General features: G+C 46.3%; 2 protein-coding genes, 1 non-coding gene and 1 pseudogene across 3 annotated transcripts; 2 read left to right on the forward strand and 2 right to left on the reverse strand.

Annotated features, from left to right (window-relative positions):
• Positions 1-25,825: 25,825 nt before the first annotated feature.
• LOC130030688 (proline-rich protein 23A-like) lies at positions 25,826-26,542 on the reverse strand. The gene has a single exon (XM_056122050.1). The coding sequence runs from the start codon at positions 26,540-26,542 to the stop codon at positions 25,826-25,828; it is 717 nt and encodes a 238-aa protein (XP_055978025.1).
• Positions 26,543-32,729: 6,187 nt separating this feature from the next.
• LOC130030690 (proline-rich protein 23A-like) lies at positions 32,730-33,509 on the reverse strand. Its single transcript, XM_056122051.1, has one exon. The coding sequence runs from the start codon at positions 33,507-33,509 to the stop codon at positions 32,730-32,732; it is 780 nt and encodes a 259-aa protein (XP_055978026.1).
• Positions 33,510-52,328: 18,819 nt separating this feature from the next.
• Positions 52,329-52,542, forward strand: LOC130030930 (small nucleolar RNA U3). Its single transcript, XR_008793578.1, has one exon. It is a non-coding gene; the product is annotated as a small nucleolar RNA U3 (small nucleolar RNA).
• A 12,683-nt stretch (positions 52,543-65,225) lies between these two features.
• On the forward strand, positions 65,226-65,802 carry LOC130030691 (bifunctional methylenetetrahydrofolate dehydrogenase/cyclohydrolase 2, mitochondrial-like; annotated as a pseudogene).
• Positions 65,803-71,808: the final 6,006 nt, after the last annotated feature.

Here is a 71,808-nt window from a genome sequence, read left to right on the forward strand (position 1 = left end):
CCTTCCTTCCTTCCTTCCTTCCTTCCTTCCTTCCTCCCTCCCTCCCTCCCTCCCTCCCTCTCCTCCATACCTGACTATGCCCAGGGCTTACTCCTGGCTCTGTGGTCAGGGATCATTCCTGGTGATACTCAGAGGACCATATAAAGTGCCAGCAGTTGAACCCAAGTTAGCTGCATATGAGGCAAATGCCTTACCCTGGTCCTTTCCTTCTGATCCTCAGATTCTTTTTTCCTTTGCTTCCACTTTCTTCTGCATGTCTGGGGCAAAGTAGATGGGGCAGGACAGCCTGTTGGTGCAGCACCTGAACTGAGGCTGAGTCTCCCAGTGTTGCCAGGGGCCAGGTCCTTTAATGAGGGTATTGAACTTCCTTGACCACCACCTCATCCTTATGCAAATTTGTGGCCTTTTTTAGTCCCTCTTCCTTTTCTCTTAATTATTGTTCACACATTCTCTTAATTATCATTCTCTTAATTATCATTCACACTTTCCATTGCCATCTTTTGGTTAGTCTTACTGGGGTTTTCCTCATAACTGTTATCTAATTCAACAATTCTCCTTTCAGCTACACCTAATTGCAGTTTTACCCATTTATTAAACAGTTTATTTGGTGATTTATATTTGATTTTTTTCATTTCTATGTGTTTTATTTTGTACTTTTTAAAGCCTGCTAGGTTTGTGGTTTCTCTCTCATTATTTTAAATATACCTATTTTAGGTCTGGGGAGAAAACTCAGGTCAAATTTATGCTTTGTGTGTGTGCTGGGGGCTGAGTTTGAACCCCACATGATGTGGTCCCAGAGCACCATTTGGTTGTGACCATTGGGGGCCCTGAGCACTGGTTGGGAGGCCCCATACATGCAGATTTACATGTGCATAATACATACATATGCCACATTCTTGCAGATGTTCAATTATTAGAGGTGCTTGATAGTTCGTTTCTCTTACTGTTTCTGAAAACTCATGATAAACCTTTCTTTGTATGGCTTACAACTTTCCTCGGACATTCCTTTCCCTGTGGAATTCCTGTGCGGTGTGACTTGTAGGAGTGCCCCCACAGAAAGGCTTTATTTTGATTTTCTGGGTACCCTCGAGGTACCACCAACCTGGGATCTATTTTCTCTGATTAAGTTTGATTTGGCATTGCCACACAGTGTGGGTGGTAGAAATCCAACTGTAAACGAGGCACTGATGCATACTTGGTATTTGATTTTTCATTGAAGACCAGGAACCAGCAATCTTTACTTCTCTGTTTCTGGGATGGTGGGAGAGTTTTTTTTTCTCAAATCCTTTGTTCTTAAACCAAACCCGCCTCTCTTCAAAAGTCCAAACTTCATAGATTTTCTCTCCTAATTTAACCTGAGTGATTCCAAAGATGGGTACGGGTATGGCAAAAGACTTTGCCAAGCTTTGAACCTAAATTCTACTGATTCTATTTAATGTAGCACTTAGATTTCTGATAATGATCTCCTATCCCAACACTTCATTGTGAAGATATTCAGATATAAAATATGTATTAACGGGGCTGGAGTGATTGTACTGAGGTTAAGGTGTTTGCTTGCATGCAGCTGATCCCGATTTGATCCCTGAGCACCGCCAGGAGTGATCCCTGAGCAGAGTCAGGAATAAGCCCTAAGCACAGCTGACTGAAACCCACAAACAAAAATAAAATTGGAAAATAAAAAACAGCATCAAAAACCGATTTATATTAACCACTCAAATTCTATTATTATGAGTTGCTATATTTGCTTTATTGCATATCTATTTATTCAGCCTTCTATTCATTTATCACATATTTTGATGCACTTTATTTATTATTGTTTGGTTTTGTTTTTGGGCCACACTCAGTGGTACTCAAGACTTACTGCTGGCTCTGCACTCAGAGAAGGCTCGAGGGACCCTATGTGATGCTGGGATTGAACCCTAGACACCCGCCGACAAGGCAAATGCCCTACCCACTGTACTATTGACCTGACCTTTTGATGCATTTTAGAACAAGCTGTATATTGGGGCCGGAGAGATAGTACAGGAGGTAGGGCACTTGCCTTGCACATGACCCATTCCGGTTTGATCCCGGGCACCCAATATGGTCCCCAAGCACCACCCGGAGTAGTTCCTGAGTCCAGAGCCAGGAGTAAACTCTCAGCATTGTCGGGTATGGTCCAAAAACAAAAACAAAATAAAACAAGCTATTAACTAGAGTTAAGTTTTGTTTATGGGTCTCCCCTTGACCCTAGAGCTGTATTAACCATTCCATTAATTTTTTTTGGGGGGGGGGGTTGGGGCCACACTCAGCTGTGCTCAGGGCTCACTCCTGGCTCTGCTCTTACTTCTGACAGGCTCAGACGACCATAAGGGATGCTGAGGATAGAAGCTGGATTGGCTCTCTACAAGGCAAATGCCCTCATTCTGTGAAGTTTGTTTAATGCATATGCCTGTGCAATGAAAATCACTATTAAGACAGAACATTATGACCTCTGCAAGAACTTTTCTCCTTCCTTTTACAGTCATTTTCTGTAACTGCCCATTTGTGACCACTCTTCGATATTTCCCTGATGGATTAGTCTCATCTGTTTTACAAATTCATCTGTATACATTCTTCCTAAGTGTTTTCTTTTGGGTAAATCTTATTCTACTCAGCACCACGCTTTTGTTCTTTTTGTTTGTTTTCTTGGGTTACACCTGGATGTGCTCAGGCCTTGTTCCTGACTCTGAGCTCAATGGTTACACTCTGGCAGTGCTCAGGGGACCATTTGGGGTGCTAGGGATCGAACCCAGGTCAGCTGCACTGCAAGGCAAGCACCCTATCTGCTGTACTATCACGCCAGCCCCAAGCACTGTGCTTTTGTGTGTGCTCCTTTTTTATTGTTTGAATGTCACACAGTTCATTTATATGTTCTTCTATTGTAATACACCTATACTGCATTCAGTTTTTGATCAGCATGATAAAGCTACTATGAACATTCATATCAAAATACTTAACAGTGGATATGACATGAGGTGAGAAAAATAGTAGTTAGTCGAGGGAAATGAGCAAAGGCAGAGAGAACACAGCCAACCTCCCTCTTTCTTTTTCTTTCTTTCTTTCTTTCTTTCTTTCTTTCTTTCTTTCTTTCTCCCTTTCTTTCTTCCTTCCTTTCTTTCTTCTTTCCCATGATTTACAAAGTCATTTATAATAGTTTCCACACAGTCAATGTTCCAACACTAATCCCACCACCAGGGTGATCTTTCCTCCACCAGTGTCTCTGGTGCCCACCACCTCCCTGACTCGCCCAGGCCTGTCCCTTTAGCAGACATGAACAAATATACTTCATATTTGTTACAACAAAATGGAAAATGGAATTATTTTAAAAAATCAATAAAAGTCAATTTGTGATAACTGTTATGTCTCACAATGGTGTTACTAAAGCTATTGTCTGAGGATTTACTCAACTGTTTGGTGCTAGCAGAGTCTTCGGCGTTACTGTTTTTGCTCATTGACCTCCATGGGCTTCTATGGAATTTCCCCATCAAGTTTGCTGTGATCCTACTGGGCTGTCAGTACTGTGAAATTTGGGGGCAGTCAGAAGCTGTGGAGTTGGGATGCTTTGTTGGCTTGATGGCTTAGTGAGGTTCAGTTGTGGAGCTGGGCCGTTATTTTTTGCAGTTCCAAGGATCAAATGCAGGGCTTTATGCCTCAAAGGCATCACTCTACCACTGGGCTACATTCTTGGCTGCATGTTTCTCATTTAAAAAATATTTTAAATTTAATTTAATTTGGTTTTAGCACCACACCTGGAAGTGCTCAGGGTTTACTTCTGGCTCTTCCAGGAATCATTCCTGGTAGGAACATATGGAGTGTCAGGGATCAAACCAGGGTCTGCAGTATGCAAGAGAAGTACCTCAACCTCAATATTCTCTGACCTTGAATCCGTGTGTGTGTGTCTGTGTGTCTTTGTGTGTCTTCCTTTGTGTGTCTGTGTATCCGTATGTGTTTCTGTTTATGTGTGTATCTGTGTGTCTTTGTGTGTGTCTGTGTATGTATTTGAGTATCTGAATGATGTGTGTGTGTCTATATGTGTCTATGTGTATGTGTGTGTGTGTGTGTGTGTGTGTGCGCGCGTGCGTGCGTGCGTGCTTAGTTTTGGTGTTTGGGGCCACACCTGGTCCTACTCTGGGCTTCTCTTCACTCTGTGTTCTGGGGTCACTCCAGGCAATCCTAGGGGACCATGTCCATGAGGGACCAACCCACGGTACTAAGCATGTCCATAACTCTGGGACCCATCATCTCAGCCCAAAGCGAAACTATTTTATTTTGGGGCCCCACCTGGCTGTGCTCAGGGCTCCTTCCTAGCAGGGCTTGAGGCACCGAATGTGGTGCAGGGGTTTGAAGCCAGGTCTGCACCTCACCTGCTGTGCTATGTCCAGCCGGGGGCTGAGTTCTTTATCTGCACCCTGGCAAGTTCTGCACCCTTAAACTTCCTGCTCTGCAGTAGGATTGAACAACACCTTGAGTGGAGCTGCCAGCAGGCACCCATGCCACGGGAGTTGTCACCCTGTCCCTTGTAAGGCAAATTCAGGGGGCAGCCAACACCTACTCCTGGGCACGGAAGCTGGCCTGGGTGTCAGAGCAGGCTGAGCTATAGGTGTGGGGGCTGAGTGACCCTCTGCCCTAGGTGAGGGTGACACTGGAGCTGGGTGTGAGTACGGCACCGTGCTTCAGACTGCCCTTGGCAGCTGCCACCAAGACCTTGGCGGGCAGACTGCCCCGGGCACCCCCAGTGGCCAGCCTGTGCCGGGATCCATGGGAACAGGCCAGTGGGGCAGCCAGGTGGTCCCAGGAAGCCACAGGCCTGGCGCGGATGAGAATGTCAGGGATCTGGAGCGGATTGGGTTTCCGCCGCCTCCAGCTGCCCTAAGCCGCTTCTGCTGTTTTCCAGAGGGACCCAATTACCACCCCCTCGCGGAGCCAGGCCTGCCAGAGATCCTGGGCAGATAGGAGGCAGCTCCCAGCGGGCCAGCGGGGGGCCTGCTAAGCTCCCCTCACCATACACCTGTTCCTGATCATCTGTGATTTGGGGCCCGGTTGGGGCACCGGTTTGGACTTCTGAGCGAGGTCCCTCGGGCCTCCCTGCCTCAGGCTTTCAAAGGGATCCTCTAAGCGCCGGCTCATTTGATCTTTTCAGTGTGGGAGCTGCAGGGTCTGTGGTCCAGTTGGCCATCGTCATCCAGAGAGCAAGCGGTCTAGGACTCGGTTCTCTGCAGAACTCTTCGCGGGGCCACGGGCCCTCAGTCTTCCAGACTCCCTGGCTGCCTGCCACAAGCCCCACTCTGCCCTATTGCCTGCCACCAGGTTTGCCTCCCCAGGCATTCATTCGCATGCTTATTTCTTCATGGCCTCCCAGTCTGTTCCAGGCATCACTCAGCTGACTGGGATGAATGGTTCCGGGTTGGAGCCTAGCCTTGTGGTGCTACCCAGGCTGGAAATACCAGGGTTCAAACTCAGGGTCCTGTGCACGCCATCTCCCTAGCCCCCATTTGTTTCTTTTACTTCTTGGGCCACACCCAGCTGTGCACAGAGCCCGGGCTTACTCCTGGTTCTGTGCTCAGAGATCACTCCTGGTGGGGATCAGGGGACCCTGTGGGGTGCTGGGGATGGACCTCTGGTCAGCTGCATGCAAGGCCAGCACTTTAGTCACTGTACTATCTTTCTGACCCCCCCCCCAGTTTTTTGTTTTCAATTAATGAATTAATTTGGGGGCTGAGGTGCGGTGCAGGACTTCGCACCCTGCACTCTGCCACGGGGCTGCATCTCCTTCACGGGGTCGCCCACCTGTCTTTGATACCATCCCTGAATCGATGCAGTCTCCCCAACCCTGTTCTGTTCCTGGTGCTGTGGAGGGTTCCGGGGAAGGAGGGGTCCTCCCCGGAGCAGCCGAGCAGGCAAACCAGCAGAGAAAGCCCTTCTAATGTCAGACCTGGCGCTGTGCAGCCCCCCCCCCCCGCACCCTCCCAAGGCATCCCCAGGGGAGGGGGAGGCTGAAGGGAGGGCAGGAAGCGGGGGCAGAGGAGGGTGTGGAGATGGGGTGGTCACTGAGGACCCCTTGTGCAGGATGCCACACTCTGTGGCGTGAGGAGCTGCATCGCTGCTGGAGGGTCAAGGACCTGGGGCCATCTGACCTGCCCCCTCTTCCACCCACGCGAAGGCTGGGGGTGGGGGGCTGGGAGTATGGGTGTGGAGGCCCAGAGGAGAGATGCTTTGGGTGGTCTAGCAACTGTTGAGTGGGACCAGAGCCACACGGGGTGGGGGGAAGCAAGGACAAGGGCTGATGGACTTAGGACCCCCTCCAAGATCCTGGCTGCCTGGCTTGGCTCCCCACCCAGCTGACCGCCCCCCACAGCCCTCCTGCTACCCCCCTCCTCTGTCTGGGAACCATTTTTGCATTTTCTCTCTTCTTCTGTGGCTATCTCACGCCCCATACAAATCCTGCCTATCCCTTTGTGGACTTCTGGGAAGGCCAGCTCCTCCAGGAAGCCCTCACTGACCTCTACTGCCTTTCCCTCTCCTCCTCCCACTCCAGCTGAGAGAACCCCGTTCTGGGGTGTTCTCCTCTGTCCAGTTGATAATGCACCCCGATGTCTGGCACGGGCCACAGGTTTCAGCCCCCAGCCTCGTGGGCATGATGTGGAGATTGAAGCCTCTCCTGGCGCTCACCCTGGGTCCTGCCCCCTGCCTCCAGGATCCTGGAGTCCTGACCGTGGTCTCGACGTGAGGCCAGCAGGCCCCAGGAGGAGGTGGGTCTGGCCACTGTGGGCACAGTGGCCGCCTCTTTGCAGAAGGCCCTTAGTCACACTGGCCCCGTTCTCTTGCTCTTCCACGGGTGAGTTTATGTGTGGGGGGTAGGTTTATCCCATTAATCAGCTGCACTGGGAAGCCAGGGTTTGGGGGGCCCCACCTCTGGGGTGATGGTGAGGGGGCAGGGGTGGCTCCACCTGTCCCAGTAAGCTCAGGGCCAGACCCCCATCGTCCTCAGCAGGGACGGTGTGGGGGGAGGGGGCGACCAAGGCAGGAATGCTGCTGTGCTGGGGAATCGGGGGAGGGGGGTGCAGGGGGGCTCAGGGGCCTGGGGCCGACAATCCTGTTTTTCTTCACCTCCCAGGGATCACGCCTAAGCGCAGGCCCCTCATCTAATTAGCCTGAGTCAACAGCCGCGCTCACTTCCCTTACCGGGTTTGCTGCACGGCAGGCTGTTTGTGCTGGGCTCTGGCTGCCCCTCCAGGCTGGCACGGGTAGGCTGCCACAGGCCAGGGCCCAGCCCAGGGGTCCACTGAGGGGGCCGGATGCGGGGCCGCGGGTGTGCTGGCCCGGCTGGATCTGCCGACTCTCAGGTTTCATAACAGGAGAGTGACCTGCGCGCCCACGGGCCAGCTTCCTTTCCTTTGGTGCTTTTGAACCAAATAAAGAAGGGATTAGGGGCCCTTTGACCGAAAGGCTTTCCTCTGTCCCTGTCAGAATCAAAAGGGACTTGTACCCGGGACTTTTGATGGCCACAGGCCCTTAACCACATCCATAAGTATCCAGGATTTTTTTTTCAACTATTTTTTTTTTTTAATTTAGGCACCGTGATTTGCAATACTCTTAGTGTATTGCAAATGGTAGGGCTTTATGCTTACAATGGTCCAACACAGCTGGCCAGAACTTTTTGGGAAAAAAAAAGCTGGGGTGGGGGTGGGGGAGCAGCACCACATTTTGCTGAAGAATCATTGCAGATTTTATGACGAATTTTATGTTTTTGTGACCATTGTGTGAAATTAGAGAAGACTGTGATAGTATCACTTGAAAACAAGGTGCACTATGCAGCTGTTAGGAAAAAAATGAAGTAATGAAATTTACTTGTAAATGGATGGACAGAGAGAACATCATGCCGAGTGAAATGAGTCAGAAGGAGAGGGACAGACATCGAATGATTGGACTGTAGCGCTGTCCTCCCATTGTTCATCGATTTGCTCAAGTTCATCGATTTGACCAGTAACGCTTCCATTGTTCCATTGTGAGACTTGTTGTTACTGTTTTTGGCATATCGAATATGCCACAGGGATCTTGCCGGGCTCTGCTGTGTGGGCAGGATACCCTCTGTAGCTTGCCAAGCTCTCAGAGAGGGACGGAGGAATTGAACCCAGGTCAGCCGTGTGCAAGGCAAATGCCCTACCTGCCGTGCTATCACTCCAGCCTGGACTCATTTGTAGGATATAAAAAAAAAAACCCATAATGGGAATGCTGACTGGTTCAACCCTTTTGGAAAACAGTATGGACGATTCTCAAAAAACTAGAAATGGAGCTCCCATTTGACCCAGCAATACCACTCCTGGGAATATACCCAGGAGAGGCAAAAAAGTATAGACAAAGTGACATCTGCACTTGTTTGTTCATTGCAGCACTGTTTACAATAGCTAGAATATGGAAAAAAACCTGAGTGCCCGAGAACAGATGACTGGTTAAAGAAACTTTGGTACATCTACACAATGGAGTACCATGTAGCGGTTAGAAAAGATGAAGTCATGAAATTTACATACAAATGGTACTACATGGAAAATATGCTAAGCGAAATGAGCCAGAAAGAGAAGGACAGACATAGAAAGACTGCATTCATCTGGGGAACATAAAGTAACAAAATAGGAGACTAACACCCAAGAATAGCTGTGATAAATACCAGGAGGTTCACTCCATGGCTTGGTGGCCAGCCACATACTCTAGGGGTAAAGGCAGCTCAGATAGAGAAGGGAGCACCAAATAAAGGGTGTTGGGAAGATCCGCCCAGGATGGGAGATGCATGCTGAAAGTAGACTATAGACCGAACATGACTGCTACCCAATGTCTCTTTTGCAAACCACAGCACCCAAAAGGAGAGAGACAACAAAAGGGAGTGCCTTGCCACAGAGGCAGGGTGGGATGGGGGGTGGGGGGGTGGGAGGGATACTGGGATTGGTGGGGGTGGAGAATGGACACTGGTGGAGGGATAGGTACTTGATCTTTGTATGACTGTAACCCAAGCACAAAAATTTGTAAGTCTACGAATGTACCTCATGGTGTTTCACTAATAAAAAACAAACAAATAAACAAACCCCATAATATGAGATTAAAACCCAAGGACAGTAGAAACAGGGGCCAGGAGGATTGGTCCACAGTTGGAAGCCCACCTCAAATGCTGGGAGAGTAGGCAGTTGGGATAGAAAAGGGACCGCCATGACAAAGATACTTGGAAATGATTGCTCTGGAAAAGAAATGTGTGCTGAAAACAGGTAAAAGAACAAACGTGATAAACTCTCAGTACCTGTATTGCAAACCATAATGCCCCAAAGTGGGGGTGGGGAGAGACAGAGACAGAGACAGAGGGACAGAGAAGGAAAGTGCCTGCAATAGAGACAGGCTGGGAGGAGGGTCAGGGAGGGGAAGCCTGGGACATTGGTGCTAGGAAATGTGCACTGGTGGAGGGTTGGGGCTGGAACACTGTATGACTGAAACCCGAAGATGATCAGCTTTGTAACTCTGCATCTCACGGTAACTCAATAAAAAATAAAAATAATTAACAAACAAAAAAAACAGGGTGAGACCGAACATGAAGTGATGACGGTTATTCAGGGAAACTTGTAGTTACTATTATCAGGCATTTACTGTGTGAATGCAATAGGATGGTGATAAAATCAATCATGTACACAACCTTGTTCTCTCTCTCTCCTGTACTGCTATTCTTATCTGCCTAGTGGAAGTGGAAGCTCTCTCTTCCTATACCACAATCTGTTCCCTCCATCTGCTTTCCCTAACTTTGCCTTCCAGATTAAAAATATTATTTTTTAAAATTAAAAAAATATTTCTTCACACTCCGCTGTAGTCAGGGATCATTCCTGGCAGAGTTCGGGGAACATTTGCAGTGTTAGGAACTGAATGAGGATCCTCCATGCACAAGGGGAAAGCCTCACCTCATTCTGTCTCTCATGCCTGCCTCCCAGAGTCTGTGGAGGTACTGTGGTTGGAAAACTGACTGGACACTTGGAAATCTGGCGCTCTACCACTGAGCTACCTCCCTTTTCCTTTCTTCCTACCCTCCCTCTCTCTTTCCTTCCATTAGACAATATTCAAGAGCTATTCCTGGCTCTGAGCTCAGGGATAACTCCCGGCAGTGCTCAGGTGTCACGGTGGCACCAGGGATTATACATTAACCGCTGTACTATCTCTCAGACCCTCCCCCATATTAATGTCTATTCATTTATATACATAAACATCATATATTATCGGGGCCAGAGCAACAGTACAGCAGGTAGAGTGCTTTGCACATGGCCTACCCAGGTTCCATCCCCGGCATCCCATATGGTCCTTCAAACACCATCAGGAGTAATTTCTGATCACAGAGCCAGGAGTAACCCCTAAGTGTCACCGGGTGTGGCCCCCCCAAAAAACAAAAAAGCAACCAAGCAAGCAAAAGGACACCATAAATTATCTAGAATCGTAAGAGCAGTCTTTCCAAGCAAAGTGCTGTTCTCAGGGCTGAAGCGATAGCACAGCGGGTAGGGCGTTTTTTTTTGCACGCGGCCGACCCGGGTTCGATTCCCAGCATTCCATATGGTCCCCCAAGCACTACGAGGAGTAGTTCCTGAGTGCATGAGCCAGGAGTAACCCCTGTGCATTGCTGGGTGTGACCCAAGAGCCAAAAAAAAAAAAAAACAAACCCCCCCCCCCAAAAAAAACCCTAAAGTGCTGAGTGATGTTCTCCTTGTTTCAGGGAGGAGAGAGCTGGGCAAAGAGGTGCAGTGACTTATCTAGGGTCACTGAGACGGGAAGGGGTGGAGGAACTGACAGGAAACGCCCCGCCTGCTGCCCTACAGCCTCAGGCTTGGGTCTCAGTGACCTGGGCTCAGCCTCTCACTGGCCTCCCTCTTTCTGCCCCTTCTTCATGCTCTTATGGTTTGGACCAGATGATTTGGGGTGTGTGTGGCGGGGGGATGAGGGGGCCATCGTCTTGTCCTGGAGCGGAAGCTGTGCCCTGCTGCCCTCTTTTCTGTCTTCCTGCTGCCAACCAAACTCTTTACCCCAGACCCTCTCTGCACTGAGCATCCCCCCAGCCAGATGGAAGAGGGAAGTGCCCCAGGACTAGCATGGGTGCATCCCCTCCAGCCCACACCCAGGCCATGCGGACTCGGGGCTCAGTGCTCAGGTCACCTGGGCCCAGCACACCCTGCCATGACCCGCAGCATTCAGCGTGGCATTCAGTACCCTCAGCCTGGGTGGGGAGACCAGGCCGGAAGCTGGTCTTTCCTCCTGCCTAGAGGGAAGGGGGCGCTGCTGTGGTTTCCTCTCTATAATGGGGGTCCCCAGCACAAGATGCTAAAATTAATTCTCACAATTGATGTCGGACGGGGTGAGGCAGGAGTCAAAGAGACATGGATTAAAACAACAAACACCGGCGCTGGGCCTGGAAGCTTCTTCAAAAAGGCCCCTCTTTCCTGTTGAACTTTCCAGACTTTCTGACCCCCGCACTCTGGGCACTGGAGCTTCTCGGGGTCCCCGAGGGTCAGGGCTGAAGGGGCCGGGATAAAGCGGGAGTCAGGTCAGCCCTCTGCAGGGGAGTCCCCGGGGCCCGCAGGCAGTCACTGCCACCAAGAACTTCTAAGGCCAAGCAAGGGAAGCTTCGAAAGCAAACATCCCCGCACGGCCGTAGGCAAATGTGTTCCTCATCAAGGCAGACACAAACAAAGTTTATTAAAAAGCCTTCTAAGGGACATTCCAAATTGCCAGCAGGCCTCGGAGAGGTGACCGTCCCTCCTCCCATGGGCTCTCATTCCAGTCTCGTCGGAGCTTTCCAAATACCAAGTCACCCATGTGTCCGGGAAGGAAAATAAACAGGGTGCCCTCGCAGACGGCTCTGGGGCTGGGGGTGACACCGCTCTCAGCATGGACCCTCACATCCTGACATCGCAGCCCCAGGGAGTGACCCAGGATGCGAGCCCAAACAGGGCCTGGACGCCCCCAACCCGTGTTCTGCTGCCAGCCCCCCAGGCAGAGGAAAGACCATCCACCACGGCTGCCGGATGGTCGTGTGGAATGAAAGCTGGACGGATGTCATGTGGCAGAGAGGCGGCTGTGTGCCCATGTCCCTGGAGGGGTCCTCACCCGTGAAACCACCCGCCACTGCTCTGGGTGGCTGGATGGCAGTTGTGGGAGCCTCGGAACTGGTGTCATGTTCTGGAAGCATGTTGGGGAGCCCCATAGAACCCTCTTGCAGAAGGTGGGGTAACAGCTCTCTTTTGCAATTTAAACCGACGCTCTAGGGTTTGAAAATGGCCCGCATATACAGAGGGCCACTAGACAGGTGTGTGTGTGTGTGTGTGTGTGTGTGTTTGTGTATGTGTGTGTGGGAGGCACAGCCTATGGGGGTTCAATACGAGGGAAGAGGAGAAATTGGTAGTGCCTCAGGCCCGCGTAATCCTTCCTACCAGGTTCACTGGGGCTGACTCCATGGTTGCAGTGCCCAGAACTGCCCAAGGGCACCCACAGAGGTGGTCGCACAGTGATCTCAGCTCTGGGGTGGGCCACACACAGGCAGGCTGATTTGTGGTGGCTATTGTTCTTTTCGTTTTTTTCTTTTCATTTGTTCTTTTTATTGATTGTTATGGTGCCTATTGTTATTTTTATCTGTTGGGCCTGTCCAATGACTCCGTTCAGCATTTTCCGGAGAGGAGGTGAACAAGGAGGATAGACTGAGGGAAGGGGCCCCGGGGAGAGAGAAGGGCCAGGACCGCTGATAGGAATCACCTCGGTAACTGGGACATCATGGCTGGTGACATGCGTCCAAGGGAGAAGGACAAATACCGACAATCTCGCTCACGTGTGGAATAGAGAGAACAAGATAAGGGAAAGACAGTGTCCAACAACGATAAACCCTGGACTGTGAAACAGAGTTCCGAGCTGTGGAGGGGAGCGGACAGTGGTGGCGGTCTGTGTGTTTTGGCAGTAGTGAAAGTGCAGTGACTTTGGGCATCAAAGCCATAAACAAGATCAAAACCATAACCCTGTGGCCATATTGCCTTAACGATAATAAAAATAAATACATTTTAAAATAAATATTTGGAGAGAGAAAACAACGTACCTAACAATGTATAGAGAACCTTCTGAGCGAGGCAGAGTTTGGGGACATTTCATCTCAGTGGTAAGAGAGTAAATTGTTTAGTGAAAAGAGGCCCTCAGATTAATCAACAAAAAGCAAACAAAAGTAGATATTTAACTTGCACCATATATTTTCAACTAATGTAATGATGATCATGAATAATAAAAATTAATCTAAACCAAATCTGTGTCATGCATTAGAAAGAAACTTTGTTTGACATATTAGCTGATTGACATATCAGGTTCCGAAGGTTAATCTTGGGTCAATGATGTAACAATAGAAGCAAACATATTTGTTGCTTTCTAATACTCAAACTATTTACATAAAGATTTACAGCAAATGCTACAAATGTCTATAGAAACAGCACCAAATCAGCGCTTTATCTAAAATCCACTTTTCAAACATATAATCCTTCCAAAGGTGTAACAGTATCACCAGTCATCCCTAATAGGTAAAGGTAAAGGCCCTCCCGTTGATCGTCGATTTGCTCGAGCGGGCCCAGTAACGTCTCCATTGGAGACTTTGTTGTTACTGTGTCTGGCATATCGAATACTCTCAGTAGCTTGCCGGGCTCTCCGAGAGGGGCGGAGGAACCGAACTCGGGTCGGCCATGTTGGCCGCTTGTAAGGCAAACGCCCTACCCGCTGTGCTATCACTCCAGCCCTATATATCAGACCATCCTAAATCCACTGGTCTGAAGAACCGAATGATTCTAAGAGTCCAGAGACCGACAAGCTACAAGACTCAGTGACTTAGTCACATCAGCCAGGCCTCAGGTTCTTGCGTCTTTCTGCACTATCCGTCTTCACATATGATCCTCGGTGGAAAACATCCTCAGATATCACATCCAGTGAGGGACTATTAAAAAATTCCCCTTCACTCTGCACGGTCCCTTGGATCTCAGGACACTGGAGAGAGCATACATGTCTCATGTCAACTGAGGGAACTCGGAATTCTCTCTGGAGGCCTAAGGGCTGCTCTCTTAGTGCCTGTTCTTGGGTGTGGGGGTCTTGTCGGTAGAGGCTCCACGGGGGGATCTGGGGACTGTGTGCTCCAATACACTCACGGATCTGCCAATCAGCTCTGGTGCATTACTCCACAGACACTAATTTTATTTGGATAATCAATTAGGAAATACGTCCCCCACTATTTCTCCAATCATGTAGCTAATAAAAAAAAAAGCTATTCTTCTGGTATCTGGGTTTCAGCTAAAAGGAGGGTCAAGACGGCAATTTAATCAGCTGCCCTTTGAAAGTGCCTCTCTAGGTCTCGGCCGTTCCCAAGGGGAAGCAGGCTGATCCCAGCCCCTTCGTACTGGCTGAGGCCCGAGGTGACAGATTGTGTTACCCTGGACAGGGACACCTGGGGGTAGACAACAAAGCCAAGGCAAGGTCATATCACTCTGGCTGTGTCATCAGAAGATGACCAGCATCCCCCCTCTCCCTCCCCCCTTGTTCTAGTGAAATACCAGGCCAGATGGTGGTGTCTGGCCTTGTGGCAGGAGTGGACCCAGAGAACTCCCTTCTAGAACCTCCTTTCCTAAGATCCTTCTCCAGGAAAACCACCCCAACCTCACGATGACAACTCTGAATTTTTTTTTTTTAGGTCACACCTGGTGATGCGCAGGGGTTACTCCTGGCTCATGCACCTCAGGAGTTACTCCTGGTGGTGCGTGGGGAACCATATGGGATGTTGGGAATCGAACCCAGGTCAGTAGTGTGCAAGGCAAATGCCCTACCCGCTGTGCTATCGCTCCAGCCCCTGACTATTTTTATTAACTAAAGTTCATACTTTTTTTTCAGATTTTCTTAGTTTAAAAAATTATTTTTACGAAGACACTATGATTTACAAAGCTGTTCACAACCGAACAATGTTCCAGCACCACTAACCACCACCAGTGGGACCCTCCACCAATGTCCCCAGGTTCCCTCCCAGCCCCCAGCCTCCCTGCCTCCTTGGCAGGCTTATAACAAAGTTATTTCACATTGTTTCCTTCAAACTCAAAGGAAATAAATTTATTTTCTGACTCAAACATCAGAAAATAAATGAGTAAAAGTTTATTTGTGATGATTGTTTGCCTCACGATTTAACTTACATAAGTAAAGAAGTTAAAATCATTTAATATAATATAACATGATGCCATATTCATATCCATAGACAAGAAGCCTAGTGGGTAAGGCACTTGCCTTGCACGCAGCTGACCTGGGTTCAATTCTTGTCGCCCTATATGATCTCCGGAGTCTGCCAGGAGTGATCCCTGAGCACAGAGCCAGGAGTAAGACCTGAGCACCCCTAGTGTGGCCCCAAAAACAAAACAAACAAAAAGAGAAACCCTGGCTCTTGTTCCTGACTCAAGCAGAAAGGCCCTTGGGGCAGAGCCCCTGGTCTTCCACTTCCGGTACTGGCTTCCGGGATCTTCTCTAGAGGCAGGGGAGGGAGGTTCATGAAGATGCTGGAAATTCCATTTTGGAGCCACAGTGATGACATCCGCCTCCTGGATCTGCCACTTCCGGGCCGGACATGATATTTCCACCCCTGAGTCTCAGTTTTCTCATGTCTACGATGGGATGGAAGTAGTAGTCTTGGTACTTGTGTGGGTTTGGTGGGGGAATCAAGGAGGGGCGCCCCATGAGGACACTGGGTGTCAGCTCTGAGTGTGTGGGGCTGGCTGCCACTCCTGCTCAGACCAGGTGGGGGCTAGTGGAGCTGGGGGAGGCTGGGTGGGGGAAGGGCTTTGGGTGTCTAAACTCTCTGTGCCTTTGGATCTTATTTAAAAAAGAAAATAGAAAGTGCAGCCTTTCATTGTCAAGACTTCCTTTGCAGTTAAATATCAGCAAAAGACATGAACAGAGGCTGAGAGATGTACTAGGGGTAAGGAGCTTGCCTTGCAAGTAGCCGACCTGGGTTCAATCCCAGATACCCCCCCCGGGTCTCCGAAGCCTGCCAGGAGTGATTACTGAGTAGGTCCTGAGCACATTCAGGTATGCCCCCTGCCCCCCCCCCCCCAAAAAAAAAGACATGAAATAGGTCTGGAGAGCCAGCTCAGGGTTAAGTGCTTGCCTGGCATGCAGCCAACACAGGTTTGACCCCCCAGCACTGCTCATGGTTCCCTGAGTATAGTCAGGAGTAAGCCCTGGGCACAGCCAAATATGTCCCGTCCCCCGCCCCGAGGCAGAAAGTAGACACAGTGTCCCTCGCTCCCTTATTTACACACGTCACAGATACAGGTAGCTTCTTCTATTTGCTCCTTTGAGTAACATTTCTGATGTCAGTAACTGCTTCAAATCACAAGCTCTGGCTCTTAGGGAAACTCCTGAGGGCAGTGAAGACAGCCCAAGGGCAGCAGGAGGCCGGCGTCCAGTCCCCACAGCACAGAGTGCCCGAGAGAGCACTGTTGGGAGCGAACCCCGAACCCTGAGCCAGGAGTGGTGCCTAAGCATGGAAGGGCGTGGCTTAGAAATAAAAAAAAAGCAAAGAAAAAGAGATAGAAATAACCCTTATCACAACTGTTCCTGCGCCCGAGAATCTGAGAAGCACAAAGCCTCGCCTCCTTAAAGCCCTGCCTTTCTGCCCACATCCTAAGGAGGAGGGGAGCCGGACAGCCGCTGCCTGAGTGCCCAGGAATCTCCGCACCGCTGGCCCTTCTGCCAGGGGCTCATCACCCAGCCAGGCCGCCTCAGGGGCACGGGTGGGTTTGTGGCTTCTAAGGCTGCCATCTTGTGGCAGTTAATCCCAGCTGAGTCTGAGCTTCCTGGCTTGTCCCAAGACCAGCTTCCTGCCCCCCTCATTCACCCAAGGGGTGCTGGCTCTGAATCCCAGCGCTAAGAGAAGTGAAGGGGTGATCTCAGAACGAGACCGTCTTCACATGGGTACGCGGCAGGTGGCGGGGGTCCAGGTGACACACCTCGGGAGGTGCAGTTCCCGGGTCAGGAGGAGCCCTCAGCCCTGAGCACATCTGAGGTGCCAGATGAGGTTAAGCGCTCCCGACGCATGATTTTATCTAATGCCAACAAGCTGGGAGCTGGGCTCTGCTCTGTCCCCATTTTACAGGACGATAAATCAAGGAATGTGTAGGCCCAAAGCCCTAGAGCTACCGTGTGAAGAGTTGGACCTCAAAGGCACTTCTTTCTGCATCCAGAGATGGCTTAAAGGGCCGAGCATGTGCTCTGCACACAGGAGGCCAGGCTTTGATCCCCAGCACGACATAGTTCTCTGGGCACTGATCTAGGGATAGCACCTGGGGTGGCCCAATAATAGTAATAGCAAATACGTTTTTTCTGACTGTTCCCCCCAAGTATACGCTATAGCCCATCCTCCCCTCCACCCCTCCCTGCATTGTCGTGGGTGGGCTGTGGAGCAAGAAGGCCACCAGGACAGGCTTTGGGGACCCCTGAACTTGGCTCAGTCACTTACCCTCAGCAACACTTCCTCTACTGCAGCATGGAGTTTCCTTCTGGGTAACTGTGATGCTGGAATGAGCACAGGATGGGAGGGGGTGCTCTGCCTTGTGGGTTTCTTCCTCCTGCCTTTGCCTGGGAGGGGTGACATGGGAGGGGTCTCCTCCTGTTTTCTTTGCCCCTTTATATGAACACCAGAGGGTCTTTGATCATGTGTGTTCTTGTTTTTGTTGGCGAGGGGAGGGGCCATGCTCAAGTTATTCCTGGTTATGCACTCAGGAATTACTCCTGGTAGTTCACGGGATCTTATAGGATCGGGGATTGAACCTGGGCTGAGCATGTGCAAAGCAAGTGCCCTGTCCATAATATTATCTCTTCAGTCCCAGGTCTTTGCTTTCGACCCATTTCTCAGCTTCCTCCTCCTGGGTTGCTGGGAAAGGCCACTTCAGTCGGCACGAAAAGGCTGTTACTGCTGGAGCAATAATACAGCAGGTAGGGTGTTTGCCTTGCACGTAGTTGAACCCGAGTTCAATCCCTGGCATCCCATATAGTCTCCCAAGCACCGCCAGGAGTAATTTCTGATGGCAGAGCCAGGAGTAACCCCTGAGCATCGCTGGGTGTGACCCAAAGACCAAAGAGCAAAAAAGAAGAAGAAGAAGAAGGAGAAGGAGAAGGAGAAGGAGAAGGAGAAGGAGAAAAGGCTATGACTCGAATTTTGAAAAGCTCAGTTCTAGGCCAGGGCCAAGTTCTAATCCAGGAAAACTCTCTCTCTGGGCCTCAGTTTTCCTATGAGCACCCACCAACAGGACACTTGTGGTTTGCAGAGCAGTTTTCCAGGTGGAGGCAGTCACTGTCAACCAACAGGACTCAGATGTCAGTGAAAACCCTTTTGAATATCCCTGCGACCATCAGCTGTCTGCTAAGGGCCCTTGGGACACAGTTGTTTACACCTGCAGAGCATGAGGCGAATCATGGCCCGGGGCTTCTAATCCTAACACCTGGGAGCCTGGGGGTTTTGTCTATACAGCCTTTGCACCCTCTCATCGAACCTGCAAAGCAAGGGAGTCCTGGCAGGGACCCTGCAGCCTCGCTGAGGGTGGGGTCCCATCCTTGGGGCCTCAGGCCTAGAGTGAAGCTTCAGATCCTGGAAACTTTCATAGAATCCAAGCCTGGTCACTCTGAACCCCCGGGGACGTGGCAAGAAGATGAGCCGGTGCAGCACCCCATTTACAGATATGATCCTTGGTCTTTATGGAGCAAGAAGCTGAAGATTCTGGGTCCTGCCAAGAGGGAGCGGGGCCAGGGTCCCAAGGGATGGATGGAACTCAGAAACCTGGAGGTTTTTTTTTTTTTTTTTTGTTTGTTTGTTTTGTAGAGGAGAACACCCAGCAGTGCTCAGGACTCGCTCAGCTCTGTACTCAGGGATCAGTCCTGGCGGGCTCTGGGGTCCATATGGGGTGCTGGGGATTGAACCCAGTTCAGCTGCACACAAGACAAGTGTATGAACCACTATACTACCACTCGGCCCCCTAAAGTGTATCCATTTCTTTTTATTTATTCATTTTTTTGTTGTTTGTTTGGCTTTTTGGATTACATCCAGTGATGCTCAGGCGTTACTTCTGGCTCTGCCCTAGGAATTACTCCTGGCAGTACTTGGGGGGACCATATGGGTTGCCAGAGATCGAACCCAGGTCAGCCACATTCAAGGCAAACACTCTACCAGCTGTACTATCGCTCCTATATTTTTAACTTTCTGCAACTGGTGCTTGTCCCGACTCTGGGGTGATGCTGAATTGGGCAGCTGGGAGCAGAAAGTGAAATGAACACCGGGCCCTCCCCCTGTTGCCTGTGGAGTTCCAGAGCCCTGAGCTGCTGCCTTGGAGCAAGTCATGGGGAAGCCCAAAGCTTCCTTCCTGCTGGCGCCATCATGAGCTTCTATCCACACTTACGCGAACTTGCATTTAAGTGGACAGACACACACCTATGTTCATCACAGCACTTAGCACAATAGCCAAGATAGGAAACAACCTAAGTGCCCAACTACGAATGAATGGACCAAGAAGTTGTGGTATATATCCACAATGGAATACTGTGCAGCTCTAATAAAGGACAGAATCAGGTAGCTTGCAGGGACATGGATGCCACTGGAGGGTGTGGTGCTGAATGAAGTCAGTCAGGAGGAAGAGGATGGAGACGGAAGGGTCTTGCTAATGTGTGGAACTTAAAGATACACAAAGAGGGACAAAGGCAGCATAATGGGAGAACTAACCCACACAGCTGCGTTTATGCAAGGTGGGATTGAAAGGGAGGGGCCTTGGGGTCCTTGAGGGAGCGAGGTGCATACATTGGTGGTGGGTATCACTGTATCACTGTCATCCCATTGATCATCAAATTACTCGAGCGGGCGCCAGTAACATCTCTATTCCTCCCAGCCCTGAAATTTTAAACAGCCTCTTCTTACTCATCTTTTCCCAGCGATTGGAGGCTCTTTCAGGTGATGGGTGCGGTGTGGTAATCCTGTGCGTGAGAGCCATTAACAGTATTGCACATCATAGAACCTCAATCAGTTAAAAAGTTAAAGTTAAAAAAAAAACACTCCACACTGGAGGCTGCTTTTGTTTAATCTCGGGTTGCAAGTAATGTTCCGTAGCAGATGTCTCCAGGAGGGGCTGGTACGGCCAGGACAGATGCGGCAGTAGGACACCGAGCTCCTGCAGGCCAGTTACTCGGCCCGGGTTCTGAGGAGGGGCTCCTGCTTCCTGCGACCCTGGCTGCTCAGCCTGTCTCAGAAGTGAAACCAGATGGCCAGGGTGGGTAGTGGGTGGAACCCCCACCCCAAACCAAGGAAAACTGAGCTCTAGTCCCACTCACGACTCCAAACTGCTTCTGAATCGGCTCCTCCATGTACAAACCCCAAAATTCCTTTTATCTCTCAATCACCAAGAACCTGATCCTTTATTTAGTCCAGAGACTCGGAAACGAATCTTTTATTTACCTCCACTGTAATCCCACTTCAGGCTGTGCATGGAGGATGGGGTTTGGGAACAGCCCTCTGGGGTTTCCGAAGGTCTCTGCATCAGGGAAGTGCTGGCTCAGGAGGGAGAGTAAGACCAGGCCAGGATGTGCAGGCGCCCGGGCATATTGGAGAAAGCCCGCTGCCTGTGGGGATGTGTGCAGGAAAAGGAGGTGCGGGAGGGCCCCTGCTAGCAGCACAAGGTGGGAAAATAGGCTGGTCGGCTGCCTCCCTGCAAGCTGGCCTGACTCTCTGCAGGGTGCCGGAGCACAGAGGGCCGAGGGGGCCAGGCGGTTCCTCTGTGCAGCCAGCTCAGGGTCTTGCCGCTGGAGGGCCCTCTGCTCGCTTTGCTCGTTCACGCTTGTGCTCAGCAGTTAAATCCGGAGAGTTTACAGTGTGCAGGGCCCAGGGCTGGGCCAGTCCCTCTGCCCTCAGCTTACACACTGGGGAAAGGGATCAGGGATGCTCAGTAGGCTCTTGACTGAATACCAAGGGTGGGGAGGGCCACACAGAGCTTGGGAGCTCAGTCCGGGCACGGGCACGGGCTGGTAGGTGGGAGACAGGAGAGTGATGAGAACTTAGCAAGGGGCGGGGCTGGGAACCAGAGGAAAATCATCACGATCTCTTTTTTTCTCCTCCTCTGCTTCCATCTTTCTCTCTTTGGTTTTCGAACTACACCTAGCTGTGCTCAAGGCTTAATCCTGGCTCTGGGCTCAGGAATCCTGATGAGATTCAGGAAACCACATTGGATGCGGGGGATTGAACCTGGGTCAGCCACCTGCAAGGCCAGCACCTTCCCTGCTGTGCTTTCTCCATCGTCTGCACACTCTCATTGGCTTCTCCATGCTGCCCTGCACACCTTTGCTCCTGGCTGGCTTCAGGGGCCCTGGACAAGGCAGATGGGCATCAGCCAGCTGACCTGTCCCTGCCCTGGTCCCTTCCGAAGAAGCAGCTGCCAGGGGTCTTTCAGTCACAGCCCTCCCTCAGATTCTTGCTGATTCAGGCTCTGAGGCTTCCCTGCTGGACTCAGACGTTTCTCAGCCAAGGGAAGAAATGTGTGCTCATGGGAGAGGAAGAGGGTCTATGCACCTAGTTGTGGGCAGCAGTCAGGACAGCATGGAAGTTTTGAGAAAGTTGTGTTCCAGAAGTCTGGGAGTGGGTCTGGAGCAGTAGCTCAGCAGGGAGTGCATTTGCCTTGCACGCGGCCGACTCGGGTTTAATTCCCAGTGTCCCATATGGTCCCCTGACACCGCCAGGAGTGATTCCTGAGTGCAGAGCCAGGAGTAACCCTAGTGCATCGCAGGGTGTGACCCAAAAAGAAAAAAGTCTGGGAGGAAGGAGGCGCAGGGTTGGGGGGGAGGCTGGTGGACCCACCCTTGGCCGAGGTGTCTCTCACCTGTGTTAGACTGACAGGTGGGTGGAGGGTGGGCTCCAGGCTAAAAAGTAACCATTAAAGTATTTGCTTGTTTGATAGGAAAATCGATATAGCAACAGAAAACCCCTTCTAAGAACAAGATGGGGATTCAGGGAGCTGCTTTTGGGGGGAGTTTCCATGCCGTCTCAGCTTGCAGGGTTTGAGACTGCCTCTGCCTGATGAGCAAGTTTAAAAGGAGCCACGATGGGAATCGAATTCACAGCAGAGGCTTCACCTGGGCAGGAGGGAGAGGATGATCCACTGGCTGGATTATTCCAGTGCATGCACGCTCGCGAACACACACACACACACACACACACACACAGATACATGCACATGCACACATGCAGACATGCACTGAACAGCTGATGGGTTCTTCCAGAGTAGCCAGCTCCTGTACAATGTCACATGCATGCAGGGGAAACTGAGGCATAGCATCCAAGTGACTCTCGATCAGAGAAATCAGTGAGAGAGAAATTTGAGCCTGAGGGCTCATTTTATTCTTGTTTATTTTTTTTTTTGAGAAAGAATTTGAGTTTTATTCTAGTAACAATGAGAAACCACCATTGTAAGCTGGAGAGTGAGATAATCTCATTTACATATGCAAACAATAGCTTTAGTCCAAGAGAATTCATATACCACAAAATTGATCCCCCCCCTTGTTTGTCTTAATTATATAATTCTTCAAAGTTGTCTTTTTATGTTTTACTATTTTTTATTTGTTGTTAGTATTTGGACAACACTTGTCAGTGCTCAGGGCTTATTCCTGGCTCTGCTCTCAGGGATTACTCTTTTTTTTTTTTTTTTTGCTTTTTGGGTCACACTTGGCAGTGCTCAGGGGTTACTCCTGGCTCATGCACTCAGGAATTACTCCTGGTGGTGCTCAGGGGACCATATGGGATGCTGGGAGTCAAACCCGACTTGGCCTTGTGCAAGGTAAATGCCCTATGGGATGTGCTATCGCTCCAGCCCCTCAGTGATTATTCTTACTGTGGCTCAGGGGACCACATGGAGTGCCAGGGAAGAAACCTGAGTAGCCCCTGGGCAAAGCAATTGTCCTTCCTGCTGTACTGTCTCTCCAATCCCTTAAAGTTGTCTTTTTAGAAACCGTTTTTGTTATAAAATGGAGAATGCTTTTCACATCCCTCATCAAAACAGAGCACATTTTATTTATTTATTTATTTTTGGCTTTTGGGGTCACACCTGGCAATGCTTAGGCGTTATTCCTGGTTTTGCACTCAGGAATTACTCCTCCCAGTTCTTGAGGGGCCATACGGGATGCTGGAGATTGAACCCAAGTGGGTGGCATGCAAGGCAAAAAGTTGTCCCCACTGTACTATCATTCTAGCCCCACAAAGCACCTTTTAGATGCTCATATTTACCAAATCTTTTCTATTTGTTTAATAAGAACATCATTAAGGTACTTTGACAGTTAAACATTGTCCAGAAGCTTTGCTATTTATCCCTGTTTCCATCCACGGAACTTAAATGGCAGAAGTGACTCTAACCATTAAAACTTCAGTGCTGGAGTGATAGCACAAAGGGTAGGGCACTTGGCTTGCATGCAAACAACCCAGGTTCGATCCCTGGAAACTCATATTTTCATTATATCCCTGGAAACCCTTAGCACGGAACAAGAGTAAGCCCTAGTGGGGCCCTAAAACAATAAATAAATAAGTAAATAAGCATTAGGCTTTGTTGCATTATTGAGAGTGACTATGAGACACTAAACTTTCAGACACTGAAAAACATGTTTAAACAGGTTTAAAAACCTGTTTAAAACAGGTTTAAAACACCTGTGTGATAAATTTTTCGTGATAGATCACAAAGGAAGCAGGGGAAGGAAACCGGAAATAATAATCTTCAATCAGAAGAAAATCATATTAAATTTCGAGAGAAGAACGCAAAACTAGGATGGCAGACAATATGTGAAAAAAGGTGTTGGTGGAACAAAACTCTTTTAAAAAAATTTTTTTAATAATGTAGAAGCAACGGTATTTATTGATCAAGCTGATTGAATTGGGCATGAACTCCACATTACGTTTTTTTCTTTTTAAAAATTTTTTAATTTTATAAGTTAGTTCACAATGTTTTATTACATTCAATATTCAAACACCAATCCCACCACCATTACACCTTCCCACCACCAAATTTGGGATGTTTCCATCCCAAACCCCAATTCTTGCCCCAAAACACAACCGAAAGAATATATTTCGTGTTGTCTGTTATGAAGAACTGCTGAATATGCTTACATAAAAGTGGAACAAGACTCTTTTTTTTTATTAGTGAAACACCATGAGGTACAGTTATAGACTTATAAATCTTTGTGCTTGGGTTTCAGTTATACAATGATCAAGTACCCATCCCTCCACTAGTGCCCATCCTCCACCACCACGGGTCCCAGCATCCCCCCACCTCCCCCTCCCACCCTGCCTCTGTGGCAGGGTATTCCCCCTTGTTCTCTCTCTCTTCTTTTGGGTGCAGTGGTTTGCAAAAGAGGCATTGAGTGGCAATCATGTTCGGCTATAGTCTACTTTCAGCATGCTTCTCCCACCCTGGGAGGGTCCTCACAACACCCTTTATTTGGTGCTCTCTGCTCTATCTGAGCTTCCTTTTCCCCTAGCACGTGTGGCTGGCCTTCAAGTCATGGAGCAAAATTCCTGGTACTAATCTCAGCCATTCCTGGGTGTTAGTCTCCCTTTTTGCTGCTTTATGGAACAAAACTCTTGATAATTTCAAATGATTATTTTGTGGACAGATTGGACAAGTTTTTTTTCTCATAAAATTATTATAAATTTTTTATTTTATTTTATTTTTTAATTTTTATTAGTGAAACACCATGAGGTACAGTTGTAGACTTACAAATTTTTGTGCTTGGGTTTCAATTGTACAATGATCAAACACCCACCCCTCCACCAGTGCCCATTTTTCACCACCATGGATCCCAGTACCCCTCCCACCCCCATCCCCCCATCCCCCTCTGCCTCCGTGGCAGGGCCTTCCCTTTTGTTCTCTCTCTCCTTTTGGGTGTTGTGGTTTGCAAAAGAGGCATTGAGTGATGATTGGACAAGTTTTACTCAACAAAATTTTATTCTTTTTTTTAAAATTGAATCACCGTGAGATGCAGTTATAAAACTTTCATGTTTGAGTTTCAGTCATACAATGATGGAACACCCATCCCTCCACCAGTGTACATTTTCCTCCACCAATGTTCCCAGTATACCCTCCCCCCTTTCCAACCCTCCCCCTGCCTCTATGGCAGACAATTTTCCCCATACCTCTCTCTACTTTTGGGCATTGTGGTTTGCAATATAGATACTGAGAGGCCATCACGTTTGGTCCTTTATCTACTTTCAGCACACATCTCCCATCCCTAACGAGTCCTCCAACCATCATTGACTTAGTGATCCCCTCTCCAAAATTTTATTCTTACAAAAGGAAACAAATATGAAAACAAGTACATAATCTTGGCACTTAAGAAAGATTTCTGTCTCATACTAGGAAACGTTCGGAGGCGGGAAGGCGGTTCAGAAGCCGGGAAGGCGTTTCTGGATTCAGAGATGAGATCTGGCCAGCAAGGTTGCTGGAACCAGTATGTCCAGGAGGGGTCCCGGGAAAGTCCACAGAACCGGAACCGGCTGTTCTGTCTCTGACTTTTGCGGCTGCCGTTGCAGAGAAGGGGCTGCATTTAGAGGGGGTCGACAAGTGTTGCCGAGGAGGGGGCATGCAGGGACTCGACCACTCTTCGGGCAGGTGGGTTTAAAAGTTGCTTGCTTGTGACCGAGTCTGCGTTGCAGGCGTGCGTGCGTCCCAGGGCTGGCGCGTTGCACGCGTCGATGTGCTGCATGGCAGCCGGAGCGGACAGGTCACTGGCTGAAGAGGCGCCTGCGGGCTTTGCAGTGACGACGCCCGGGAAGAGGCTTGGGGCGCTTCTGGGTCCCTGCGCGGGGAGACTCGGGCAGCGGCTGCAGGGCGGAGTCGAGGCGGGCCTGGAGCAGGTGCAGGCGCAGGCTGAAGCAGGGGCCCGCGGGGCTTCCGTGAGGACTCAGGGTGGGGGCCCAAGGCGAGAGCTGCGGGCTGGGGTGCAGGCCGTCCCCCCAGCGCGCCGCAGGGTCCCTCTCGAGCGGCACGAGCTGGAGCCGGAGGTGCTGCGGGAAGGTCAGCGTCGGGGCCACGGCGGCGGCGGCGGCCAGCGGCAGCGGGAGGGCGGCGGCGGGGAAGGGTCCGAGCTGCAGGGCCCCCAGCGTCCCTCCGGCCTCCGGGGCAGCGGCGCGGAGGTGGGCCCAGCCGGCCAGAGTCTCCTGCGAGACCAGGAGGAGGGTGTGTCCCGGGACGCACACTCTCAGCAGCCGGCCGGGCCGGGGCTCCAGCACCAGGTCCCCGTGGGACAGAGCCCAGCCCGCGGCCACTAGCAGCAGAGATACCTGCGGGCCGGCGTCCGGGGCTGCGGCGGGCTGCTGCGGGCTGCTGGGTGGTCCCGGCAAGTCGAGGTCGTCCGGCGCGTGGCACCTGGGGCGCTTGGCAGGCTGCGCGCTCCGACCGGGTGCAGGGTCAGCGGTGGGGCTTCGGGGCCGGGAGCGCATGGTCCGGAGGGCGCGGCGGCGCGGCGGGCACTACGGCAGATGGCAGAGCGGCGACAGACAGGCGGGCAGGACACCGGCCGAGCAGGAGGCGACGAGGGGCTGCAGGACAGCGGGCAGCCGGCGGCGAGCGACGTGCAGGTGGCCTGAGGTCAGCGGCAAATGCGAGAGGCGAGAGGTCAGCAGAGCGGTGAGCTGCAAGGAGCCAGAGGTGCAGGGCGCGGGCGAGTCCCTGCCGGTCAGCAGAAGAGCCTGGCCGCTAGTGAGTGAGGGGCGGCCTCCGGGATGTGTTTAATAGCCTTGGCCCCGCCCACCTTGATCTCCGCCCCTGGCGTCGGGGCTCTAGGGGGGAGCTATCGGATAACCATTGGGGTGGGTCAGTCCCGCCCCCTGCAAGTCCCCACCAGGGGTGGACCCGGGGTGGGGAGTGGTGGAGTTGGTGGGGGAGGGCGGGGGGAGGGTCAGGGACGGCACCCGTGGCTTCTGGGTCTGTGGGAGTGATGCTGGTTGGGGTGCTGGGGGTGGGTCTGTGAGGTTTGTGAAAGGCAAGAGCGGAGCAGGTGCCTCGAGGTCTCGAGGTCTTGGTTTCGCTGGTGCAGGGAGAAGAGGGTGCCATCAGTCCATCCCGCTTGTCTTCAGGGGAACTTGCCTCCCTCTTCCGACCCCTTAGTCCTTTGCTGGGGTCTGGAATAGAATTGACTCCCAACCCCCAGGATTGAGTCCCTCCTTCTTTTTCCACACCTTTCCTCAGGCCAGGTAAGCGTTCCCTCTGGATCAAGGCAGGGAACCCCTTCACAAGCGTGGTGTGAAACTCAAGGATGGTGGGATTGGCTGGCAGCCAGGAGGCAGGATAAGTAATGAATTTATGGACTCATGATGGAGTGAGGGACCCAGTGCAAGTTGACTCGTGGGTTCCGCTGAGCGGCACTTCATCCAGACATGTTCTTCTGGCCTCCACTCCCCAATTTACAAGCCCCCTTCTCTGTCTCCTGCTTTCTGTGGCTTCCAAAAAGAGGTGCCCTGAGCAGGAATTCAGCTCCCACAAGGGGGGAGGGGGGAGAGAGAGAGGAATTGGAGCTAACAGAGGGGGCAAGTGGCAGGGCTGGCTATTCAGAGACCAGAACAGGGAAAGCCAAGCTTCTTTCTCTTGCCCTTGATGTCTATTTTGGGAAGCAGCAGGCAACTCGGTTTTGGGACTGCCTCCTCACCAATACTTAATATTATTCACCTTTTCTTTTCCTTTTAACTTTTTTTTGCGGCATGGTGATTTACAATACCATTATATCAGGGGTTCATGCACGAAACGTTCCAACACCATACCCTCCAGCACTGTTGGCTTCAGTCTACCATTATCTCAGTCAGGGTCCCTCCCAACCACCCTGCCCAAGGGGGCAGCCATTGGGTAGCTGGTTCTGTAAAACTGTTCCCAGGTTCTATTGTCTCCGGTCATTTGTCATTTCCTTAATCTGATTCTCTACACACACACACACACACACACACACACACACACACACACACACGAGACAAATCTGTGTCGTTTCCTCTCCTTCTGGCTGACTTCACTTGGCATGAAGTTCCATGTGAATTTCATATTCTATAGATGACTTCCATCCACAAGGTGGCCAATTGCATGATCTGTCTTTTTCTTATAGCTGGGTAGTGTTCCATTGTCTATGCAAACCACTTTTTCTAGACCCAGTTATCTCTTCTGGATACTCAGTTTACTTCCAGATCTTGTGCATTGTGAATAGTGCTTTACAGAAACTAGGAGTGCAAATATCTTTACAAAGTTGTGTTTTTTTTTTGGGGGGGGGAGGGCATTGGGATAGATGCCAAGAAGTAAAATTTTCAGGTTAATTTTTAGTGTTTATTTGGGATAAATGTCTATTTTGTTCTCAGAGGTTTGAACACTGACACAATCCCCAGCTGTGGCTGTGGGTTCCTTTTCCCGAACAGCCAGTCAATACTGATTGCTTTCAGTCTCACTGGTGTGAGAGTGGTATCTCGCTGCATTGATTTGCTTTTAATTGGTGATAAATACTAAGGAAAGCTTTTTACATACCTGTTGACCATCTGTTTGTCTTTAGAAAATTATTTGTTCAACTTTCGCCCTGGGTTTTTTTTTTTTGGGTGGGGGTAACACCCGACAACGCTCAGCAGTTACTCCTGGCTCTGCACTCAGGAATCACTCCTGGCAGTGCCTGGAGGACCATATGGGATGCCGGGGGTCAAACCTGGGTCAGTTTGACCCCTGGCAAGTGCCCTACTCACTGTACTATTGCTTTGGCCAGGGTTTTTTGTTTTTGTTTTTGTTTGCAGTGGGTATATGTGGCTAAGTTTGGCAAGTGTTGTATCGATCATATGCAATGTTTGTTTACATACTCAATGTTTGTTTACCCCTGTTTACTCTTCTGTCAGGAATATGCCTCTGGTTTCTCAATTATTTTTCAAGTGGTCTTGAGGACCTGTCTTTATTCCAGTACCACATTGTCTTGAGTACTTCAGCTCTCACATATCATTGAAAGTTTGGGAACAAGAAGCCTCGAAGTTTCTTTTATTTTTTTGGGATTGCTTTGGCTATTCAGGGCATTTTATTACTCCACCTATATTTCAACAGTATTTGCTCAAGCCTTTTAAAAAATCAAAGCTCTTTTTTTGGCTATACCTGCAGTGCTCAGGGATTAGTCCTGGATCGGCATTCAGGGATCACTCATGGTGGGGCTCAGGGGAACCATATGGGGTGCTGGGGATTGAATCCAGTTCTACTGCATGCAAGGAAAGTGCCTATTTTACTTTCTCACTGGTCCCTCACAGGAATTTTGATAGGGACAGAATGGAGTCTGTTTAGCATTTTGGAGTTATTGTTCACTTTTTCAAGGGCTGCTATGAAATGATATTTTGTGTGGGAGGATCTTGAGATTTGCCTCTGGACTTGTGAGATTTATGGCCTGAGTATGTCAGACAGGTATCAAGTCCTACTTTCAGGTTTCAAAGGGATGATGATGATGACCCTTTTCGGGCCCATCACTGGGGATTTTTAGGATCCCTCTGGACTCACACTTGTGGAATGAACTGTTTCCTTTTTATAGTGGCATAAAAAGTAAACCAGTGGAGAAACAAAGGGACAGAGGGATGAAGGAAGACAAAAAAGATAGAAACAGGAAAGGAAGGAAAGAAGGAAGGAAGGAAGGAAGGAAAAGCGAGGAAGAAAGAAAGGAAGAGGTACCAGATGGGGGCAGGCATCCTCTCTGCCTGCACCAGACGAACCCCAGTAGCTGCAAATCTCCAGAACCCAACAGCTGCCACCCTCATGGCCGATCTTCACAGCTCCATCTGGGCCTCTCACACATCTGCTAAAAAACCCAGGTATTCGGGACCAGTAGCTGAAAACTGGTCCAGGCCTCAAGGATTAGGGAGTGGGCCATCTCTTCCCATCTCCCTGCCCTTCTGGGGTCCTGGCTGTCACACCCTGTCTGTCACGTGTGCAATTTAAGGGCATTAACAGCCATGATCCTGAGATTCACAAATGAATCTTGGAACGGAGCAGCTCTCTGCAGGGATGGCTCCGGACGCTAGTAATTTAAATTTTTAGAATCCCAGGAGTGCACGGCCATATTTTTGCGGCCAAGCGTTATCTCATACTTTTTTTTTCACTCTTTTGATGAATCACTGTGAGATAGACCCTTACAGACATATTATACTATTCATAACAAGCAATGCAAAATAAATTATCTAGCATCTGCCTGTGGGGCAGACTTGAGTGGTGGTGGAAAACTTCAAAATAAGGGTAGTGGGGAGGTGTAATAGTGGTGGGTTTGGTGTCAAAATATTGAATGTAATGAATTATTGTGAACAATAATTGAAAATAAAATTAAAAATAAAACGAAAGGAAGAGGTGCATATGTCAGTATGATGCACCATGTGGCACCAGGGATTTGCAACTTAAGCTTTGTATTATCTTTTTAGTCCTTAAATGCCACCATTCAATATAACTTGGTAGTTTGTAGTCATGTAGCAAAAAGTAATATAATTTCAAAATGGTGATGGTATCATAAAATTATTACAGAGAGTAGGACCAAACCCACTAAAATAAATGTAATAAATACTCTGGGGAGAAAAGTTGTGCATAAATAAAGTGCTGGAAAAATAATTTTTAAAAATTAGTCCCTGTTGAATATATCCCAGAGAGGCAAAAATGTATAGTCGAAGTGACATCTGCACTTGTTTGTTCATTGCAGCACTCTTTACAATAGCCAGAAACTGGAAGAAACCTGAATGCCCAAGAACAGATGACTGGTTAAAGAAACTTTGGTACATCTACACAATGGAGTACTATGTAGCTGTTAGAAAAGATGAAGTCATGAAATTTACATACAAGTGGTACAGCATGGAAAGTATCATGCTAAGCAAAATGAGTCAGAAAGAGAGGGATAGACATAGAAAGATTGCATTCATCTGGGGGATATAAAGTAACAAAATATGAGATTAATACCCAAGAATAGCTGAGATCAGCACCAGGAGGATTACTCCATTGCTTAGAGGCCAGCTGGGCATTCTAGGGGAAAGGGCAGCTCAGATAGAGAAGGAAGCACCAAATAAAGGGTGTTTGGAGGATCCTCCCAGGAGGGGAGATGCATGTCGAAAGTAGACTATGGACTGAACATGTTTGCCACTCAATGCCTCTTTTGTAGACCACAACACCCAAAAGGAGAGAGAGAACACAAGGGATTGCCCTGCCACAGAGGCAGGGGGGATGGGGGGATGGGGGTGGGGGGGATATTATCCATGGTGGTGGAAAATGGGCACTGGTGGAGGGATGGGTATTTGATCATTGAATAATCGAAACCCAAGCACAAAAAATTGTAAATCTACAACTGTACCTCATGGTGTTTCACTAATAAAAAAAAAAAAGAAATGGCAAAAAAAAAATTAGTCCCTGTTAAATTACAGTTATTCGTGATTGGGATTCAGGCATTAGTGTTTCAACACTAATCCCTCCACTAGTGCCCACTTCCCTTACACCAATTTCCCCTACTCCCCTGGGAAAGGAATTTGCGACAAAAATTGCATTATTTTGCAATAGCATTATTTTTATTAAAGAAACATGAAAATTTTACAAATACAGAGAAAAATACATAAATTTAAATAGAGAATTTACAGAGTAATTCTGAAATAAATTAATCTGCCAAATAGCATATTAACATGAGAAATGTATTATTTCTATACATCAATATCAGTACAAAACAGGTGTCAGAGCAATAGGCCATCTGCCTTGCATGCAGCTGACCCGGGTTCGATCCCACCATCCCATATGGTCTCCCAAACACCAACAGGAATAATTCCTGAGTGCAGAGTCAGGAGTAACCCCTAAGCACTACTGGGTGTGACCTCCCAAATACCCCCAAAATGTGTGTTCAAAATTTATTCTATATCTTAGAACTATGAAAACATAGGATTGTTAGAATTCTGTACTTTTTTAGGACAGAAAATTTTTGTTAAATAGTGGTAAAAAATATCTTAAGACTTTTTTCTTTAGAAAAAACCCACATAACCAACAAATTAAATCATATGCTCACATAAAATGAGGAGGGCACAAATTCATTGCTGTATTTGTTCTGTATCCAGCAAACCTCTATTCCCATGCACTATCTGTAGATTTCCCAAAGGGCGAGAACCACAAAAAAAAAAAAAAAACAGAAAAAAAATGTGAGGGTAACAAAATTATCAGAGACTAAGGAAAAATCCACTAAAACAAATTTAACAATGACTCTAATTGGGGAGAAGAGCTGTACATGAGTAAAGTGCCTGGAAGAACAGACTTTTCAGGACAAAATGCTGGTCCTGAGTTTGGAGCAAAACTCCAGTGACTGGTGCAGCTAAAGATTTCCCTTTACAGAGAAAGCTGATGGAAGTGCACTTTGAAGGCAGAGGGTAACTCAGATGGGTCCACAGTGCTGTTTTACCCACATTACCTTCATTTCATTCTTTAACTCTAGTCATAAAAAATTCTGCAATGCAGCCTACGTAAATCATACACACACACACATACACACACACACCCCTCATACAAAACCCAAAGCTTTGGTCCTTTCTCCCCACTAGTGGCCAGGCCAGGCACTTCTGCTACCACGCAGGCGGAGAGTCTCTTGGTCCCCGGTCCCCGGCTGGCAGCCTGGTGGCCAGAGTCAGTTCATTCCTGGAAGAGGCGCCTGCGGGCTCTGCAGCGACGGCGACCTCGAGAAACCTTGGGGTGCTCCCGGACCCCTGGACTTGGAGAAACAGGCAGGGGCTGGAGCGCTGAGCTGAGGCAGGACTGGAGCAGATGGCTGCGCAGGCTGAAGTAGGGGCCCTGCGAACTTCTGGGTGGGCTCGGGGTGGGGGCCCATAGCCAGGGCTGCAGTGTGGGGCCTGGAGGGTCGGGGCTGGACCCACTGGGCACCTCGGGATGCGGCCTGAACACCGGGCCCGCTGCAGGCCCCATCCCAGGCAGGAGGGCCTGGGGCTGCTGGTGGGCGGGATTTGGGGGAGCTGCGGGGGGCTCTTCCCCGAAATCAGCTCGGAAGGCTCCCACTTGGATGGCCACAACCTCCCCACTGGCGCTCAGGAAAGCGCAGGGTTCCAGCGCTGCGGGCGGGAGGCCCTGGTGACCCCCTACCTGGCGCTCAGCCCAGAGCACTAGGGCCTCTGGGACCAGGATGAGGGTCTGACCCGGGAGACACACTCGCAGGGCACTTGTGGGATGGGGTTCCAGCACCAGCTCGGTGTCGTCCAGGAGTACCGTGAGGGCCGAGTTTTCGGCCAGGAGCATCACTGAGATGCGCGGAGCGACGTCTTGCAAGCTGGGCAGCTTGAGGAGCTCGACTTGGGGGGCCTCCTGGAGTCTTGGGCGCTTGGCGGGACCGGGTCCAGATGCCTGGGCTCCGCAGCGGGGTGCAGGGTCGGCGCTGGGGCTGCGGGCTCGACTGCCCATCACTTGGAGTTGGCGGCTCGCTGCAGAGAGCTGGCAAGGCAGGTCAGCGGTGCACCCAGTGCCCGGCGGGCAGGATGCCTGGCACCGGCTGAAGGCGGCTGCAGGGTAGAACGGGGAGCGGCGTTCGGGCCTGGGCGAGTCGGCAGAGCTCTTGGTTCCTGGTGGCGTCCGGGTTCGGCCTGGGATCGTCCTCGCGGTTTGGAATCGAGGTCCTCACGCGAGAAGCCCGGCTCGGCTCTGAAGGAAGCCAGGCACAGCAGCGTGGCAAAGTTCAGGTAACTCCGCCCCTTCCTGTGCGGGTCCCCTACGGGGTCTGCAGGGCTCCAAGTCCGACCCACGCTGGGGCCCGCTCAGCAGGCAGCTCAGCAGGGTGCAGGGCTGGAGAGAGCCTCAGGGGGTCTTGGGTTCCAGGGCCACTTGTTGGCCTTTGCCTTGTGCACTGGACCGCAGGGGGTGGGGAGACTCATCGAAAAGCCGATTCAGCGTCAAATCCCGGAGCGGAGCGAGGCCCGGGACAGAGATGATTCTTTTCTCCCGTGACACCCCGTTCCGGAAGTGCTCCGAGATTTCTTAGGCCCAATAGCGGGGCAGAGTTTGAATCGCAGAGAAGCCTCAGTTTCACCGAGTCATAACATAGGCTGGATCTTTCCGGGGTATGAGAAGGAAAGCCATGTTTGGACAGAGTATGATGGGTAGGACCGCTAGCGCACTCTGGGTTAGTTTACTTCCAGCCCTACCGGTCTATCTCTATATTTAAGTTTTTTTAATTTAATTTTTTTCTTGCTTTTTGGGTCACACCCAGTGGTGCTCAGGGGTTACGCCTGGCTCTGCACTCAGCAATTACTCCTTGGAGGTGCTTGGGGGACCATATGAGATGCCAAAGATTGAACCTGGGTTGGTCGCATGCCAGGCAAATGCCCTACCCGCTGTACTATATCGATCCAGCCCCTGTCAATCTATATAGTACTGTGGGAATTATTTTCCCGTTCACTCAACCAACAGCTCCCTTGGTCTAATGGGACACAGTCTAATCAGACACACAGTTGCACGAGTGTGTGTGTTTTTAGTCAAATGTGGAGCTATTGAAGAAGTGATCATCAGAAAGGATTAACCCACTTGTTTAGGACTTGGAATAGACTGGCCTCTAAAGAAGCTGGTGTCCCCCTGAGAGGGAGAGTATGTTTCAGCCCTTCAAAGCCCTTCAAAGTGGAAGGATCGGACACTACTTTTGCTCCAGCGGCCCAGTAACACTGTGAGACTTGTTACTGTGTTTGGCATATCGAATACGTCAGGGGTAGCTTGCCAGGCTCTGCCCTGCGGGCGAGATACTCTTGGTAGCTTGCCGGGCTCTCCGAGAGGGGCAGAAGAATCGAATTCAGGTCAGCCATTTTGGCTGCGTGCAAGGCAAACGCCCTAACCGCTGTGCTATTGCTCCAGCCCACACTAGTTTTAGAATAGGATTTATTTGAACAATTTTATGCAGCACCAGGAGTCATTTCCCTCTACTACGAGTACCTGTCACTGTCCTCCCGTTGTTCATTGATTTACTCGAGCAGGCCTAGTAACATCTCCATTTTGAGACTTGTTGTTACTGTGTTTGGCATATTGAATATGCTCGGTAGTTTGCCGGGCTCTCCGAGAGGGGTGGAGGAATCGAACCTGGCTCGGCCAGGCTGGCTGCGTGCAAGGCAAATGCCTTACCGCTGTGCTATCACTCCAGCCCATTGAGTACCTAGGTGGTGATTACTTGCTTTGTTGTTCTTTAGAAAATAGTATACTGTCATTTTTCACACTGCGTATCATCCTTCAGGGCAGTACTTTTTTTATTTTTTATTTTATTTTTTAAATTTTTTGCTTTTTGGGTCACACCTGGCGATGCTCAGGGGTTACTCCTGGCTCATGTACTCAAGAATCATTTCTGGAGGTGCTTGGGGGACCATATGGGATGCTGGGAATCTAACCTGTGTCGGCCATGTTGGCTGCGTGCAAGGCAAACACCCTACCCGCTGTGCTATCGCTCCAGCCCCTACTTTTTAAAAAATTTTTATTTTTTTTTAATTTTTTAATTTTTGTTAGTGAGACACCATGAGGTACAGTTGTAGATTTACAAATTTTGTGCTTGGGTTTCAATTATACAATGATCAAATACCCATCCCTCCAGCAGTGCCCATTTCCCACCACCACGGATCCCAGTATCCCTCCCACCCCCCATCCCCCCATCCCACCCTGCCTCTGTGACAGGGCATTCCCCTCTGTTCTCTCTTTCCTTTTGGGTGTTGTGGTTTGCAAAAGAGGCATTGAATGGCAATCATGTTTGGTCTATAGTCTACTTTCAGCATGCTTCTCCCAACCTGGCAGTACTTTTAAGTTTAAATCTGGTGGACGTTGAGGTCAGTGATGTCTATTAGATAGTGCTAGAGTTCCTGCTAATATGTTCCAAAAATGCAGATTCTTTGTACTACAGCAAAATTGCTTCTCTGAAATCAATGGGACAGGAAAATTATGACATCCATGAACATCTGACTTCCCCACAATTCTGTTTTACACCAAGGTTTAAGATCCTTGGACTTTAGTGCTAAATGTTCATATTGGGTGCTGGGGATTGTACCGAGATCAGCAGTGTGCAAGACAAGCACCCTGCCTTCTTTACTATCTGTCCTGCCCAACATAATATTTCTGTACACCAGCAGCTATGTAAAAATGCATTAGAGTTATGAAAATTATAACAATAAAATATTTAAATATTTAGATTTAATGGACAAGATAAATTATGCTAAAATATTTAAGAATCATGAAAAAAGAGTTGGTTGTTTTGGAAAATATACACAACAATGTATTTAGATCTAGTACTCCCTGAGTCATGGAACCAGGCCGGCACAAGATCACTGCTGTGTTTCTTTTGTATCCAACAAACATTTGACCACACATACCTAGGTTTTCCACAGAGGGGTAAAGCCACTAAAAGGACAAGGTCAAAATGTTGAGGGTTTCGTAAACTCTCACAGAGATAAGAGCCAAAACCACTAATATAAATGTAATAATCACTCTAATTGGGAAAAAAGCATACACGAGTAAAGTGCTGAGAAAGGATAGAATTTGAGACAATTTTTAAAAAATTTTTATTAGTGAAACACTATGAGGTACAGTTGTAGACTTTTACAAATTTTTGTGCTTGGGTTTCAGTTATACAATGTTTGAATACCCATCCCTCCACCAGTGCCCATTCTCCACCACCATTAATCCCAGTATCCCTCCCGCCCTCCCCATCCCCCATCCCACCCTGCCTCTGTAGCAGGGCACTCCCTCTTGTTCTCTCTCTCCTTTTGGGTGCTGTGGTTTGCAAAAGAGGAATTGAGTGGCAAAACTCGAAGGAACGAGACAAAAATTCTTGTTTTGGAGATAGCATTATTTTTATTAACCAACCACAAAAAATTTATAACATAGAAAAAATATAATTTATATTTATAATTAAAGAGGATCATTATGAAAAAAGTTATTCTGCTGAAAAGAAGATTCTCATGAGAAATGTTCTATACCCAATATTGGTACAAAATATATTCAAGTTCTTGTAAAAACACAGAATATTTATTTATTTATTTATTTATTAAATTTTTATTAGTGAAACACCATGAGGTACAGTTGTAGACTTACAAATTTTTGTGCTTGGGTTTCAGTTATACAATGTTTGAGTACCCATCCCTCCACATTTTTGCCCATTTTCTACCACCATGGATCCCAGTATCCCTCCCATCCCCCTTCCCCCCATACCACCCTGCCTCAGTGACAGGGCATTCCCTTTTGTTCTCTCTCTCCTTTTGGGTGCTGAAAACACAGAATATTTAGAATTGAATACTTTTTAATGACAGGAAATTTTAAAAACAATATTTAAGACTTGTTTCTTTAGGAAAAAGGACATATCCAACAATTTAAACTATGCCTTCACATAGTCATGGCATGAGGAAGGCACAATTAATTGCTGTGTTTGTTTTATATCCAACAAACATTTGTCAATATACAATATTTGCTAGATTCTGCAAATGGGGGGGGCAGGTAAAAATGGTGAGGGGATCATAAAGTACCACAGAGGTTAGAGCCAAAACCACTTAATTAACAATGATTACTTGGGGAGAGAAGTTGTGCATCAGTAAAGCGCCAAAAGACCAATTTTTTTTTCTTTTTGGGTCACACCCAGCAATGCTCAGGGGTTACTCCTGGCTCTGCACTCAGGAATCACTCCTGGTGGTGCTTGGGGGACCCTATGGGATGCTGGGAATTGAACCCAGGTCTGCTGCGTGGAAGGCAGACGCCCTACTTGCTGTGCTATCGCTCCAGCCCCCAAAAGACCAAATTTTAAGAAAAAAAGAGCTGGTCCTGAGAATTGAAGCAAACCTGGAGTGATTGGAACTGCCCAAGTGTTCCCTCCATAGAGGCAGAAGGTTCCCACCCCAAGGCAGAGGGGAATCCAGAATCCTCTGCAGCATTTTTGGCCCACATTATCTTCATTTCATTGCTTAATTCTGACAATCTAAAAAAAAAATAATCCTGCAGTGCATCCTACATGAATCAAAGACACACACACACCCCAAAAAGCTTTAGTTCATTCTCCTCACTTGTGGCCAGGCCAGGTACTTTCTGCTACCATGGAGGAGAGTCTCTTGGTCCCCGGCCTGGCAGAGACATGGCCAGAGTCTGTTCATTCCCGGAAGAGGTGCCTACGAGCTCTGCAGTGAGGGTGACCTGGAGAACTCTTGGGGTGCTCCCGGGCCCCTGGACTGGGAGAAACAAGCAGGGGCTGGAGTGCTGAGCTGAGGCAGGACTGGAGCAGACTGCAGCGCAGGCTGAAGTAGGGGCCTTGGGAATTTCTGGGTGGGCTCGAGGTGGGAGCCCAACGGCAGGGCTAGACAGAGCCTTGGGCGCTTGGCAGGGGGTGGGGGGTGGGGGGCAAAGGGTGGGGCTAGACAGAGCCTTGGGCGCTTGGCTGGGGGTGGGGGGTGGGGGGCAAAGGGTGGGGCTAGACAGAGCCTTGGGCGCTTGGCGGGGGGGGGGGGGTGGGGGGGCAAAGGGTGGGGCTAGACAGAGCCTTGGGCGCTTGGCGGGAGGGGCCCAGATGCCTGGGCTCTGCAGGGGGGGTGCCGGGTCAGCGCTGGGGCTGCAGGCTCGAATGTCCATGACTTGGAGTTGGCGGCTCGCTGCAGAGAGGGCAGGATGGGTCACCGGTGCACCCAGTGCCAGGCGGGCACAATGCGTGGCTCTAGCTGGTGGTGGCCGCACAGCGGAACGCGCAACTGAGCTCCGGGGAGCTTTTGATTCCCCTGTGGAACGTGGCGTCTGGGTTCTGAGTTGTGATTGGCTCCGCTGTTTGGAAACAAGGTCCTCGCGGGGAGACACCAAGGACTGGCCCTGAATGGAGCAGCTACAGCAAATTCACGAAGTGTTAGGCTAACCCCGCCCCTTCGTGTGGTCCCCCCTGGGTCTGACTGTGAAACTGGTCCAGTAGGCCTGGGCAGTGGAGGGCTATTGAGGGCCCAAGTGAACATTGCTTCCAGCGCCAGTTGCTGGCCTTTCCTCTTCTTGAGTGGACCTCGAGAAGAAGGTGTATACCAGAGTAAGGCGAGGTTTCACATCCGGGAGAGGAAAGCCCACCCAGGATGGAGATACATTTTTTCTCCCGAGAGACTTTGTCCCGGAAGTGCCCTGTGGAATTTACATCCAATGGGAAGAGATGCGAGGCCTGAATCTCACAGCGGCCGTCGTTGGATTGAGTCCTCACAGGCTGTAGATTCCTGTCGAGATGTTTGAAAGAAAAATCATACTGGGTCTGACTGTGTTAACACAACCCCTCCCAGGATTGTATCCCACTCTCCTGCTGTCGGGATTATTATACTTCCACTGAAGGAAGAATTTGCTTGTGCTTATTGAACCTAGTCTGCTCATTCAGAAATATATCTGTTTGCCCCCCCCCCCTTTTTTTGAATTTACAGTGGATAAAATTGTCTTCAGAAAGGATTAACCAACGTGTTCAGGATTAGAGTAGACCGGGCAAGTTTTGGAGTGTGACGATGACACACAGAGTTTGCGTGGCTGGGAGCTGGAGCAAAAGAACAGTGGGTAGGCTGTTTGCCTTGCATGTGGCCAACCCAGGTTCGATTCCCAGCATCCCATATGGTCCCTCGAGCACCGCCAGGAGTAATTTCTGAGTGCACGAGCCAGGAGTAACCCCTGTGCATCGCCGGGTGTGACCCAAAAAGCCAAAAAAAAAAAAGTTTGTGTGGCCAGCTCCTCTAAGTGCTGATAGGAGGAAGGATCCAAACTGACTTTGGAATAGGAGTTATTTTCGCGACATTACACAGAACCGAGAACCATTCCCCAAGTCCCCATTAATGACGCTTATCCACTTTGTTGTTTCATACAAAATGGTATACGTATACTCTCAGTTTTAGTGCTTGGTAAATATTCTCCACTTACTGGAGCAGGAGGTCAAGGAATTCTGGAACCTCTTTCCCCAAGTTCTGTTTTATGCTAAAGTTTGGGATCACTGGCCCTTTTCCTTTTAGGAAAAGGGTCAGCGAGGCTCAGGTCCCTGGTGGTTTGTGCCCTGTGGTTTGGAGACAAAGTGAAGGAGGGATTGGAACACCCTGGCAGCCTTCAGTGCTTGTCGTGACCCCTCCCCCGCCCTCTCCCGCGGGCTCTAGTCCTGCACTTCCCTTCTCTGCAGCACTGCTGAGACTTGCCAGGAGGGGGCTTCCAGACAGACCCTAAAGTGGTAAACTTCCTTGCAGGGCACTGCTGTAACTGGTGTCTGCTGATGTTTTGCTCCTGGTGACTGGTTAGGGTCTGTGGGGTGCGCTGATGCTGGTGAGCTGGCAGGAAGCCCTGTTTGGCCCCTGAAAATTCTGTCTCTGACCTTTAGTATTCCACACTCAGCATAAAACAAAGCACCTATGCTCAGGGGTGTCATGGTGGTGGTGCCATGCTGTAGAACACAGATGGAAGAGCCCAAAGTCCGGGTCTCCCAATGTGTTCAAGAAACATGCACATACAGTGTAGTAGACTTGAGCATGGAGGCACCTGTCCCTTACTGGTGTCTACTCTTTGCCTGCCCTCAGGAGTTTCTCCAGAGACCCCGTCTTTATTCTGCTGCGTGTTTCTTCACTGGAACTCAGATCCAGGGAAATGAGGGACTCTCTGGGGATTCTTATCCTTACAAAGTCCAGATGCAGCCTAATATCATCCTCTGGTTATATCTCATCTGGTAATTATGGTGACCTTACTTTGCCTTCTCTCGACCTACTTCCCACACAAGTAAAAAGAAAATGCCATGTGCTATGGAGGACAGTTGTGAGATGATATGTATTCTGTTCTCAGAACTGTTTTTTTCAATTTAACTATTTCAATTTCTATATTTTAACATTATTTTTTATAGAAAAGCACCAAATTATTCCTTTAATGTAGACAAAAGACTCAATTGTTGATACAATTCTAGAGTTGAAATTTATTAGCTAACAAATCTCCAATATTAAAATCTATAAGTTATAAAAATCAATTTTTATGTGAAACTTGTTATATCTCACCATGAGTTATTAAGCTATTAGGATTTAATTGTTATTTCTCACCATGGGTTACTAAGTCCATAGAATTTACTAAGGATTGTCTAAGGATTTGCTAAGCTGTTTGTTGCTAATTGAGCCCTCTGTGTTGCTGTTTTTTTTCCCACTTTATTTAAACACCATGGTTTACAAAGTGGTTGATGATGCTTTCAATATTCCAACATCTATAAAGGCTCGGGAATGGGTGTTGGGCAGTGGAATAGAAGCACTTCTTTCCACCTGACTTTACTTTCCCCCAGACTGCGTATTGTTAAGCACATTCATTGCAGTTACTTGGTATTAATCAATATTGCTTAGCTAGTCAGCTTAAATTGCCTGAACCAAGGAGGTGGGTGGTTGCCTTCTCAACCAGAGGGAGCAAAGGTGTACACAGGCTCGTCCTCTTGAGAGAAGGAAATTGAAGGAACTGAGGTCCAGAAATTGAGTCCCAGAAAAAGATGTTTCTGAGTGGGATAATAGAATTAGTGTTTTCTTTCCTATTTATATTAGTAAATTTATGGACTTGTGTAGCCAACACTGAAACACAGTCTTAGAACATTTGCAGCCACTGAAAAAGGCCCTTCATGATGCTTTGCATTTAATTCCTGTTAACCACATCCTCTAACCTAGGCAATCCCTAAGGATGGTTTAACACATTTGCAAGTCTATCAGTATAATACACCATAGCACAACGGTAGGTCGTTTGCCTTGCGCGCAGTCAGCCACGCCAAACTGGGTTCAATCGGTTTGAGGCTCTTCTTGTTCCTAGAATGAGCAGATGCCATTGGGCTATTTTAGCACGTGACAGGGATGAATGGAGATGTTACTGGTGACCGCTCAAGCAAATCGATGAGTGACGGGATGTCAAGTGATCAAGTGATCAAGTGGTTTTTGGGTCACATCCAGCAGTGCTCAGGGCTTACTCCTTGATCTGTGCTCAGAGATCACTCCTGGTGGTGCTCAGGAAACCATATGTGGTGCTAGTCTAGAGCTAGATTTGGTCTTATACAAGATAAGTGCCTTACCTGCTGTACTATCTTTCCATATTCCTGAACAGTTATTGAAGCAGACTACCCATAGAGGTTCCAAATAATTACCGAAAGAAAAATTTCATGTTATCCGCTAATGTTCCTAGCAGTGTTGATGGAGTCGGGATATGGACAGTTCACTTCAAAACCATGATAACATTGGACTTTGAAATTGAACCATGGGAGATTTTTTGAGGATAATTGTAATTAAAACAACTTTTTTATTGAAGTAGTATTGCATTCTAGCATTATTATTTTAGGAGTGCGTCATTATGTATGTCTCTGCATATGTTACATAAGGCTCATCTCAAAAAGTCCAACTGTATCTCTTGTTATAATACTAACTTCTTTATTTGAGTCAGTCACACCTCTTCTCTTTTTCTAATTCTTGTAACTATCAATTTGGCCTTAAAGACTAAAGTTTTAGTTTAGTCTTATAGTTTATTTTTCTTTTGCTTCTATATGTACCATATATGAATAAAACAATGTTGTCTTTATCATTTTTATTTCACCAGGCAAATCAATCTCTAGCTCTAACCATACACTACAAATGACAATGTATATAGTATATATGTATATATTTATATTCATATATATATGAATATATATTTTTTGGTTTTGGGTCACACCTGGCTGTATTCAGAGCTTCAGATTCTGGATGCACCGGGATCACTTCTGGTGGGGCTCAGGAGAACATATGGAGCACCAGGGATCAGATCCAGGTCAGCTGTGTGCAAAGCAAATGCCCTACCATCTCTCTGCTCCCCTCTTAATATTTTTTGTAGCCGAATAATATTCTATTGTATACTATTTCCTCTTCACCCAATCAATGATTGATGGATACTTAGGTTGTTTTGTCCTTAAATCAGTGTTTTTGTAATATTTGGGTAAATAAATATCCAGAAGCAGGTAAATAAATACCTAAAAGCAGGATTGTATGGAATTTATATAGAATTACGTAATTTTTATTGTTATTATACTGTTTTGGGTCCATACCCAGCGATGTTCAGGGCTTACTTCTGTATCTGTGATTAGGAATTACCCCTGGTGGTGCTCAGGGGACCACATGGGATGCCTGTAATTGAACCTGGGTTAGCTGTATGCAAGGCAAGTACCTTATCCATTGTACTATCTCTGCAGTCCCAAAGCATATAATTTTTAAATTGCAAATAATAGCTAACTATTTGACTCTAAGTTCTGATTGTTAATACCCAGAATGAAGTAACTCAAAAATTCAAGAACTATTGCTACCATGAACTATAAAAATGTTTATATTTTTATAAAATAAGCTTTGGTTTGGGGTCAGAGTGATAGTACAGCAGGGAGGGCATTTGTCTTGCACACGGCCAACCCAGGTTCAACCCCTGGCATCCGATATAGCCCTTCCCCCCCTCTCCCCCCCCAGCACTGCCAGGAGTAATTCCTGAACGCAGAGCCAGGAGTAACCCCTGAGTATTGCCAGATGTGAAGCAAAAACAAACAAACAAACAAACAAACAAATAAATAAATATATAACCCCTTGGTCCCCTAGTGGTATGTAGAGCCACCTCTCCCCCCAAAATAAACCCTTAAAAAGCCATTTTGGTTTATTATGACTTTGCAGTTCCTATTCCCCTCGAATATAAACTTTGAAGCAATCCATTTGAAAAGCTGATTGGGGTCATTTTCTTTATAATAGCAGGCACTCAGTTCATGTTACATTTTACATTTTCCTAATTTTTACAGTATTTCAAACTTTCTTATTTATTGTTTTCTATGTTATGGTGGTCGGTGATCAGTAATCTTGAATTTTACTACTTCAGTGTTTTTTTTAGGGTTCTTTGAATCACTCCCCTCTATGATCTCTTTGATGATGAATGTAGCTGATATATGCTGTGTGTATTCTGATTATTCTGCTTACCCCCACCCCCACCCAATCCTTCACCCAGGTCACCTTCTTCCCTGAGATACAACCCTATTGAATTTGTCCAATTCATAAGCGTTTTAATATTTGAGTGTGAAGAAGTGTAGCACTTTCTCTTTAACTCAAAAGCTAGAAACGGTTAACCTGAGGGAGGCAGGTTGGAAGGTAAGGTAGGAAAAAATAGAGCTGGACCTCTTGCACTGAATGGGTTAAAAAATATTGTGAATAAAAAGGAAAAGCTCTTAAAGGAAATTAAAGGTAGTTTTGGAGAACACAAGAACTATTAAAAAAACCAAAAATGGCCTTATTTCTCATATGAAAAATGCGCTAGAAGTCTGGATAGGAGATTAAACAAGCCACTGCCTAAACTGAAGCCAAAGACATTTCCTGAGAGAAACTTGACCTCCTTTTCAAGTGGATGAAGACTGAGAGGTGAGGAAACCAGCAGACATTGGGTCATGTGGCTTAATGGAAGAAGCACAGTACAAGGAGAAGCAGCACGAGCTAAAGGTCACTGATGAAGGTGACCACACTAAACAACAGGTTTCCAATGTAAATTTAACAGTGTGATGTGCGAATAAATTGTGTCTTCTCTCATACTTGGAGAGGAGTTAGTGCCTGGTTTCAAAAAGTTCAAAGGACCGACAGTCTTATGAGGGGTTAATGTTGCTTTTCAAGTCAAATGTGACTTGAGTGACTTGAGTTAAAAGCCAGTTCCAATCAATCAATCATTCTGAAAATCAGAACTATGTTAATGACTCCTTGCTTTTGGAATAGAACAAAGTCTGATTGGCATGCATCTATTTACGTATGTCTCTTATATATACATATACCTGTATCTGTTTACATGGATTACTGAATATTTTAATCCCACTGTTGAGATCTGCTACTCAGAAAACGAATATTCTTTTCAAAATTTGAATTCTCATTGACAATGCATTTGGTTCTTTTAGAGTTCTGGTGGAGGTTACAGATTTATTTTACTTTATGAATCAAGAAGTTATTATGAATTTCAAGTCTTACTATTAAAGAAATTATTTTTGTAAGAATATAGCTGCCAAAGATAGTGTTAGCTTTGACGAATCAGAGCAAAGTAAATAGAAAATATCTTTTTTTTTTTTGGTCACACCCGGCGATGCACAGGGGTTACTCCCGGCTCATGCACTCAGGAATTACTACTGGCAGTGCTCGGGGGACCATATGGGATGCTAAGAATCGAACCTGGGTCAGCCACATGCAAGGTAAATGCCCTATCTGCTGTGCTATCTCTCCAGCCCCAGAAAATTTCTAATAAGGGTTCAACATTCTAGATGCCAAGGACCTTTGTGATCCATAGGAAGAAAAGACATAAACATTAGAATATGGAAGATGCTTACTTTGACCTTATGGGTAACCTTGAGGGGTCATTCTTCAGTGAAGTTACTAAAAATGTTGAAATGGTAAAGAAATAAGAATTAGAGTGATCCTGAAAATATGACTAAATTGTTGTACTCTCATGATAAAACTTTGGTGGGTGAGGTGTTGCTTTCTGTGAATGGAGTTTTTTTGAGAATCAAGTTTCTTGAGAGGAAAACACTTCTGGATCAAGATGTCATGAAAGGATTTTGAATATCACATATATCTACCTGACAAAATAGTGGCAGGGTTTGAGAAAATTGACTCCAATTTTGAAAGAAGTTCTATGGTGGGTGAAACATTACCAAATACCATCACATGATCCAGGGAACTATTTTATGGGGAAAAAAGAGTCAGATGTGTGGCTAACTTCATCTCATTGCCATAGAAAGTGCCACAACCATCCCCAATCTTCAGCAATACCTCCTTCCTGCCCCTAGTCAGTCAGCGGTCACAACATGGAGGCAAAACCCTCCACTGAAAACACATGCTTTTAGCAAGAAGGTATTTTGGGGGAGTTTCCAGGGATTAAACCCATGACCTCACACATGTGAAGCATATATTCTACTACTAAGCTGAATCTCATTCCCTAGCAAAAAAAGGAAACTTTAACTGAAGATATATCCACACGCATACATATATGTGTGTGTACACTTAATTATGTATATAAATATTCTTTTGTATGTTTCTATTCATTTTGGGGGTGGTGCACAAGAGTTATTTCCAGCTATCTACTCAGGTGTTGCTCACAGCAGTGATCAGGCCCACCTGAATATAAAACATGTGCTCCAGACCTTTGAACCATCCCTAGCCATTATAAAACCAAAAAGAAAACAACAACAACAACAACAACAACATAATGATGGGGCCAGAGAGCTAGTACAGTGACCTGGGTTGAATCCCTGGCATCCCATATGGTTCCTGAACACTGTCAGGAGCGATTCCTGAGTACAGAAACCCCGAGTCATTGGGTGTGGCTCTAATACCCATCCTAATTGTATTAAACCCCATAATTACATTAAACACATAATAGTGTTGTAAATACACATTATATTTCTAAAATATTCTTATGATTGGGTATTTTATTCCTTCCCTTGAATTATTGAGCTAATTGATAAAGAATTTAAAATAAGTTCTCAAAATTTTTTTAAAGATAAGGAAGAGATAACATTCATAAAAGAATAAAATAAATTAATATGAAAATACAAAAGTGATATAAAGGCAGTCAGAGATTTTAAAACAAGTGATTAGAAGTATTGAGAAGGAAAATGAAGTATATGAAATGACCACTGTATATTAACATAAACAAAATTCTGACAACAGATAATAAAATCAATAAATTGGAAGGGGGAAATTGGGTTGTTATAAAAGAAGAATATCTATATCTATCTGGATCCGGGGTCATAGTACAGTGGGTAAGGTGCGTACCTTGTGTTTGGTGGACTTGGGTGTAATCTCTGTACCCCAGATGGTCCCCTTAGAGATCACTCCACCAGGACCCTGAGCTCAGGTTGTAAGCCCTGAGCACTACCAGGTGAGGCCCAAAATCAAAACAGAGAAAAAAATGAAAAAACAAGGACAACAGGGACTTGAACCATACATTCGGTCTAGGCTTAAAGTGATATTCAAAACAAAAATATTAAGAGTAAATAAAATATAAGAAGCTTATCAAAATGGTAATATTTGTATTACTTTGGAGATGCTTTCATTACCTTTACTAACCAACAAGAGTAATAATAGCTAAATCATTAAATAAATTTTTCTGAAAGCAGACCGACAAAAATTATTTCTTGACACATAACAATGAGCATAATATATTGAGATATCAAATCTATAAAAATACAGAATGTTTAAGTCCTATACTTTTAAAGAATAGGCGAATTATGTTAAAACATTTTAAGAATAATGGAAAAGAGCTAGTTCCTTTTGGGGAAAAAACCCCAATTACATACATATTTAGCTGCTTAATCAAACCAAGTGTTTGACTGAGACATAGGTTGACAGAGACATAGATTGAGACATAAGGGTACATGTTCATTGCCAAGTTTATTTTGTATCCAACAAACATTTGTCCACAATACAATATTTGCGAGGTCCCTAAAGGTGGTTGGAACTACCATAAAGAGGTCAAAGTGGTTTGGATATTATAAACTATCCTGAGGCCTCAGCAGAGATCACTAAAATACATATAATATTGACTCTAATTCAGAAGGGATGCATTAGTAAAGTGCTGGGGAAAGAGGAGAATTTCAGAAAAAAAAAAGTGCTGGTCCTGAGGTTTGAAGTAAAACTCGGGGTTTTAGAGCTGCCCCAAAATGTTCCCTCTCTAGAGGAACATTGCCTAAACAGCAATTTTGTTTTTGTTTTTCTGCCATCCAGAATTGTCAGCAGCATTGGTTTGCCCACATCATCTTCTTGCCATTGTTTTACTCGGCCCAACTGAACGAGTCTGCAGCGCTGCCTGATAACACACGCACGCACGCATGCACGCAGGCAAGTTATCTGCCCGGTCTCCAAAGTTGCATCTTTGGAAAGGTACATCCTGCTACTATACAGGAGAAGGGTCTCGTAGTTCCCAGCCTGGCGGTGAGGATGACTGGAGTCGGTTTATTCCTAGAAGAGGCGCCTGCGGGCTTTGCAGCGAGGACGACCTGGAAAACTCATGGGGCGCTCTTGGGCCCCTGGACTGGGAGAAGCAGGCAGGGGCTGGAGCGCTGAGTTGAGGCAGGACTGAAGCAGATGTAAGCGCAGACTGAAGTAGGGGCCTTCAGGGCTCCTGTGAGGACCTGGGATGGGGGCCCGGGGCCCAGGATGCGGGATGGGGCTTTGAGGCGGGGCTGGGGGCTCCTCAGGAAAACGGGCATGGAAGGCTCCCACTTGGACGGCCACGACCTCCCCATTAGTGCCCAGGAAAGCGCGGGGGTCTAGGTTATCTGGCAAGTGGCCCTGGTGGCCCCTCACTTCGTGTTCAGCCCAGCGCACTAGGGCCTCTGGGACCAGGATGATGGTGTGCCCCGGGAGACACACTCGCAGGGCTTCTGTGGGCTGGGGCTCCAGCACCAAGTCGAAGTCCTCTAGGAGTACCTGCAGGGCCGAGTCCTCGGCCAGGAGCAGCACGGAGATGAGAGGACCAGCAGCCAGGGGTCCAGCGAGGCCTTGTAAGCTCGGCTCCTGACATCTTGGGTGCTTGGCAGGTCGGCGCCCAGACGACTGAGCTCCCCAGCAGGGTGCAGGGTCAGCGCTGGGGCTGTGCTGCGGGCTGCCCATGACCCGGGTGAAGCTGGTGCTCCTGGCAAGTGACAGAGAACTGGAGGGACGGGTTCCTGGGGCGCACAGCTCCTGTCAGGCAGCACGCAGGGCACGAAGTGGAGGCGGCGGGGGTGCAGGAGATCGAGGAGTTCTGGACCCCTGAGCAAGGCCTCAGAGGCCTGGAGGGGCTCCTCTCTGGAGTGCAGCGCCTGGGTTCTGAGTGTCGACTGGCCTCATGCTCTGCAACCAGGCTCTTCACGTGAGACCAGACGCCCGGGACGTGCAGTGAATGAAGTCAGTGGCACCGAAGTCGCTGTCAGGCTAAGCCCCGCCCCTTCCTGTGGAGCGTCCCGACGCGGGCTGCACAGTTCCCGCCTCCGTCCGACGCCGATGCTCGTCTCTGTAGGCGGAGGCGGTGGCAGGACTCTAGAGCGTCCGAGCAGCACTTGGCTTCCGGTGCCAGGTGTTGGCTTCCGCCCCCTGAGTGGGCCTAGGAGGAGGAGAGGAATCGGAAAACAGATTCAGCTTCAAATCCCGGAGTGGAACGCGGTCCCAGGACAGAGATGCGCCCCACCTCTCGCGAGACCTTGTCCCGGAAGTGCCCTGCCATCTTCTTGGACTCCGACGACGCGGGAGGACTTGAATCCCACCTACGCCCCAGTTCCACCGGCTCATAAAATATGGAGGATCTTTTGGGGATTTGAGAGGGGAAAAATAGTGTTAGGGTGGAGTATGATGACCTTATGGAATGGGTCTGTGTACTACTCTCCAATATTGCGCTGTCTACAACAGTACTTAAGAATTATTTCGTTTTCTTGTGGTCCCTGTGGTTTACGTGCAGGTAATGATAAGGTTTCATGCGCAGTCCACAACTATAGGAATTATTCCCTTTCACTGAACTACAAGTTTACCTGGTTTAATTGGATCCAACATACAACTGCAGGAATGTATCTTCGTTTTCTGACAAATTTACAGATCATGAGATTATTAGCAAAAGGATTAAGTTGACTGGGAGCCAGAATCACAAGAGTTAGGTTTGGAATGTGAAGATGAGGCTGGTCCACGAGGGAGGGGGGTGGGGGTCTGCACAACCCAGGGTGAGCAAGGCTCAGCTTCTCGGATAACTGAAAAGATAAGGACCCAGCACTGATTTTGGAGTAAGAGCAATTTTCACAAAGTTCCACAACACAAGGAACCATTTCCCTTCAGTTCTGTTAACCACATGTTCATTGTTCTTTTTTGCTTTTCGGAAATAGTATTCTATATATTCTTATTTTTAGGGTTGGGTTGTACATTGTTCCTCAGGGAAGGACTTTAAATTAAAACCTGGCTGTTCTTGATGGTCATTTGCATGTTCTGTGACTAGGCAACTTGGGCGTTTCCTGATACATTTTATAAAATTGAGAATTTTTGGGGGGCTGGAGGGGGTCCTTCAGCAGAACCATTTAATTAGAATTCCTGGAGCAGGGGACCTAAGAATTCTGACAAACTATACCTCTCATCACATTTTTTTAAATGCTGAAGTCTAAAATCACTGAACCTTTTTCACTTAACAGTTAGTATTAGATACTGAGTGGTCAGGACTCTGCTACTTGGAGGCAAAGTCTGTCCCTGAGTGGTGTCTGCTGCTCACCTGGCCTTAACAGTTTCCCCCTGACCTTATCTTTGTCCTGGGCTCTGTGAATGTCTTCTGGGAGTTCCTCTGAGGAATTTGGGGACTTTGTTGACACTTAATCAGCAATGTTCTTGGGGTAGACACAGCCCAGTTTTTTTTTTCCTTTTTGGGTCACACGCGGTGATACACAGGGGTTACTCCCAGCTCATGCACTCAGGAATTACTCCTGGCAGTGCTCGGGGGACCATATGGGATGCTGGGAATCAAACCCAGGTCGGCTGCATGCAAAGCAAATGCCCTACCCCCTGTGCTATTGCTCCAGCCCCCACATCCCAGTTTTATCATTGGGTCTTCCTGGGTGGGTGATTATGGGAAACTTCATCTTCTTTAAGTCCCACTTCCCTCACATGTAAAAAGGAAATTGTCATCTGATGTGTAAGACGGTTAGGGGATAATGAGAATATTATTCTTGAAACATAATGAGTGCTTAGTAAATATTAGACATTGACTGAGGTTCTATAATTTACAATACTGTTAATGACAGTTTTCCGTGAACATAATTTCAACACTATACACATTACCAGTGTACCCATCTCCTTACCCACAAGTATCCCTATTCCCCTTCCTTTAAACATCCTCCAAACTCAGTTGTATAGGACAGTTGTCCTGTTGTGTTATCTTTACCCGTTGCTGCAAACTTGCTGTGTATCTTTAAGTCCCACATATGAGAGAGGTCATTTTGTATCTTATCCTTCCTTTCCTTCTTACCAACTTCACTCAGCACAATATCTCCTAATTATATCCAAGTCGTGGCAAATTGCATGATTTTGTTACATGTCAAGATGGAAAGAGAATTTCTAGTTTCTTACATGCTGGGAAGGAAACAGGAAGTGACCTACAGCATTTTAGTTCTAATTCACATATTTTCATTTTCAGCATTCTTTATTTCTCACTATAGATTTGAATTTTTGTGTCACTTCCTTTTTACTTGCTTGTGCTTGGTATTTATTATAAGGTAGGTATGCTGGGATAATTTAGTCCTATATATTATCTCAAGTCTTTGTGGACTTTATTTGTTCTGCCTTTTTTTTTTTTTGGAAGGATGGTTGGGCTAAGTATAGAATTCTCAATTGAGTGTTTTTCTTTTTCTTTTTTTCTTTGTATTCAGGCTGGGGGTAGTCTTTCTAGAGGTTGTCACAGCTCAGCTCTTGGCCTCAACTCTGCCCAGTGACAGTCACAGTTATAGCTCCACCTCAACAGTCTCACTCTTCGCCCTGTCCTTACATAGGTATAGCCTCAGATACCACCCTCTGCACCCCTGCAGGTTCTAGATGACAGTCCAAAAGGTTTGTAATGCACCAGCTCATACCCAAAGGAAGTTCACCCAAAGTGAACACACAAGATTTAATCTTCAACCTAGTCATAGGACAGGATCCCAAAAGATTCAGGTTTGCATTTGTACTCACCATGTCAAAAAAAAGACTAGGCTATGGAAAATGCACAAAACAGGGTGCAGTTGTTTTCAGAATAGAGTTGGGAGAAGAATATATTCCTGACAAATCAAGTGGGAGCTGCCATCTCAGATGCACAGCAGGTAGCAGACACCCCATCAGAAGTGAATTCCACCCATCAGTCTGGTGTGGAACAGTCACCTGGAGACTTGTACTGGCAAGGGCAAAATCTCTCTCCTACCCCAACTTCCCACAATAAGTAAGTATAAAGACAAGGTTACTGAACATATTTTTGTTTTGTTTTGCTGTTGGGCCACACCCAGCTATGCACAGGGATTACTTCTGGCTCTGTGCTTAGGAATTTCTCCTGGCAGTGCTAGGGGGACCATATAAGATTCTGGGGATTGAACCTGGGTTGGATGCATGAAAGGCAAGCACCTTACCCACTGTACTATCTCTTCAGCTCCCTGAACATATGTTTTTGAGTACATGTGATAACAATCTCCAGTCATTGCTCAAGTTATTTGAACTGGGATGTCACATCAACTGCCAAACAACAGCAACTGTAAACCACGTGCAAGAATTCAGACCAAAGAATATACTTTCAGGGATCATTTCTATAGTTCATTACTAGAGAAGTTTCTCTGATTCTGTGGAGCACCCAAAACCATGAGAAGGAGCCAGAGGATCATCTACTGAGCCTAGAACCTGTTCTAGGTGTTGCTTTTGCAACTCCCCTTTACCATTGATGATGATTCTTCTCTTCTCTTGGAAGAGGGAGAAGGAGAGGATGCAGTCTGAGTGTTTTCTTGACAAAAAGAAAAAATTCAGGCCAACTAGACTGTTACAGAAGCTACAGAGCACTGGTACCACAAATGCCCTTTTGCCATCCAGATGAACCCAAATCATAGGCATAGGCACCAGATTGATCTCACAAGTATTATAAATGTAAGATTTTAGTGGTGGTCAGAAATCAGTAGAGTCATAGGCATTACCTTATAGTGAGAACAGGAGCAGCTGGGTTGCTGCTCAGATCACCTGAAGTTCAGGCTTCATCATTAGGATTCATAAAAATATCAGAAATAATAAAAGGTGAAATCCATATATCAATATATGGGACAGAAGTCCAGGGAAATCCTCAAGTACATCAGAACTTTTGGATCTTCCCAAATATAAATTCAAAAGAGCAATTTGTCTGATGTTTATTGAACTGAGTAAATTAGGGGAGAGAGATTTATTTATTTATTTTTGTTTTTTTTAAATTTTTAAAAAATTTATTTATTTTTTAATAGTGAGATATCATGAGGTACAGTTGTAGACTTACACATTTTTGTGCTTGGGTTTCGATTATACAATGATCAAACACCCATCCCTCCACCAGTGCCCATTTCCCACCACCACGGATCCCAGTATCCCTTCCACCCCCCAGCCCCCATCCCACCCTGCCTCTGTGGCAGGGCATTTCCCTCTCTCTCCTTTTGAGTGCTATGGTTTTCAAAAGAGGCATTGAGTGGCAATCATGTTTGGTCGATAGTCTACCCTCAGCATGCTCTCCCATCGTGGGCGGATCCTCCCAACACCCTTTATTTGGTGTTCCCTTCTCTTTCTGAGCTCCCTTTTCCCCTAACATGTGTGGTTGTCCTCCGGATCATTGAGTAAAATTCCTGGTACTAATCTCTGCCATACTTGGGTGTTAGTTTCCTATTTTGTTACTTTATGTTCCCCAGATGAATGTAATCTTTCTATGTCTATCCCTTTCTTTCTGAGTCATTTCGCTTAACATGATACTTTCCATGTAGTACCACTTGTATGTAAATTTCATGACTTCGTCTTTTCTAACATCTACATAGTACTCCATTGTGTAAATGTACCAAAGTTTCTTTAACCAGTCATCTGTTCTCGGGCACTCAGGTTTTTTCCAGATTCTGGCTATTGTAAAGAGTGCTGCAATAAACAGACAATTGCAGATGTCACTTCGGCTATACTTTTTTGCCTCTCTGGGATATATTCCCAGGAGTGGTATTGCTGGGTCAAATGGGAGCTCAATTTCTAGTTTTTTGAGAAGCATCCATACTGTTTTCCAAAAGGACTGAACCAGTCGGCATTCCCACCAACAGTGAAGGAGTGTCCCTTTCTCACCACATCCGCGCCAGCACCGGTTGCTTTTGTTCTTGTGGATATGGGCCAGTCTCTGCGGTGTGAGGTGATAGCTCATTGTGGTTTTGATCTGCATCTCTCTGATGATTAATGATGTGGAACATTTTCTCATGTGTCTTTTAGCCATTCGGATTTCTTCTTTGTCAAAATTTCTATTCATTTCATCTCCCCATTTTTTGATGGGGTTGAATGTTTTCTTTTTGTGGAGTTGAACCAGTATTTTGTATATCCTTGAAATTAACCCCTTATCAGATGTGTAGTTGGTGAATATCCTTTCCCATTCTGTAGACTGTCTTTGTATTTTGGTCACTGTTTCTTTTGAGGTGCAGAAGCTTCTTAGTTTAAGATAGTCCCATTTGTCTATCTCTGTTTTCACTTGTTTGGCCAGTGGTGTGACATCTTTGAAGACACTATTAGCTTCTATGTCATGAAGGGTTTTGCCAACATTTTCCTCAATGTATCTTATAGATTCCGGTCTGATGTTGAGGTCTTTAATCCACTTAGATCTTACTTTTGTACATGGAGTTAGGCAGAGATCTGAGCCCATTTTTTTGCATATAGCCGTCTAGTTTTGCCAGCATAATTTGTTAAAGAGGCTTTCCCTGCTCCACTTCACTTTTCTTGCCCCCTTATCGAAGATTAGATGCTCGTATGCTTGGGGGGGGGGGGGACGGGGGAGAGAGATTTAATAAACTAAAAGAAAGAGTTTAATTTTAATTTTTTATGTAGCTGTCTTATTGTTCCAGCACCATTTGTTGACACTTCTGGTGCCATTTAAAAATTATTTTTGGGTTTTCCTCAAATCCCCTTCTTTGATAGAATCTGAGCCTTGATATTCTTTCAGATGTAGTTCCCCCTTTAATTAGGAAGGAGGCCTGTTGATCTATAAGGCATAAGATAAGGAACTAAGGTACCTCACTTCAGTAGAATAGATTTCCACGTTTCATTGGGTCTGTGATCCTGGGCTGTAATGTCCTCAAATTCTTTTCAGCTTTTTGATCCCCACCCCTTGAGTTGAGACAGAGAAGCTAAAGAGGGAATTGACTATTCTGCCCTTTGCCAGTCCCTTACTCTCCAGGTTCTCTCTGGTAATGAAGTTACCACTGAGGGCAGACTGAAGAGTGCATGGACAGAATAGAATACATGGATAATTCTTTCCCTCTGGCATATTTCAGAATGAATAATTATTTTACTGTCCTGCCTCCTCCAGATCCTCATCTTCCAGTAGCTAGATAGTTACACCCACCAACTGCCGTGTAACCCCATCAATGGCCACGATCCAGAGACTATAAAACAAAGCTCCTGGAAGAGAACAAAACAGAGTCTCCTGCCCCCACGTCTGGCTGTCCTCACTGAGGGCCCTTGGAGGGGGGTGGGTGGGTTAAGTTTCCCTCTCCACCCTGAGCAGAGCCCCGGCAGCTGGAAACCTCCAGGACCTAGCCACAGTCATGCTGAGACCATTCTCCACACACTAGGATGGGCCTCACACATGAAGGAACTGGCAGAGGAACCCAGGTGTATGGAACCCGGGGCTGAGATCTCCAAGCCTGCTCAGTTCGGGACTGGGCCTCCTTCACCCAGATGCCCATCTTCCAGTAGCTAGACAGTTTCACCCACCAACTGCCGTGTAACCCCATCAATGGCCAGATCCAGAGACTATAAAACCAAACTCCCGGAAACGTGCGGCCACATTGGCAGCCATGTGACCTTTTATTGTCTCGTTCTCACTGTCAGAGAACCCAGCAGGATACCGAGAGTCTCCTGCTCACATATATGCCTGACTGGGAATACCAAAAAGGTGATTAGAGGCTGCCCCAAAAGCCTCCATCCTTCTTGGAGAGCCTGGAAAGCTACTGAGAGTATCCCGCCCACAGGGCAGAGCCTGGCAATCTACCCGTGCGTATTTGATATGCCAAAAACAGTAACAATGATGGTCCTCATTCCCCTGACCATGAAAGAGCTCCCAATATGCCATCGGGCTACACTAGCATGTGATAGGGATGAATGGAGACTTTACTGGTGCCAGCTCGAGCAAATCAATGAACAACGGGGTGATAGTGCTAGTGCTAGTTCTTTCCCACGAAGCATGAGCGATTCCCTCCCCCCCTTCTTTACTTTAGTCAGGAATTTTTATGAGCTAGAACTCTAGAAAGTGTGCACCCTTAAAAGTGGACCTTCCCTCACGCCAAAGATTTTTTGTTTATTTTTTTGACAACACCGGGAAGTGCTCCAGGGTCACTACTGGGGTAGTGCTTATGAGTCACTCCTAACAGTGTCGGGGACCATGCACTACTGGAGACTGAACCTGGGGCTTCCATATGTGACACAGGAACTCCAGATCCCGAACCATCTCCCTGGTCTTTCCACAGAAATTTATAATTATCAAGCTAGTTCTGTCCTCCCATTGTTCATCGATTTGCTCGAGTAATGTCTCTATTGTGAGACTTGTTATTACTGTGTTTGGCATATTGAATATGTCACGGGTAGCTTGCCAGGCTCTGCCGTGTGGGAGAGATACTCTTGGTAACTTGCCGGCCTCTCCAAGGGAAGCAGAGGAATCGAACCCGGGTCGGTTGGGTTGGCCACGTGCAAGGCAAACACTGCCAGTTCCTGAATATTGAATCTTCTGCTCCTGGTCAGACTGTGATTCTCCACAGTCACACTTCTCTACAGATTTTCAGGTGGCAATTTTTCCTGTTACTTTAATTCTGGACCAACAGTTGTTGAAAATCACTTTATTCAGTTTTTTCTTGTGGGATGTGAGTAAAGACTTCCAAGAACATAACAGATGGATTTTACTATGTGAACACACTCATGGTTCTGTTTTCCTTCCCTTTCTGAACCCACTGCCATGTAAAATTTTTTTTAAAGGCTCCCTGTTTTCACATTGCTCTATTTATTTATTTTTGGCTATTTTGAGTCGCACCCAGTGTTGCTCAGGGGTTACTCCTGGCTCTGCATTTAAGAATTACTCCTGGAGCTGCTCAAGGGACCATACAGAATGACAGGGATTGAACCCGGGCAGACCATGTGCAAGGCAAATGCCCTACCCACTGTACTATTGCTCTGGCCCTGCCATGTACATTTTTGGAGGCACCTTTGTGAACTGTTTTGTTGGGTATATGATAAGGAGTGAACATTTGGCATTGTTGGATCACGAAGTGGGTGATGTTCAGCGTTCATATATAATGCAAGTTTTCTAAATCAGTTGTACCAATTGATATTTTCACAGAGTGTAAGAATCACACTTCATCCACATTGGCCTTAATATTTAGTATTGCTTATCCTTTCAATTTTAGCCATAGTAGTGGTGGGTGAGAATGAGTTACCCGCTTGTGCTTTATTCTACATAACCCTGATAGCTAATGAATCAGATCACCTGTTGCTGGGTTTAATCATCTGCACTGTAAATATGTCTTATCTACGTGATTTTCTATTTAACCCACTTACCAATATTTCTTGGGACGACCATGAGTTTACTGACTAGTGCTAGCAGGTAAGAGATAAAGGGAAGGATAATCCCTAAGATTTTACCCAATTCTTCAGTTAAAAAGTAAGTGCCTTGTGGCAGAAGATACATGCTTTGTGCATCAGAGACTTCCGTGGCTCAGGGCTCATCAAGCAACGTGAGCTTCATTGCAATGTAAATCTCCCCTTTCTTTCCTCCCTAAGTCCCACAGCGGCAACCCAGCTGGCTCAGGTGGATACTGCCCACGCAATAGGTTGGTGCCAAAGCTAACAGTTCCTCCTCTTAGGATTTCCTAATCTTTTATAGTGGACTGCAGCTTTTACCTCCTAGGGGAGACATTATTTTTATTGCTCTGGACAACAAACAACTCGACTGTTGCTTTTGGAGGGAGATACTATCTTTGCCTCTTAAGACTATTCTCAACTTAAGCATCCTTGAAAGCATAGTCTGACAATATCCATTTATGAGACATGCATGCATGTGAGAGACCCGTGGAGAATTCTCCCACAGCACTCTCCTGCTCCTAGAATCTAACATCTCTTATCGTCTCTAAACTTTGGAAATCTTTGAGGATCCTCCTGCTTTTTATGTACAAGTCCTATTGAACTTATGTTTTGGCTGTGACTCTCTCTTTCAAATCATATCTTTCCTATTTTCAGCTTTTAGGTATTTATGAAGTTTCTGGATTATAAGATGTCTGAGTCTAATTTCCCGTCATGGAGAAACTGTGATCTTGGAGTCAGGATGGATATCCCTAGTGATAATAAGCATCATTGTGGGTCTAGGAAAGGGGGGGACCTTAGACATCACTGTGGTCCATGGGGCTTGCTCAACATGCTAGAAAAGAGTCTCTCTTTTTTAATTGAAAAAATTTATTTTTAAATTTTTAAAAGAATTGAGGTTCTGTGATTTACAACTTATTGGCATCTATTCCCCGAACACAGAAACATTAATTCTGAGCTTCTCTTAAACTCAACCACCTCCCTCTCCTCTTTCTGCTTGCCTATCTTTTTTTTTTTTTTATTATTAGTGAGACATCATGAGGTACAGTTGCAGACTTACGAATTTTTGTGCTTGGGTTTCAATTATACAATGATCAAATACCCATCCCTCCACCAGTGCCCATTTCCCACCACCACAGATCCCAGTATCCCTCCCACCCCCATCCCCCCATCCCACCCCGCCTCTGTGGCAGGGCATTCCCTTCTGTTCTCTCTCTCCCTTATTAGGTGTTGTGGTTTGCAAAAGAGGCAATGGGTGACAATCATATCTGGTCTATAGTCTACTTTCAGCATGCTTCTCCCATCCTGGGAGGATCCTTTCACACCTTTATTTGGTGTTCCCTTCTCTATCTGAGCTCTCCCTTTTCCCCTAGCATGTGTGGTTGGCCTCCAAACCATGGAGTAAAATTCCTGGTACTAATTTCATCCATTCTTGGGTGTTAGTCTCCTATTTTGTTACTTTATGTTCCCCAGATGAATGCAATCTTTCTATGTCTATCCCTTTCTTTCTGAGTCATTTCGCTTAACATGATACTTTCCATGTAGTACCACTTGTATGTAAATTTCATGACTTCGTCTTTTCTAACAGCTACATAGTACTCCATTGTGTAAATGTACCAAAGTTTCTTTAACCAGTCATCTGTTCTCGTGCTTGACTATCTTTTGCCCATGCCCACTCTCTTCTTTTTCTCTCTACTTTTCATCGGCTCTATTTTTCACTTCCTTTCTATTTTTATGTTTCTTTTGCCAAAATAATATGAAGATCCTCATTTTTCACTACAGTTATTCCACAGTATCAGCTCTATGAGGGCTGGACTTTGTGTTCCCCCCTCCCCCCACTATTTCCTCACTGCCTAGAAGAGCAGCTGGAAATTTATTAATTTAGTGAGTGCTTTTAAATATTTTAATAATAGATTTATCGAATATAATTCAAATATTTAAAGTTCACCCTTTAAAAATATATTTTCTTTTTATTTTTTGGGGGGCTGGAGTAATAGCACAGCGGATAGGGTGTTTGCCTTGCATGCGGGCCGACCTGGGTTCGATTCTTCCGCCCCTCTTGGAGAGCCGGGCAAGCTACCGAGAGTATCCCACCCACATGGCAGAGCCTGGCAAGCTCCCCGTGGTGTATTTGATATGCTAAAAACAGTAACAAGTTTCACAATGGAGACATTACTGGTGCCTGCTCGAGCAAATCAATGAACAATGGGAGGACAGTGCTACAGTGCTACAGTGCTATTTTTTTGGGGGGCACACCCAGTGTTGCTCAGGGCTGTGCCAGGGATCCCTGGGTCTGCACCAGGGATCACTCCTAGAGGGACTCCGAGATATCTGGTGCTGAGAGTTGAACCCTGGTGAGCTTCATACAAGGCAAGCACCTTGGCCACTATATCACCTCTCCAGCCCTCTTAAAATGTATTTTCAGTGGTACTTACTATAACCATAAAGTCTTGCACCAATCACCACTCTCTAATTCCCGAACACATTCCTGCTTATATGTAGTCACTCACCATTTCCCCCTTTTCCTTGAATCTGGGGAAATCACTAACCTAAATCTGTCTCTTATATGTTTTCTTCCCCAGGCACTCATATAAATCATATCATACAATAGGTGGTATTTTAAAAACTGGCTTCTTTTATCTAATATGTTTTCAATTAATTCCTTCATGTTGTAGCATGTCAGTATTTCATTCATTTTTTAAGGCTGAATAATATTCTGCTGCATGAATATACCAGACTGTTTTGCTACTTATCAGTCAATGCACTGTCCTCCTGTTTGGTCATCGATTTGCTCGAGTGGGCCCAGTAACGTCTCCATTGTGAGACCTGTTGTTTCTGTGTTTGGCATATTGAATACGTCACGGGTAGCTTGCCAGGCTTTGCTGTGCGGGTGAGATACTCTCAGTAGCTTGCCGAGCTCTCTGAGAGGGGTGGAGGAATCTAACTAGGGTCAGCCACGTGGGTCGTGTGCAAGGCAAACACCCTACCCGCTGTGCTATCACTCCAGCCCCAGTCAATGAACACTTGTACATTATTTTCTTCTTTTTTTTTTTTTTAGCTGCACCTGGTGGTGCTCAACCCCCGGTTCTGTTCTCAAGGATCACTTCTGGCGGGCCCGGGGGACATATAGAGTGCTGGGGATCGAACCAGGGCCAACCGCATGCAAGGCCTTCCTTGCTGTACTATTGATCCAGCCCTTTAACTTTTGACTGTAATGAATAAAGTTGTTAAAAACATTAATATGTGTGTTTTTATTCAAAAATATACTTTCAGTTGCTTTAAAAGGGAATTAAATAGAGTCACCACATAATAAACAAAATCAGCTTGACTTTTTATCATCTGCCAAACTGTGTTTCAAAGTGGCTGGACCATTTATGGACCTTTTGTGTTCAGTTTTTGGGTTACACCTATCTGTGCTCAGGGCTAACTGCTGTCTTGGTGCTCAGATACTACTTCCCTTGGGCAAAGTTCAACTGTAGCTCCCATTGCCTAAGGCCTTTTCACACATATCTGACTAGTAAGTCCACTGCAGTCAGTCATGTGACACAAAACTGATGATTTCCCTCAACCCTACCTCATCAAAACTTCCCTCAGATCTTCCCTAAGACTCCTCAAGGCTGACCCTTCTCCCTCGTTTCTCCCACAGGCTCCCACCTCCTGGGATACACTCTATTTCCATAGATCAGCTCAGGTAAAGGGATTTGAATGGTCACTAAATCATAGAACACACTGTCACACTGTCCTCCCGTTGTTCATTGATTTGCTCGAGCGGGCCCAGTAACGTCTCCATTTTGAGACTTGTTACTGTGTTTGGCATATCGAATATGTCACGGGTAGCTTGCCAGGCTTTGCCGTACGGGCGAGATACTCTCAGTAGCTTGCCGGGCTCTCCGAGAGGGGCAGAGGAATCGAACCCAGCTCAGTCAGGCTGGCTGTGTGCAAGGCAAATGCCCTACCGCTGTGCTATAATGCTGCTTTTATCTTTTAATCACATCACCTCGGCTTCTGGGGATATGGGAGACCAAGAAGATTCTGGAATCTGGGGTTGAATTATTGGCTCCACTGCTTTGGCATTTTTCCCCAGCGACAGGACAAAGTCTCAGAGATCTGTCCAGCTCGTGGACTCTGGGTTAGAGCCAGTCTTTAAATACAGTGTCTTGGGGCTGGAGCTATAATACAGCAGGTAGGGTGTGTTCATAGAAAAGAATTTGTATTCTGAACACCTTCCATTTTGCGAAAGTTATGTAAAGTTCCTGTGGATGTCAATAAAGGAATTGGTCTTCCAGTTGCTTTTTCTGAAAGCAATAAACCACTTCCAAAACTATCCTTAGTTTCTTGATCCAAACTTTCATGGATTATGAAAAAAAAACATTATTTTGCATCTTACAAGCTTTAAAGTAAAAGTAAACTATTTCTTTCCTAGCTTTTATAAACATGTGTAATTATGCTATTTATATTGATTGACTTGATTAATGGTCTCCTGGAAGGCAGGAATGTGCTTCTCATCTTCACTGATACTGATTTATCACCTCCCACGCAGCACACGCACCAGGACTGAGGATTCAGGATTTAGACAATAGAGAATCTTACCACCTGCCGGAAAGCCCTATGCAGGACCCACTGCAGGCATCAAGGATGTCACTGAGAGATACAGACACTAAGTGCCATATGGTAGGTCCGCGTCACACAGCGAAGTTGAGAGCCGAGGGCTGGAAAGACGAACACTCCTCTATAAGATAGAGAAGTCTAGGAAGTCAATTCCAGAAGAGGACTCCTGAACTGACCAAACACGGCCCCCATCCCCAAGTCCACATTTGCAGTAGTAACTTGAAACAGAGGAGTGTGAGTTCATGATGGGAACATTTCAAATGTTCTCTTGCTTTTATCGGGGATAACTGTGATCAGAGAGTAGAGTCTAGGTAGACCAAAAGAGACAGGCTGCTGTACTAATGGGAATGAACAATGACACTACTTGCTAGATTGTTGTGAGAATTATATGCCATAATATACAGAAAGCAGCCAGCACCTTATCAGGCCTATGGTACATGCTCTTGATTCCCTTTCCCCCTTCACCCATCCCTCAAGGAGAGCAGCAGAGCACATGTGCTGTGTGGTCGCGCTCTCTCTGACCTGAATGCAGTCTCTGGGTGGGAAACAGTTTCAGGCTGTGATGCTATGGCAGCTTTGCTTAAATTGAATTACGTGGAAACCAGAGAAGCTTTCAGCTCTCCCAGGGAGTTCAGAAGTGTCTGCCCCTAAAGAAACTGCACACTGCACAGGAAAAGGAATTCAACTTGATAAGGAGCCATTCGGAACGCCATCTAAGGCAGCCCGAGTCTTTGAAATAAACTCATTCCTTATTAGCACACTCTGGGGATTTCCAGGACTGAATATTATTTCTATTACATAAAATCCATTTTGGAGACTTTTTTCTTTCTGTCGAGGTCCTATGTAATTTTATCTCTCCATAATGTTCTCACACATTCAAGGTCATGGATACTGATGAGAAAGGAAGAGGGAGAGAAAATGAACAAGTCATTGATCCAACCAGGATTTGAAATAAAACACAGCACATATGATAGGCAACTCCACATCTCTGAGAGCCTGAGAGACAAAGCCCTATATTTGGACTTTTTCTGAAAGCAATAAACCACTGAAAACCAGCTGAGGATTTAACATTGGAAGTGACCGATCAAATTTCTCTATAGAAAAGTTCACTCTGATTATAATAAAAAAGACAGATGTATGGGTGGGGAAGGACAGAGTAGGGAAGAATGGATAAGAAACAATTTAAACACTTATTCAGTGGATAAGTGAGACTATGGGTATATGTGTGACATAAAAATATAAGCAATAAGATAAAACAATTACACTTTATTAAATTTTTGTTTTGCTTTTTGGGGTCACACCTGGCAACGCACAGGGGTTACTCCTGGCTCTGTACTCAGGAATTACCCTTGGCAGTGCTCAGGGGACCATATGGGATGCTGGGAATCGAACCCGGGTCGGTTGTGTGCAAGGCAAATGCTCTATCTGCTGTGCTATCACTCCAGCCCCCCACTTTATTAAATTTTAAATGTTAGTGCTTTAAAACAACATGCATAAAATGAAAACAGAAGAAACTATTTGCAGATAGGTCTAATAAGAGACTTTCTTTATGAGTCTACAAAGAACTCAACAATAAAAAGGCAAAATCACTATCACTATCACTATCACCCCATTGTTTATTGATTTGCTCGAGCGGGTGCCAGTAACGTCTCCATTCTCCATTGAAAAAGGTAAAACACAAAGTAGTATCCTGACCTGGTCTCAGAGCCCATGGGACATAGGGTTCAGGTGGAGCCACACCAGAGCTCCAGAACAAGTCCCTAACCGAGGCTGTTCACAGGGTGGCTAGCACCAGTGACCATCTGGAATTCACATTTCCCAAAGGGAGCTGCTTTTGCAGAGAAGAATGCATTAGATGTGCGTCCTGACCTTCACTCATGCTCTTTCTGGACCCTCGTCTTTACCTCCAGGAAGTGAGGAGATAGCTCTAGATAGCTCCATAGAGCAGCATTTCACTTTCATTTGTAGAGCTCACCTCAGCTTCCATCATCCCTTTTTAGATTTTCCCCTCCCCTTTGTCTCATACCACCATCCCTGCTAGGGACTCTGAGGCCCAGACTCTTTCCTGGGCTCCAACCTGGGGGGCACCTTGGTCAGTTGGTCTTTTGGAATAGTATCTCCCGGAAGTAATCTGTTGCTTGTTTTTCTATGTTGCTAGTGATCAAACCCAGAGTCTTAAACACACAAGGCAAATGCTCGGCTGCCGTGCCAACTCCCTGGGCTTCCAGAACCCTTTTCTGGACAAGACTCATATTTGTTCCCACCTTTCGCCAGAGATGAAGTATTCTTTGGGCTCCTCAGATGAAGGACAGGGAAGTCTAGAGGGGTCACGCTTCACCCATGATTTTTGCTACCCTCTTCTCTAGTTTCCTTTCTCCCCTTCTTCCCCCCATGTTGGCTTTGTGGGATCTGGAATGGACAGACTCACATTCCAAGCCCTGCTCTGCTTCCTCCTGGAAATGTTTTTGTTAAAAAATATTTTCTTTATAAAATTATCTTGGTTTCTTTGTCCAAACATGACCTGCATGTGTGTGCAACCACTTGTAGAGTTCTCCTTCTGTCCCACTGGTCTGTATGTCTATACACGTTAATGTCGTTGTGCCTTCTCTGTAGTTTCCGGGTAAATGACGCAACGTTAGAGAGTATCAGTCCTCTAACTCAGCTTTTTGTGCCATGAGAGCCATAAAGCTTCCTGGATCCTCAGAATATTCCCAGGGTGCCACTGATTGCACAAGGCTAGGGACCAACTAGTAGGATGGAGGGAAATGGCACAGGAAGGCAACAAGGTCCAAAGGAACCATGATCCAAAAAGAGTTGAGAAACACTGCGGCAACATTGTTCTTTATCTGAGAGCTTTGGTTATTTTGGTCCTCTACATTACCATATTTATTTTAGGACCAGCTTGGCAAGTCATTTTTTGTTTTGTTTTGGTTTGGTTTGGTTTGGGGCTGCAGGCTGTGCACGGGGCATATTACTGGCTATTATTTCAGGGACCACTCCTGACAGGCTAGGGACAGGGTGCCAGGGATTAGACCCAGGTTGACTATGTGCAAGATAAGTGCCCTATCCACTGTACTATCTCTCCTGTCTGGAAAATCATTTAAAAATCCTGCTAGGATTTTGACTAGAATTCTACTGAATCTATTAACTAATTTGGGAATATTGTTATCTTTGGAGACTTACAGTCCATGAGCATGGGATAGCGCTACATTTATTTGTTTCATTTTTTGTTGCAAAAGTGGCTGATTTGGAGATGCCAGGGATCTCCAAATTCAGATGTAATGGAATTGCCCCTGAAAAAGATGTCGATGACTTTCATATTATCAATATTGGAAGGTTGTGCCTTGATCAGCTTTGCCTCATACCTGCAACTGCCAGTACTGTTTGGGAAATAATCAAAGGAACAGAAATTGAAACATTCGGGAAAAATGTGGTGGTGGCTGGAAGATCCAAGAATGTAGGGATGCCCATAGCCATGCTTTTGCAAATTGATGGAGACCATGAACAGCCAGGAGGTGATACAACTGTGACAGTAGCTCACAGATACACCCCCAGAGAACAACTGAAGATCCACACACAGCTGACTGATATAATAGTAGCTGCAGGTGTTCCAAAGCTGATTACATCTGATATGGTTAAAGATGGTGCTGCTGTAATTGACATGGGTATCAATTATGTCTCTGATCTTGTTACAGGCGATGCGGACTTTGAAGCTGTTAAGAAGAAGGCCAGCTTTATCACTCCTGTTTTGGGAGGCGTTGGGGCCCGTGACAGTGACGATGCTTCTGAAGACCACCACCCTCCTGGCAGCCAGAAAAGTCATTTATTAGATCACACAAGAGAATAAGGTGCATTGAAATCATGCCATTTATTTCACAAATAGCAATACCTTTATATTTTACTATTTATATCTATATTTATTTCTACATCATATTAATTTTTTCATTTGTGGGAATCATTGCAGATCAGATGATTCACCCAACTTTATGCATTTCTGGCAAATGGATTTTGAGTTTTAGAAATAATATAAATCAGCATCGATGAACAGTGAGTTGATATTTGTTTATTCTGTGAATACAATCTGACCATAACAATAAAACAACAAAGGGCTCATAGTAAATGAATGTATTTTTGACGCAATTAAATATCACAGTACAGCAAGCTACTGAGAGTATTGCGCCCACATGACAGAACCTGGCAAGCTACTCATGATGTATTCGATATGCCAAAAACAGTAACAAGAAGTCTCACAATAGAGACATTACTGGTGCCCACTCGAGCAAATCGATAAACAATGGGAGGACAGTGCTACAGTGCTACAGTTTTCAGCAAATGTTTTTAAGCAGCCAGTGGGCATTCATATAAAAAAAGAACTTACTTTTGCCCCCACGGCAAAGCCTGGCAAGCTACCTGTGACCCATTCAATGTGCCCAAAACAATAACATTAAGTCTCACAATGGAGACAATACTGGTGCCTGCTCAAGCAAATTGATGAACAACTGGAGGACAGTGCTACAGTGCTTTTTTTGTTGCAAATGTATTCCATAGAGTTTTGGTTTTGCTAATAACACTTTATGTTTTTCTGTGGGATTCTGGGAAAATTAAAAACTATGTTAATACCACGGCTGCTGTCTTCCCAAATACCTTACCAAAAACTTCTGCTAAATGATGCTTAGTTTAGTAGTTTTCACTCTTCTTTTTCATTTTGTGTTCAGTTTTTGGGTCACACCTATCTGTGCTCAGGGCTAACTGCTGTCTTTGTGCTCAGGGGTCACTCCTGGTAGGTTCTGGGGACCATATGTGGATCCAGGGATAAAACCTAGGTCAGTTGCATGCAAGGCAAACACCCTACCTGCTGGAGTCTCTCTTTAGCCTCTTTACTTTTATTTTTTTCAAACATAAGCAATGCGAACTTTTTTCCCCTCTAAGCACTAACATAGCAATCTCAGAAAAAGAATGCACTTTTTTTTTTTTTGGTTATTGTTAGTGCAACATATTGTCTGTTTTCTCTTGGAAGTTCTTGATCCACTGGTTATTTTAGTGTCCATTTCTCAGTTTCAACACATACAGGTATTTTAAAGATTTTGTTTTTCATTTTCACTTGATTATATTAGAGAACATTCTGTTATAAATTACTTTTCAACTTGTTGAGACATTGTTTTAATGGCCTAATATGTTGATTTTTGTCGCTTCAAGAATTAGGAACCAGGGGCCAAACTGATAGTACAGTGGGCAGGACCCTTGCCTTGCATGCGACTGACCCAGGTTTGACCCCTGGCATCCCATAAGGGGTCGTGTTTCCTCCCCATAACCTGCTCTGATGAACCCTGCCAAGAGCGATTCCTGAGTGCAGAGCAAGGAATAAGCCTGAGCACAGTTGGGTGTGGCCCCCCTCTCTTCCGAAGAAATCCCAAACAAAAATAGGGAGGTGTGCTAGTGGTGCTTGGCTCAGCCCAATGATGTGGGCCTGATGATTCAATGCCCAGCTGGTGGTGCTCAGGGGCTCCCAGGGCTTTGCCTGGAAGTGCTGGGGGTGGGAACACTTGGTGCCCAGCACTGCACTTGGGGCCTTGCATATGCTCGGTATGTCCCTATCACTTGAGCTGTCTCTCAGGCCCTCATTTTGTCATTGTTTTGGTGTCACTGTCACTATCCTCCTATTGTTCATTGATTTTGCTCGAGCGGGCCCAGTAACGTCTCCATTGTGACAGTTGTTACCGTATTTGGCATATCGAATTTGTCACAGGTAGCTTGCCAGGCTTTACCGTGTGGGCGAGATACTCTCGGTAGCTTGCCGGGCTCTCCGAGAGGGGCGGAGGAATTGAACTCGGGTCGGCCATGTTGACCGCTTGCAAGGCAAATGCCCTACCACTGTGCTATCGCTCCAGCCCATGTTTTGGTGTATTTGAAATTATTTTTTTTCGCTGATGTCAAATGCAGTGATCCATTAGTTGAATAGTAAGCTATTGTGAATGCCACTTGATTTTTTATTTGCTTCCCTGATTATTATATGTCCCATTCTGTGAATTTCTTTTCCTTAATATGCCCAGAATTGCTTCATATACTTTGAGGGAATATTATTAATTGCATACTCATTTAGGATCGCTTTGTGTTCCTGATGAATCTAACCTTTTGCACCATGAATTGGATCTCCTGTTTGCTAGTAGTGCTGCTTTTTGCCTTAAGCGTCTCACTGATGACAATGCAGTTATATTGCTTCTCTAGGTGCCAACCCATGTAGAGTATCTTTTTCTTTTCTTTTTTTTTTCCTTTTTAAGGTCACCTGGCTATGCTCAGGGGTTACTCCTCACTCTGCACTTAGGAATTACTCCTGGAAGTGCTTGGGGGACCATATGGGAAGCCAGAAATCGAACATGGATGTCTTATGCAAGGCAAACGCCTTACCTGCTGTACTATTGCTCTGCCCTCCCCCCCCCCCCCCCATAGTATTTCTTTTTCAGTCCTTCACTTAGAACTTTCCTGTCTTAGTCTGTTTGAACTGCTGTAAGAAAATACTGTGGACGGGTTTGCATAAACAAGAGTTTTATTTCTCACAGATCTGGAGGCTGAAAAGGTCACAGTCATGGCAGCAGCGATAAGGCATCTGTTGAGTGGCACTGTTCTCCTGCTGTCCTCCCCGTGTACTCTGGAGAGAGAGGGAGGACTTAGGAGTCTGTGACAACAGCAGTTCCATGCATGAGGGACACACTTCCATGACCCTAACACACCCCTAAAGGCCCCACCTCCAAATATGATATTTTGGCATAATACAGATATTCAGACCCTTCTATATAGTTATGTTTGTTTCTCCTTTTAAACATATGTATGTTTAAGTTAAATACTGCTCATAATCTGTTTCTTGGAATTCTTGTAAAACATGGAGGTATAATTGACATAAAACAGTATATTAGTTTCATGTGTGCAGCATCAAGATCAGATATTTGTAAATATTGTGAAATGACCACAATAAGTATAGCTAATATATAAATCACCATATGTAGTTTAGAAGTTTTTAAAGTTTTTCTTAAATTTTTTATTTTTTTAAATTTTTTATTTATTTTTAAAAAATTTTTATTAGTGAAACACCATGAGGTACAGTTGTAGACTTACAAATTTTTGTGCTTGGGTTTCAGTTATACAATGATCAAGTACCCATTCCTCCACCAGTGCCCATTTTCTACCACCATGGGTCCAGTATCCCTCCCACACCCCATCCTCCCCCATCCCACCCTGCCTCTGTAGCAGGACATTCCCTTTTGTTCTCTCTCTCCTTTTGGGTGTTGTGGTTTGCAAAAGAGGCATTGAGTGGCAATCATCTTTGGTCTATAGTCTACTTTAATACAATGATTTGCAAAGTTGTTCACAATACAGTTGCTCTGTTAGTAGACACTAGTTACTTTATATTGCTTATCACAACATCTATCTCATAATATGCTAAAGTTATGGTCTGAGAATATACTAAACTGTTAGGTGTGAGTTTGGCCTTCTGTACTATTGTTTTCATTCATTGAGCTTAGTGGGCTTCTACTCAGTTTTCCCATCTACTTTTCTTGTTTCTCCTGGGCTGTCCACTCTGTGAAGTTTGAAGGCATTGTGCAGTCACATATCGGCTGTTTACTGCAGGGGCGTTGTTGCTGGGAGGATCAACTGCTGGTGTTCCTCTGACCTGAGATCAGTCCTGAAGCTGGGCTGTTTCTCTGGCAGTGGCGGGAGCCAGATGTGCGTGGGTGGAGCGCTGGGCCTTTGGCCAGACAAGGACTTGGTCTGCCCACATCCCACTAGGGCTCCAGAGAACTGGGCCCCGTGGTGGCTGCACCCACCTGGATTAACTGCTCTGCTAGTGCCTTTCTTGGAAAAGGTTTTTGATGAGAACTTTTAAGATTTACTCTCTTAACAACTTTCAATTTACAATATAGTATTATCAGCTACAGCCTGGCAAGCTACCTGTGACGTATTTGATATGCCAAATACAGTAACAATTGTCACAATGGAGACATTACTGGGCCTGCTTGAACAAATTGATGAACAACAGAGGACAGTGACAGTGACAGTCATCATGTTGCATGTTATACCCCTAGAACTTAATTATCTAGAAGTTTGTGTCTTTTGATTCATCACTCATTTTGTTTCACACTCCTCTACCAATTGATGGTGATTGGCAACCACAAATAAAATCATTGTATCTATTAAATAAAATGTTTTATGTTTTATGTTCTATATAAGTGAGATTATATAGATTTGTCTTTCTCTGACTTAAGTTGCTTCAGAGATCACTCCTGGCAGGGCTCAGGGGACCATGTGGGATGTTAGTATCAAACTCAGGTCAGGCATGTGCAGGGTAAGTGCCCTATCCCCTGTACTACATTTCCAACCCTGGAATTGATTACTTTTCTGATCAGTAATACATTGACAACATTGAATGAAATAGTTATTTAAGGGCCTACTATAGCACTAAATTCTGTTTGCTAATATTTTGTCAACGATTTTTGCTTCTATGATCATCAGGAATATTGCCTGAAAATTTCTTTTCTTGTGGCATGCTTGTCTGGTTTTGGTATAGGGGTAAAGCTGGCCTCATAAAATGAATTTGGAAGTGTTCCCAACTCATCGGCTTTTTGGAAGAGCTTGAGAGGAATGGGTGTTAATTGTTCTTTAAATGTTTAGTAGAATTCACCAGTGAAGCCATCTGGCCTTGGACTTTTGTTTGTCGGAGGGTTTTGGTTAATGAGTCAAAGTAATCACTAGTGATTGTTCTACTCAGAGTTTCAGTTTTTTATGTTGCAAACTTGGTAGGTTGTATATTTCGAGGAATTGATCCATTTGTTAAAGCTTGTCCAATTTGGGAGGCGTATAATTGTTCATAGTGGTCTCTAAGGAATCTTTGTATATCTGCGGTATCAGTTATAATGGCTCCTCTTTCATTTCTGATTTTATTTGCATTCTCTCTGAGTCTTTAAATTGGAACATTTAGTTTACTTACATCCAGCGAACTTAAATCTGTTTTTACTATGTGCTTTCTATTTGCCTCACATGAGCTCTCTTAGCTTTCATTTTGTCTTGTCTTTTAATTTGAGATTTGTTTAGCAATGCAATTTTTCCTCTGTTAGCTAGCAAGCCAAGTAATCTTTCTCTGAATGGGTGTCATCTATGTGGCAGTGTGCTGTGTTCATTTCTCTGGTCCCCAGTACTTGCAGAGGTTGAGTTCTTATCCCTTTCTTTGCTTTCGTTGCTACATGTGTTGTCCACATTTTCCTCATGTCCATCTGAGGCCATTGGCCATTTCATCCTGCAGCATGGCCCTCTGGAGCTGTCTATGTGCCAGATTTTATTGTGGGATTTAGGCAGTAAGGGAAACTCTGTCTTAAAGCAGAACAGCTTCAAAGTAAAAATTTCCAAACTTTTTACGTTTGAAAGTCCTCAATCATTTGAAACTTCAGTGCTCAGGGGTTACTCCTGGTTCTATACTAAGAAATCACTCTGGTGGTGCTTGGGGGATCGTCGGGGATGCTGGGATCAAACCCTGGTCAGCTGCCTGCAAGACAAACACCCTACCAGCTGTAGTATCGCTCCACTTTAGGAGAATTTTCTAGATTTCCTCAAAGATTGCTTTATCCCATCCCAAACACAGAAACACTCTCTCTAGAGCCTTATCTTCACCATCAAGCATGTGGTTTGTGAGTTTCTCTAAAGAACTGGCCAAAGGAACAGCTTTTTATGGAATTCTTGTTTTTGCCAGTCAGTCAGTAAGTGAGGATTCAGAGTCCCATCTAGATGCTTTCTAGACACTAAAAAGGTTTCTTTCCTTGCATTGTGCATAGAGATTCTTATTTGGTATA

This window comes from Sorex fumeus, unplaced genomic scaffold (assembly GCF_029834395.1).
Source record: "Sorex fumeus unplaced genomic scaffold, SorFum_2.1 ptg000044l, whole genome shotgun sequence".
NCBI lineage: Eukaryota > Metazoa > Chordata > Mammalia > Eulipotyphla > Soricidae > Sorex > Sorex fumeus.

Bases quoted from the DNA above. Each gene is read 5' to 3' on its own strand.
- LOC130030688 (XM_056122050.1), bottom strand. From the start codon at position 26,542: ATGCGCTCCCGGCCCCGAAGCCCCACCGCTGACCCTGCACCCGGTCGG.
- LOC130030690 (XM_056122051.1), bottom strand. From the start codon at position 33,509: ATGGGCAGTCGAGCCCGCAGCCCCAGCGCCGACCCTGCACCCCGCTGC.